The sequence below is a fragment of the Spinacia oleracea genome, chromosome 3 (genome assembly GCF_020520425.1).
Source record: "Spinacia oleracea cultivar Varoflay chromosome 3, BTI_SOV_V1, whole genome shotgun sequence".
Lineage (NCBI taxonomy): Eukaryota > Viridiplantae > Streptophyta > Magnoliopsida > Caryophyllales > Amaranthaceae > Spinacia > Spinacia oleracea.
The window spans coordinates 138,492,964-138,565,052 of NC_079489.1; the positions used below are offsets into that span (position 1 = coordinate 138,492,964).

The window sequence follows — 72,089 nt, forward strand, 5'->3', positions numbered from 1 at the left end:
CAAACACCAACTACTGTCTACAAGCTACACAAAAGAGAATTCTGTTAGCAACAAGCAAAGGAGACTCTACATTGCTAGAGAAAATTTGAGAATTTCTTTGCAGCCATATCCCATAAACAGTCTCAATGAAAGCCATTGCACAAATGACATCAGATTTCCTTGAGCACCTACTCCTCTTTACTGCCCAACTAACCTCCTCTTGCCACTGTAAAACACTCCTCTGAACCCCCAGGTTTTGCAGCACCATCTCCCACACTTTAGTAGAGTATTTGCAAGAGAAAAACAGATGAGAAAGATCCTCATCTTGCTGGTTACACAGGTCACAAGTACTCACAACAGGGACATTCCACTTGATAAGTCTATCTTTGGTAGCAAGTCTATTTTGGACAGCTAACCACATAACAAAAGTACTGTTTGGGCTAGCCAAACTATTACAAACTAATCTCTTCCGTGGCACATGAACACCACTATGATGCAGATGTTTGTAAGCTTTATGGCTTCTCAACTTTCCTGTCACTACAAAATGACTTCCACCCCCTGCCTGCAACAGTATGTCTCTTTGATGCCAAATCTTCCTCATTGACCAAGTAAGGCCATTAGGAACTGGCATTGACCAGAAATCCCTCTGCTGTATGTAATAAGTGTACATCCATTTAACCCAGAGTCTGTCTTGCTTCATGGAAAGTGCCCAGTAGTGTTTAAGTACAACAGCTTTGTTCCAAGTGGTGAGATCTTTCAAGTTCCAACCACCACAGGTTTTGGGTAAGCAAAGATTCTCCCAAGAAATAGGAGCTTTCTTGGACCTTACTGAAGGAAATAATGCCCTTGGTCCAAGTATGCATTCAATGTTAAGTCTAATATATGCGGTTCAGTATTAATTAACAAGTTAATAATTCAGTGAGATCAAGTGAGCTGAATGCCTAGCTAGAGGCCGCTTCAGTTCAAGTGGAATTAATGATATTAATCCACAGCTTACTCTTGACTGAACCCGTAGGGTCACACAAATAGTACGTAAACGGATCAAGTATTTAATGGCATTAAATACTCCATCTATGGATATTCGGAATCGACGGATCTTGGTTTCAGTGGGAGCTGAGATCGTCACAGGCAAGAAATGAATACTCCGGAAACGATGATATTGCCGGAAACGGAAATATGGATCGTATCGGAAATATAAATATTATCCAAAGTCGTAGATGTTGCCGGAAACGGAAACATGGTACGTATCGGAAAATATTATCGGAAATGGAAATATTGCCGGAATCGGAAATATTGCCGGAAACGGAAATATTGTCAGAATCGGAAATATTATCGGAATCGGAAAATAATTCCGGAAACCGAAATATTAAATATTTGTTCGAAACGGGAATTAATTCCGGAATCGGAAATATTAAATGTTGTTCGTATCGGAAATGAATTCCGGAATCGGGAATTTAATCGGAAGCGTATCGTACGAATTAACATCGGAAGAGGCCCGCTAGACGAAGGCCCAGCACGAAGCCAGGCCATCGCCCAGCGAGCCGCACGCAGCAACGCGCGCCTCGACCAGGCCCAGCGCAAGGCCAGGCCCAGCCAAGGGCGCGCGCGCGCGACAGCACAGCAGCGTGGGCTGTGCGCCTGACGTGGGCCGCAAGGCTTGCACGGGTGCACGACTTGTGCGATGCGTGTGCGGGAAATCCTAATTCTATTAGGATTCGTGCGAAGATTAAAAACCTAATCTTATTAGAATTGCTTTGTTATTTAGAGTCCTAATAAAGTTCTAATTAACAAATCTACATCCTAGTAGGATTACAATTCCTTTTCCATACCTCTATAAATAAGGGCCTAGGGTCATTATTTATATACAAGTTTTCAAGTATTCAAAGCTAGGATTTTTAAGCAGGAAAATCATCCATAACTCTTGCCCATTTAGCCGAAAATAAGTAGTACCTTAAGGGCGATTCTAGTTGGTCAATCTTATATAAGGCGGATCCGGACGTGCTGTGGACTATCTACGGAGGGACGACACTTGGAGTCCTAAAGACTTGTTCTTGTTCGGTTCGGGCGCAGCTAGGGAAGGCACGCAACAAAGAGTATGCATCTAAACTATGCTAAATGATTATGTGTAAATAATATGTTTTCCTGGCTTTATGGTTTTTCCGCATGATTTATGAATTGTCATATGTATCATAACCTAACTCTTGCCCATTTATGAATAGTCATTTTTCGGCCGAACCCAGAATTCTCAAATTCGAAGCCTAACTATGACTTTTCGGAGGTTTTAGTTTTTCGAATGCAAAATTTCGTAAATTTAAGATGTTAAATTAAATATTTGCGATTCTTGTTGATAAATCTTGAATTTTTGATTGATCTACTGTATATGTTTAACAAGTTTGAATGCCTAACCTTGTTAATTATGCAATCTAATTTGTAATTATGATTAATTTGTTGAAAATTGGAATAATTTAGAATTAATTTGATTTTCATAATTAGTTATAATTTAATTAGATACCTATGATTAAAAACCACCATAAAAATTGTAAATTTATGTTAAATTTTAAATTTTTATGACCTAGACTTGAATCCATGTTAATCGGAAATCAATTGAATAATAATTTTTCGATTTTTCGCCCTAAAATTATGAAATTAATATTATTTATTAATTTGTCATTAATTTTGAATATAAATTTTAAATTTTTATGCGATTCGCTCATATAACTTGCACGCACAAAGCAATGGACGCTACGTGTTACCCTTAAGGGGTGTTGTATAGTGCGGGCATGTGACGATGAGCAAGGGAGCTCGTCGCCCATGCGGTACGAAAGCAATGAGCAAGGCCATGGTGCACGAGCACAAGGCAGCAGCCCTGCCTTGTGTCGTGGGCTGTGTGCAATGGGCGAATGGGCGAGGGGGAGAGCAAGGCACGAGCAGTCGCGTGTGGGCAGCAAGCGAGCTGCGCCACAGCGCGCACTGCCTTGCGCAAGCGTGCGGAGCCTCGCGCGCAGCGAGCGTAAGCTCGCGTGCCACGAGTGCTGCGCCAAGCATCGATCGCTCGCGCGCTGCGAGTGCTTGTTGCGCGTGCGACGAGCGCTACGCCCAGCGATGGCGTGCGAGTGCTTGTTGCGCGTGCGACGAGCGCTGCGCCCAGCGATGGCGTGCGAGTGCGTGTTGCGCGTGCGACGAGCGCTGCGCCCAGCGATGGCGTGCGAGTGCGTGTTGCGACGTGCGACGAGTGCTGCGCAGCGAGCACCAGCTCGCTTGATGCCTTGCGATGTTGAGCAGCAGCAATGCGACACAGCGCATGGGCTGCGCGCACATGGCCAGCGATGGCTGTGTGCGTGTGGCCCATGGGCGTGCGTTGCGTGGGGTTGTTGCGTTACGATTAGATCGTTTTGAAATTTTAATTTGAAGTTTTCAGTTTACGTAATTTTAATTAATTTTAAAATTAATAATTTAAATTATTTTCTTGGATTTTAATTTTGAATATTGTAATTATAATAAATTTTATTTATTCTAATTATTTTACTAAAATTAAAATTATGAATTAATTTAAATACGACTGAAATTAAATTAAACTTTTTGGATTCAATTATAAATTTATATGAGCTTTAAATTTTAATTAAATTTGTATGTTTCCGGTTAGACTAGAAATACAATTTTATGTTTAAAATTAGTAAAGCATATGAATTTATTGGTTTAAGTGGGAGCCCTTTTTAGTCATATACTCTTGATTAGATCTACAAATCCTTAAGGTTAAAACAACTTTATTATAATTAATAAGGACTGAATAATTTGTAGATTATTGGTGCCCTTGATTAATTGCTGCAAATGTTTATGTGATGCATAATGTGTTTTACTAACCAGCTATGTGGGCCATTCATGATAATGAATGGGTGAATGGTATATATTGTATATGTACTGTTTTGCAGGTTATGAAGTGACTAGTATGGCCCAAATAGGATAGAAAATATGGTCTGCGTACCATTAGTTTGAATGTAATTGGTCTAAATTACCAAAGTCGTTTTTCAATTCAAATATGGTCTGCGTACCATCAAATAGTTGTAATTAGTTTTAATTATAGCTTATTCTATTTGAAGAAAATGGTGCCTCCCACGGAGATTTTCAAGACGGACTTTGAAGTTAAAGCTTCAAGATGAAGTCGGGCCATACTAGATCACATTTATCTTATGCATGTTTTAAGTTATTTATTGCTTTTAAATATGTCTTAAAATGCATGAGATCAAAAGCTTGATTATGTTGCATAATTAAGGATTTTAGTTCACTTAAAATCTAACCAACATAGTAAGAGCCTTAAGTTCCAAACTTAAAAATTGAGTTAAAAGGTGCCATGCCAAAATATACACTTGCTTGGATATCCTTTACATCAATCTAGTAATAGTTTTTGCTCAGCGAGGTGTTACTTATTGGTCCTAAAGGGGCAAGGTACACAAATAATTGTGAGTACATGTTAGTTTTGGTGAAACTCAACGATAATAGTAAGGAGTCCTTTTATGTCGTGGAAAAATCGATAGGTTTACCTAATAAGTTCTTAGACGTACCTATCAACCAAGAATAGTTTCTAGACTATTAGCAAAAGGCTTTTGCTTACCTAAGATGTTTTAGGATTAAGTCGACAAACTGTGCTTAGTTCTTCAATGATTTTAGGATCTTGGAATCATTTTATTCACACCTGCCGGAACACATAACTCGAATAAAATGCTTAATAAACATTGAATTATGCATGTATGCTAGAATTTAAGTTTATTAAGAGAAACTGTGAATGGTTATTTATTTGTTTATTCTTTTCAATTGTAGTTTTAAATATGGCAAACAACAATCAAAACATCATCATAGGTTCTGAGCTTATGGTCAAGATGAACCTGGAAAATTTTCTTGAATGGGAAGCTAAGCTATTTGAAATAGTCAAACTCAATGGACTTGAGTATGTACTGTCACATCCCATGCCAAGCTACTATGCCAAAGACATGACCCCTGAGAGATTTTACGCCTGGGATGCGGATCTCAAAAAGGTTATGAGTCTCATGCTGAACAATATCCCTGATGATTGGGCTAGAAGGTTTGTAGCCTATGAACCTTTTACGCTCATCAAGAATCTGAGGGATATCTGTCGTGGAAGCACGGAGGACATGGACCTGAACGTCCATGAGTTGATTGAATCAATGTCTGGTCTAAAGGTTAGTTCTCCCAACAGGTGTTATAGGATGGAAGTCCAAGAAACACATGTTCAGCTCCTTCGCACTAAACAGAGGGTAGGCGTCCCACTGAGGTTCCATGTGGATCTTATGCGTTCATACTATGATCGCCTAAGTCTACTAGGAACACCAATAAGCGAAAGGATGGCAGTCTCTATCTTGCTCAATTCACTACACAGTGGGTTTGGTCGCTTCAAGCAACTTTACCTAAGTGAACCAAGAGAAGAAACAGTTGCAGAATTTGTTCACCTTGTCAGAAAGGCTGAAATAATACTGGACTGTGAAGCCAAAGATTTACTCAAGGCTAGAAGGAGACCGTTCAAGAAAAGTGGAAAGTCCAAGGGCGATGCTAAATCAAAGCAGGACAAGTCCACATCAAGCTGTCTTTATTGTGATGGAATAGGCCATTACAAAAGAGAATGTCCAAAGCTAAAGGAAGATTAGAAGAACGCAACAGTCGTTCCATCTTCAGGTATTTTCGTTATAGACTGTATACTTGCTAATTCAACTTCTTGGGTATTAGATACAGGTTGTGGCTCACACTTATGTTCCAATCCACAGGGACTAAGAAGAAGTAGAAAGTTAAGCAAGGGTGAAGTCGACCTACGAGTGGGAAATGGAGCACGGATTGCTGCATTAGCTGTAGGAACTTACTATTTGTCGTTGCCCTCCGGGCTAGTTTTGGAACTGGAAGAATGTTTCCATGTTCCAAGTCTTACTAAAAACATCATTTCAGTTTCTTGCTTAGATGCAAAGGGATTTTCCTTTTTAATAAAAGATAATAGTTGTTCGTTTTATTTTAAAGAGATGTTTTATGGATCTGCTAGATTAGTCAATGGACTTTATTTATTAGATCACGACAAACAAGTATATAACATAAATACCAAAAAGGCCAAAAAGGATGATTCAGATCTCACCTATCTGTGGCATTGTCGATTAGGCCATATAAACTTGAAACGCTTAGAAAGACTTCAAAAGGAAGGAATTCTAGAACCATTTGACTTAGAGGATTATGGTAAATGCGAATCATGTTTACTTGGCAAAATGACAAAGCAACCTTTCTCTAAAGTTGGAGAAAGAGCAAATGAACTATTGGGTTTAATCCATACAGATGTATGTGGACCAATGAGTACAAATGCTAGAGGTGGTTTCAGCTACTTTATCACTTTCACTGATGACTTCAGTAGATATGGTTATGTCTACCTAATGAAGCATAAGTCTGAATCCTTTGACAAATTCAAGGAATTTCAGAGTGAAGTAGAGAATCAATTAGGCAAGAAGATTAAGGCACTGCGGTCTGACAGAGGCGGTGAATATCTGAGCTATGAATTTGATGACCATCTGAAAGAATGTGGAATTCTATCAGAATTGACTCCTCCTGGAACACCACAATTGAACGGTGTGTCGGAACGGAGGAACAGAACCTTGCTAGACATGGTCAGGTCAATGATGGGTCAGGCCAAACTTCCATTAGAATTTTGGGGACATGCACTAAATACAGCTGCACTCACTATAAATAGAGCTCCGTCTAAAGCTGTCGAAAAGACTCCATATGAATTATGGTTTGGAAAGCCTCCAAATGTGTCTTTTCTTAAGATTTGGGGATGTGAAGTATACGTCAAACGATTAATTTCAGACAAACTTCATCCAAAATCTGACAAATGTATCCTTGTGGGCTATCCAAAGGAAACAAAGGGGTATTACTTCTACAATACATCTGAGAACAAGGTGTTTGTTGCTCGAGATGGTGTCTTTTTGGAGAAATATCACATTTCCAAAATGACAAGTGGGAGAAAAGTAGACCTCGAAGAAATTCGAGTCGAACAACAAACTCTAGAGAATGCTCAAAATGACATTCAGGATGAAACTCAGAGATCTTTAGAAGAATCTGGTGAGAATCATGGTCAATCTAGAAATGTTACCCCGCGTAGATCGCAAAGATATAGATCTCAACCGGAAAGGTACTTAGGTATTTTGACGAACGAGAGCTATGACGTTCTATTACTTGAAAGTGATGAACCTGCGACTTACAAACAAGCTATGACGAGCCCTAGCTCCAAGCAATGGCAAGAAGCCATGCAATCTGAATTAGACTCCATGTCTGAAAACCAAGTATGGGATTTGGTCGATTTGCCAGATGGCTACCAAGCCATTGGAAGCAAATGGGTTTTCAAACTGAAAAAGGACAAGGATGGGAAACTTGAAGTTTTCAAAGCTAGATTGGTTGCAAAAGGTTACAGGCAAGTCCACGGTGTGGATTACGTTGAAACCTTTTCACCAGTTGCAATGCTAAAGTCTATTCGGATAATGTTAGCAATCGCTGCATATTACGATTACGAAATATGGCAGATGGATGTCAAAACTGCTTTCTTAAACGGCGTTTTAACAGAAACCGTGTTTATGACACAGCCTGAAGGTTTTGAGGATCCAAAGAATGCTAAAAAGGTATGCAAGCTAAAGAAGTCAATCTACGGATTGAAGCATGCATCCAGGAGCTGGAATATACGTTTTGATGAAGCAGTCAGTGACTTTGGTTTCATCAAGAACGCAGACGAATCTTGTGTATACAAGAAGGTCAGCGGGAGAAAAATTGCTTTCCTAGTATTATATGTCGACAACATATTACTTATCGGAAATGACATTCCTATGTTGAACTCTGTCAAGATTTGGCTTGGGAAATGTTTTTCGATGAAAGATCTAGGAGAAGCACAGTACATATTGGGCATCAAGATTTACAGAGATAGATCTAAAAGGATGATTGGACTTAGTCAAAGCACTTATATCAATAAGGTGCTTGATAGGTTCAAGATGGCGGACTCCAAGCGAGGCTACCTACCCATGTCTCATGGAATGACTCTAAGCAAGACTCAGTGCCCAAAAACACTTGATGAGCGTAGACGAATGAATGGGATTCCATATGCATCATTGATTGGTTCAATAATGTATGCTATGATATGTACACGCCCGGATGTTGCGTACGCACTCAGTGCTACGAGCAGATACCAGTCAGACCCAGGAGAGGCGCATTGGACTGCTGCCAAGAATATTCTGAAGTACCTGAAAAGGCACAAAGATGACTTCCTGGTCTATGGTGGAGATGATGAATTAATTGTTAAAGGCTATACGGACGCAAGTTTCCAAACCGACAAAGATGATTTCAGATCACAGTCTGGGTTTGTCTTCTGCCTCAACGGGGGGGCAGTAAGCTGGAAAAGTGCTAAGCAAAGCACCATTGCGGATTCTACAAAGCGGAGTACATTGCTGCACATGAAGCAGCAAAGGAACCTATATGGCTAAGGAAGTTCATAGGTGAACTTGGTGTAGTCCCCTCCATTAAAGGACCAATAGCCCTGTATTGTGATAATAACGGAGCTATTGCACAGGCAAAGGAGCCTAGACACCACCAGAGAGTCAAGCATGTACTTCGTAGATTTCACCTTCTATGAGAGTTCGTTGAAAGAAAAGAAGGCGAGATAAACAAGATTGGAACTGATGACAACATATCAGTTCCATTAACTAAACCTCTGCCGCAGGCGAAGCACAACTCGCACACTGCAGCTATGGGAATCAAGCATATTGGAGAATGGTTTTGATGTCCCTGTTTAATGTTTTAAAGTTTTAGAGTTTAAATCTTTGTAAAACATTATTGGTTAATCATTCACAACAAATGAAAAGAATTCATTTTTCCATTTAATTTGTGGTTTATTAAATGATGAGTCCCTTCAATTTGACAATATATTCAAGATAGACTGTCAGGACCAGTCCTGTGACTAAGAAATGTCTATCAAGTGAACTTGAATGTCAAAGGTTGAAAATGGTCCCTAGTCGGAGTTTTCTATAAAATTGGACGCATAGAAAACGTTAGACGACTAGAATGCAAGATGACTAGTAGTTCTGTTTCTTGAACTATGTGGACATGGCAATGTCATAATAATTTGCATAGATACTTACTTTGGGAAGACTAGTATCGGACAAGACCTATGAAACTTTACTGTAAGAGATGAAAATCTGTCATAAGTAAATTTCATTAAAATTATTAGACACTAAATCCTCAATACCTGAGTGATTTGAGATTACTTGTTTGAGAACTGGTTGCTTTGACGTTGACCAACCGTCGCACCGTAAAAGGAGGCTATAAAGGCAACGCTCAGGTAATCACCTATCAAACGAAGTCTAATCTCAAGATCGCAAGATTGGGATTGTCCTCCCATAAATCGGGATGAGATGCTTAAAAAGTTGTACAAGGCCACTCGGAGAGCTAGAAACTGTGAAATGCATGGCCGTGCTCGGATGAATCATAGGCTATGATTATCTGTTTATTTGACCAGTTGAACTCTGAAACCGAGGAACACCTCTGGACATAATAAGGATGACAACTCTTACCTTATGTTCAAGAGCAAGCATCGAGCGACAAAGGAATTAGGAAATGCACACTTGTCCCTAAGGACAAGTGGGAGACTGAAGGAAATAATGCCCTTGGTCTAAGTATGCATTCAATGTTAAGTCTAATATATGCGCTTCAGTATTAATTAACAAGTTAATAATTCAGTGAGATCAAGTGAGCTGAATGCCTAGCTAGAGGCCGCTTCAGTTCAAGTGGAATTAATGATATTAATCCACAGCTTACTCTTGACTGAACCCGTAGGGTCACACAAATAGTACGTAAACGGATCAAGTATTTGATGGCATTAAATACTCCATCTATGGATATTCGGAATCGATGGATCTTGGTTTCAGTGGGAGCTGAGATCGTCACAGGCAAGAAATGAATACTCCGGAAACGATGATATTGCCGGAAACGGAAATATGGATCGTATCGGAAATATAAATATTATCCAAAGTCGTAGATGTTGCCGGAAACGGAAACATGGTACGTATCAGAAAATATTATCGGAAATGGAAATATTGCCGGAATCGGAAATATTGCCGGAAACGGAAATATTGTCAGAATCGGAAATATTATCGGAATCGGAAAATAATTCCGGAAACGGAAATATTAAATATTTGTTCGAAACGGAAATTAATTCCGGAATCGGAAATATTAAATGTTGTTCGTATCGGAAATGAATTCCGGAATCGGGAATTTAATCGGAAGCGTATCGTACGAATTAGCATCGGACGAGGCCCGCTAGACGAAGGCCCAGCACGAAGCCAGGCCATCGCCCAGCGAGCCGCACGCAGCAACGCGCGCCTCGACCAGGCCCAGCGCAAGGCCAGGCCCAGCCAAGGGCGCGCGCGCGCGACAGCACAGCAGCGTGGGCTGTGCGCCTGACGTGGGCCGCAAGGCTTGCGCGGGTGCACGGCTTGTGCGATGCGTGTGCGGGAAATCCTAATTCTATTAGGATTCGTGCGAAGATTAAAAACCTAATCTTATTAGAATTGCTTTGTTATTTAGAGTCCTAATAAAGTTCTAATTAACAAATCCACATCCTAGTAGGATTACAATTCCTTTTCCATACCTCTATAAATAAGGGCCTAGGGTCATTATTTATATACAAGTTTTCAAGTATTCAAAGCTAGGATTTTTAAGCAGAAAAATCAGCCATAACTCTTGCCCATTTAGCCGAAAATAAGTAGTACCTTAAGGGCGATTCTAGTTGGTCAATCTTAAGGCGGATCCGGACGTGCTGTGGACTATCTACGGAGGGACGACACTTGGAGTCCTAAAGACTTGTTCTTGTTCGGTTCGGGCGCAGCTAGGGAAGGCACGCAACAAAGAGTATGCATCTAAACTATGCTAAATAATTATGTGTAAATAATATGTTTTCCTGGCTTTATGGTTTTTCCGCATGATTTATGAATTGTCATATGTATCATAACCTAACACTTACATCAGTACCTGTCCACAAGAAACTCCTACAAAGCCTCTGAATCTCCTTCATAACCTTTTTAGGCATCACAAAAATTTGACACCAGTACAACTGAACACCAAACAACAATGATTTGATAAGCTGAAGCCTACCAGCATAAGAAAGCATTCTTGAAGACCACCCTTTAATTTTTGTAACTGTTTTCTCAATAAGTGGCTTGCATTCATTGTAACTGAGCTTCCTAGTTGCAAGAGGCACCCCTAGATATCTGATTGGGAATGTACCCTTTGAAATCCCCAATAAACCAACTAAATGGTCTACCATCTGATCATTTATCCCTGCCAGATACACTTCACTTTTATGCAAATTAGCTTCCAACCCTGAAGCTTTTGAGAACTTAGTGAAAACAACAAACAAAGCTGACACAGAAGGAACATCAGCTCTGGAAAAAAAGCAACAGATCATCTGCAAACATTATGTGAGTTAGATCAACTCTTTTGCATCTTGGATGAAATTTAAAAGCTATGTTAATGGTGAGATCAGCCAAACACCTAGAAGATATTCTATCCCTATAGCAAACAAATAAGGAGACATTGGATATCCTTGTCTTATGCCTTTTTTTTGCAGGAATAGGAGTAGTGGGAATGCCATTGATCAAGATAGAGTATGAGACAGTATTCAAGCATTGCATCACCCATCCAACAAATCTAGTTCGAAAGCCAAACTCAGCAAGCATACTCTGCAAGAAAGACCACTTTAGAGAATTATAAGCTTTCTTCATGTCCACCTTTATCATACACCTAGGGGAGATATTTTTCCTAGAGTAGCACTTTATAAGCTCACAAGCCAGTAAAATATTATCTGAAATATTTCTACCAGGAATAAAACCAGCTTGTGATGGACTGATTACATCACCAATCACCCTTTGCATCCTGGAAGTGAGAATTTTAGAGACAATTTTATAAACAAATGAGCAACAAGCAATGGGTCTGAAATCTCTAATGTTTGAAGCATTCTGCACTTTAGGAATGAGGGTAACTAAGGTATTGTTGATTTTCTTTGGCATAACCCCAGTGATAAAGAATTCTTGCACAGCCTTGTAAACATCCCCTTTAACAACTCCCCAAGCCTTCAAAAAGAAAAGACTATTAAAGCCATCTAAACCTGGAGCTTTATTAGGGTCAGTTACTTTCAATGCAGCATCAATTTCACTTTCTGTAACAGGCTGAATCAACTCATCAGCAGCACTAGAAGACAGCTATTTACCCTTCCTAATAGTGGTCACATCAATCCCAATTAAGGATGGTGCAACAGTGCCTCTCCACTTGTAAAACTCACTAATCTCACCCTTAATTTCTTGCATAGTAGTTAGCTTCTTCCCAGAGCTGTCATACAAGACATCAATACTATTTCTTGCTTGCCTTTCCTTCATTGCACTAAAGAAAAAATTTGAATTAGAATCCCCAGTTTGCAGCCATTGAATTCTAGATTTCTGCCTATAAGCAGATTCTTGCACATGAAGAAAAATTTTCAACTTTTCAGTGCACTCCTTTTCTGTCCATTGTAACACCTCATCTGTGGAATTATCAGCTAATTGAGTTTGAACCAAGCTCAACTCAGTTCTAATGTTCTCAATTCTTTCCTCAAGTTTTGCAAACTCCTGCTGATGGAGGTGTTTAAGCCCTTGCTTAACTGATTTGAGCTTAGCCCACCTGAGTAAACCCATTCCCATGAACTTCTATATTCCACCCAGTTTGAACAATCTGCAAGAAACTAGGATGATCTGCCATATAGTTGAAAAACTTAAATGGCCTTCCACCTGTACACAGATTGACATTACAAGACATCAAAAGAGGAGAGTGGTCTAAAAGACTTGGAATCAGATAATCAACAATTGCATCAGTGAAGTTGAGGTGCCAGCTTGTATTTCAAAGAGCTCTATCAATTTTAGAGCTAATTCTCAGATCTCCCTGCTCCTTGTTACTCCAAGAATAAAAGTGACCACAACTTTTCAATTCAGCCAAAGCAGCACCATCAATACAAGCTTCAAAATCCCTAGTTTCAGTGGCAGTTACAATGCTACCATTCAGTCTGTCATCAGAGAAAAGAATGGAGTTAAAGTCACCCATGACTAACCATGCACTTGTGATCATAGAACTAAGATTGTTCAATTCAGCCCAAAGAGCTTTCCTAGTATCAACTGTATGCACTCCATACACTGGAGTGAAGAATGTACTAAAGTGGCCACTTTTTGCTGTAACAATGGTGTGAATCATCTACTTAGTTTTCTGTAGAATCTGCACTGTCAGAACAGCATGCTTCCACCCTAGCCAAATTCTCCCCCTTGGTGAATAAGAATAATTGAACTCCTACTGCCACACAGAACCAAACTTCTTCAGATTCTTGCCACAATTTCTCTCTTTTATTTTAGTCTCAACTAAAGCTACTACAACTACTTTATTCTCAGCTAAGAAATTTTTTATTTCTCCTACCTTGATGGGGTCATTCATACCCCTCACATTCCAAGTGCAGATATTCATGGTGGAATATGAGACGAAACCCCTACATCACCACTCTCCTTAACAGTATAGCCAACCTATGCCAACCCACTACTATGCACATGACTTCTTGTCACCCTTCTTCTTCTAGACACCACCCTCCATCCATCATCTTGCACAAGAACTTTTGGGGTGATGACTGCATCCATAGTAGTGTCCATCTCACTACTGGTCTCATCTTCAACCATGACATTTTCAGTCACACTAGATTGCTTAGGTTCATCAGTTACAACAGTCTGCTTTGGAACCCAAACTTTTTGCACCTTCTTCTGAACTTGAGAAGCAGGCACAAGTCTAGCAGTGTTACGTTTCCCATTGCCACAAACATGTCCCAGGAACTTGCAGGGAGAACAATATGGTGGCAACCAATCATACTCAACCTGCTGCTTAAAAGTGTTACCAGTTGGATCCTGCAGCATCACACTCCTAGGCAAAGTCTTGGTAACATCTATTTCAATAAGTATTCTAGCAAAGGATATTCTCTGCTGGCAAGTAGTACATTCATCAGCAAATAGAGGCACACCAAGCAGACTTCCTATTCTACTCAAAGACCCAGCTCCCCAATAGTTCAAAGGTAGGTTAGGAAATCTAACCCAAATTGGCACAACTCTAAGAACTTCAGTCTGAAAATTAAACTCTGGTGACTAGGGTTTAACTATCACTGGTTTACCAAAGAATAAATGAGGTCCAGCCAACAAGATTGAATCCCTTTCTTTCTTAGAAGCAAATCTGATAACAAAGTATCCATCCTCATGGAGTAACACCTGTGCTTTAGACAAAACATTCCACTCTTTCAAAATAAACCTAATAACAACCCCAATAGAAGGCCTATCCCCCACCACATACATAATGACAGCAGATTCCCATTTTACAGTCATTTCATCTAAATCAGATTGTTCAAGTACAACAACTGGGGAACCATCACAAACAGTAGGAGCAATTAATGAAAGGGGTATACGTTTAGCAGTGAGATTTTTGGGCTTAATCGGGCTTACCCAGGGAGGTTTTGGCACTCCATTAACACCTTCTTGATCTTGCTGTGGTTGCACCCTCTCTCCATCCTCTTCAACATTTCGAGCATGCTCTGTTTCCTGGGTGTTCAAATCACCTCTTCCACCAAGGGTTTCCGTACCATTTCTCAAACCTAAGAAAAAATTAACATTTATCATCATTTCTCGCACCTTCTCAAGCGCAGACCCACCCAGTACTTCACCCCCTTGAACCTCCTCCAAGATTTCTAGAATCTTCAATGAATCCATCTGGGTTTCCATGGATGGAGTGGGTGTGTAATTAATCGCCTTATGATAGGCCTCAATAGCTTTCTGAGTGTTAGGGGAAGGAGGTATATTACTTGTATGCAACGGAAATGGTGAAATCCTCACCGGCGTCACTCGAGCTCCATCGACATTAATGGGTGTCACATTCCTCAGCTAGTGTTGGTTTTTCGGACGAGATAACACCGTGTGAAGAATGGTAGAGGCTTCTTCATTAACATCCTGAACTTCGTGCTTCTGGTTCTTCTTCTTCCTCGTCATTGCAATGGGGGTGCACTCACCATGGCAGAGAGAGAAAGTTCCGTTTTAACTAATACTTTGGACCTAAAAAATTTGGACCTAAAAAATTTTAATTGTTACCACCTAAAAAAATTGTTACCACTCACCTTCAGAGAACAAAGTACTTTGGACCTAAAAAATTGTTACCACTCACCTTCAGAGAACAAAGTACTTTGGACCTAAAAAATTTTAATTGTTACCACCTAAAAAAATTGATAAATTATATTTTACCACGTAAAAAACTAGATCTTGTATATTACCACTTAAAAGTAAATGAATTTTTTTTTACCGCCTCTTAATCGAAAAGAGTGGTGGAAACGTTATACGGGCTCATTTCAACGACTATATTTCTGATTTCCTTCTCTTCTTCCATTATTTTCATGTGTATAATAATATAAGCTACCATTTTTTCTTGCTTCCCACTAATTCACATAACATGGTAATTTTTCTCGAATTGATAGAGGCATGATTCCTTTCCTAATTTGCAAACGAGAATAAGTTTCTTTTAGGTATGATTTTATGTTTGATATGCGTCAAAAAAATTCTCACATAACGTTTCCGTCCATCTTGCAGTTAAGAGGTGGTAAACACATTTTAATTTTATTGAATCAAGTTGCTTTATGTTATGATCTTATGTTTGATATGTGTCAAAGATAATTCTCACATAACGTTTCCATCCATCTTGCAGTGAAGAGGTGGTACAAAAAAAATTATTTTATTTTTAGGTGGTAAAAAACAAGCTGGTAAAAAATAATTTGTCAATCTTTTTAGGTGGTAAAAGTCAATTTACCATAAAAATAAAGAAATTAGGGCTTACCATCACCACCAAAAATGTAGATGGCATGCACCCGCTAGACAAAGAGGAAAATTACGGTTTTTAGGGGGAGAGGATTGAGTCGATGGGTTATTTTGAAAGTCCGTATTTAATTTGGAGGCCATTAATTAATCGTACTCCCTCCGTCCTAATTACTTTTAACACTTATCAGGAATATAGTTTTAGAATATAATTTGTTGTTTGGTTATCAAATAATATTTTATTAAAAAATAGATGTGAAAAAGAGATAGTGTGTATTATTTTATTGAAAAGTAGATGTGATAGAAGATAATGTAGTATTTTTTTTAATTAAATGTGTGAGAGTGTGAGACCCAAACTTTTTGGCAGTGGAAAGAAAGATGTATTAAAATAATTGTGGAGTATTTCCCAAAATAAAAGTGTAAAAACTAATGTGGGACGGATGAAGGTAGAAAAAGTAAAAACTAATATAGGACAGAGAGAGTATTTGTTAATTTTAAGATGTCCACTATTATTCACCAAATTAGATGTTGTTATAATGTTCTGGGTGGCGAAAGGAGAAAGGGGGTGGGGGTATCTTGGGGGAGGAAGGGACTTTATCAGGCACAAGGAAAGTTTAGTGGGAGTCTGGCTTGGAAGATTGGAACGGGAACTAAAGTTTTAGCCTCAAGTATGGCATGGGTGGGGGGTTAGGTCCCAGAGGTACGTTCGAACCAACTAATTGGACCATCAATAAGATGGAGGGTCAGTGAGTTTATAATTAGTAAGTCTTCATCCTGGAGGGAAGAGTTGGTTCGAGATAGGTTTGTTTGGGCTGATGCTTGTTCCATTCTAGCAATAGAGGTTCCGAAGGGGGGTGTGGATGATTTTAGATATTGGAAGCATACCAAGTCGGGTAGATTTACAATAAGTTCAGGTTATGAGTATTTATGCAACGAGTATGCGGATGATAGTCGAATACTAGAAGATCATGACTTGGCTTTGCTTCGATTGGTTGGGAAGATGAACATATTGCCTAAATGGAAATATTTTGTTTGAAAGATCTTTTATGATGGACTTGCGGTTAAGTCTAATTTGGTGAGAATATAAGTGAACTCGTGAAGATACTTTCAGTTAACATCCATTCAAGTGGAATCGATTTTGAGTCTATTGAAAATCACGAAGTAATGTTTCGTTTAAAACATAATGTGTGTCCGATCACGTTACCAGGATGAATCGGGTTAGTTTCGTCAAGTATGCGTACAACAATATTGAAAAAACACAAATTATTATTTAAAGGTGGTGTACAAATAAATAATGTACATCGAAATAAAGGTTAAGTCAAAATGTTTAAAAGTTACTCCAATATAAAAATTATCAATTTTTTAGTGATAACTTTTTTTATAATGTATAAAAGTAAGTACCCAACCCTTTAAAAATTTTATCCATTAAAAAAATTAATAATATAAAATTTACCAAATTTTTGATTAAAAGTCACCCAATGTGTAATAAAAAAAATATTGTCACTTAATGTCTGTAAGGCTTTGTACGGACAAAAATCTAATATTATACTCCCTCCATTTTTTTAATGTTAGCTCGTTTTGAAATCTAAGATAATCCAATAAACTTGACAATTGTCACATGAATTTCAATAGAATATCACCCACGTGGTTATGAGAGAGAAAAAATTGAGGGGTTTAGTGGGGATAAAAGGTTATCCGAGAGTAAACAAGTGAGCATTTTGGATATCTATAGGGGTATAAAAAGGATAAATATTGGATAAATAAGGAAATATTTCAAAAGGGGCTAATATAAAAGAACAGCTCAATAAGGAAAGGGGACTAACATTTAAGAACGGGTGCAGTATATTATATAAAAGAGACTTTTTTAGAGAGCGTTGAGAGCGTCCACGTAAGTTTGTTTAGTCGCAAAATCACATTAATATATTTTAAATTAATTAAAAAAATATAATGAGTTCTTGATAAGATAATTGATATGTTTAATTGGAAGATAAACTATTATCTCATGATAAGATATAGATATGTATTTATCATCTTTAGAAAAATAAAAAACCTTACAATTATCATATTAAAGGAAAATAAAAAGATAATTTCAAGAATAATTCAACTAGGACTGAACTACAGAGTACTATACTTTTTATATATACTAGTTGTTTGGTCGTGCTCTAGCGTGCACCGTCCCACAATGTATAAAAATCTATCATGTAATATGTTTACATAAAAAATCGGGGTAAAAAACTTTATGGCAAATGCAAACATATTGTCAATGATCACACTTGAACTTGGGATAAATACGCATACAAATGATACTTACTTCAATTTGAAGGTTGTTAGACGCTTACGTTGTTTAATGTATGTAGTCTTCTTAGAAATACGATAGTCTTTTCAAGAATATTTATAATTAGAGTCATCCTTTGTAAAGAAAATAAATTGAAGTATTCGATGCGGAAGTAAATGCAATCTCTTTGTTCTTAAATCATCAAGCAAGAAGCTACCATGTGAATTTTAAATTTTGAGAACAACAGATAAGCAGAAGGTAGTCATCCGTAAATTAACTATTCAATATTGAAATCAAAGCAACTACAAGGAACATAATCCATCACCGAGCATGCATGAATATTGCATGGAGTATAAGAAAAATAAACTGCTACCATTACTCAATAGCAAAAGCTGATAAGAGAGAGATGCAAGGAAAAGACAAAGCACATATACAAGCACGTATACAAGTAATTCAAATCAAATGGCGTTTTCTATGCTTAAGCCAAAGAAAGAGTTATTTTTTAATTTCTTCCTAAGTCATGGTCTTATTTAGAAATGATGTGCTACTGCTTCCACATGACGTTTCTCAAGCTATGACCCATATTTAATTACATAACATTATACACATTTTGCAGAAATGATAGACTACCATGGAGATACATCTTAATCCCCATGTCTCAAGGTTTCATGTATAGGGACCCAGTTTTACCTCAACAAATGAAGAAACGCGAAAACCCAGGGAGACCAATTTTACCTGTTCTCAACCATGCCTTACGGACTGCATAAAAAGACTGGGACAGAGGGATGAAGAAGGACATGCCTATACTTGTGGAGAAGGGTTACCTTCCAAATTAGAATTTCTCCTCCACATAAAAGAAAAGGAAATTGGAACAAAGCACTAATTAGCATTGCCCACATGAGCAATATAGTACAAACAGGTGAATTTCCACTTAGCTAGCATCACCAACTTTTTCACTGTCTATGCAAAATAATACTCCGTACTACAACAATTGTCACTGAAAAAATATTTCGCCAAAATTCCAGTTTTAGTTGCAGTTAGACATCAATTTTTTTCCCAAAAACTATATTAATGTAACAAATTTCATTTAGGTGTCTGTATAAAAAAAATTGCAGCACCAGCAACCATTACATAATATTAAACCCAATAGTATACGTGCGATGGAGATGTTGAGCATGAAATGTAGCTGCAAGAAGTAAATGCAATACAACAAGAGGTTATCAGTCGTGTCGATTACACCCTCCTTCCCTGCATCTCGGCTCATGTAGAAAACATGGCTATATAAAGAAAATAGATTCAAATATCAAAGCAGCATCCATTAATGTCAATAGAACAAAGTTACATCACACACAAGAAGCTTAGTGCAACATCAAGCAAAATTAGCAAATGGTACTCCCTCCGTCCCAAATTAGTTGTTACGCTTACATTTGCACAAAGTTTTAGGTGATAAGTGGTTGTTTGGTTATCAATTGTTATTTTATTGAAAAAGTAGATGTGATAGGAGTTAGTGGGGTATTTTTTATAATTGAATGAGAGAGGGTGTGGGGACAAAAGAAGTTAGTGGGAAGAGAGAGACAATATAATAATTGTGGGGTCATTTCTAATTTAGAAGTGTAAAACCTAATTTGGGACGGACGAAAAAGGAAAGTGTAACAACTAATCTGGGACAGAGGGAGTATCATTTTGTAACATCATCTAGCATTACCCAACTCCATCCGAAATTAACTTCACTCATTTTTTATCAGTTCTTTTGAAAATTTTCCAATATATTTTCTTTTAGGTTAGAAGTGAAAAAGGAAATTACCTCAAATGTACAATGGATTTTTAACAAATATACTGCTTTATTGATTCATTTACAGGAAAACTATTTATGGTACTTATTTCACGCCTCTTCCTAAATAATTTCATTATTTCAAGCAATCATTATTTCAATTCAGGATACAATACCAGCTTATGTCAAGAAACACACAATGCAAGTAAAGTCAACAGTCAAGGATCCTACATTTTCGAGATTTCTAATGGATTCAGCATACAAAAAGAGCATCAAGGAACTTAAGCAATATATTTTGCCAGGATATACATATTTCAATCTGATTATTTCCAGGAAGGAGCCATTTCATAAAATGCAGGCATACAACAGACTGACAGAACACATAACACGGAGCACTTGTTTCCAATGTGTTTTGGAACTCACCAGTAGACAAAATGAAAATGCAAGTGCAATCAATAATTTAGATTTTCCAGATCATCAAAAGTTTGGACATAAGACTATCAGATAAGTACTTCAAAGATATCTCGAGTATCTTAAGTTACAAGCATGATGAAAAGTGAATTTGGTGAATATCCGAATAAGTAGTACGGAGTACTATGTAAGAAACAAAGAGTCTAGAGGGATAGCCGTATGATATCAATTAAAAGTGGCAACAAACAATTAGGGTTTATTATATAAAAAGTAATTTAGCAAGCCCTAACATCAATTTACATTCAGCTGCCAGTCCTAATTAAGCTTCACGAACAGTTATCACCAGTCACGTACAACATAGGTAGCCCAATTAGGTATTTTAGCAGAAACTGAAATGAACACAATAAGTCCAATTATCTGATAAGGCTAATTATCTGGTTCAACTCAGATCATTTTTTGAGTTCCTGCAATCGTGTGGCAAAGTGATCAAAACCTAGATTTTTGGTTCATGTTCAGTGTTGCTCTAGTTCTGGGTTAGTTCAACAAATGCTGAAGGTTAGCTCTAAACGAGAAATATACCCAATCGTACTTACTAATGATAATATTACACTAAAAATAATATGCAAGTAAGCCATTTCTATCATGCAAAAGTTTCTGTCCGGACTCTAGAGTATAGTGTATACATACTCAGGATATACTATATCAGCAGATGACATTCTATCCAACTAAACAAAAAGTATCAATGGTGATAAAAAAAAAACACCCATCTTTCAAGAAACGTACAATGCAAGTAGAGTCAACAGTCAATGATCCTACATTTTCGAGATCTCTAATGGATTTAGCATAAAAAAAACTTCAAGTATCTTAAACAATAGTTTTTGCTAGGATACACATGCTCCAATCTGATTATTTTCAGCCCTAACATCAATTTACATTCAACTGCCAGTCCTAATTAAGCTTCACGAACAGTTATCACCAGTCACGTACAACATAGGTAGCCCAATTAGGTATTTTAGCAGAAACTGAAATGAACACAATAAGTCCAATTATCTGATAAGGCTAATTATCTGGTTCAACTCAGATCATTTTTTGAGTTCCTGCAATCGTGTGGCAAAGTGATCAAAACCTAGATTTTTGGTTCATGTTCAGTGTTGCTCTAGTTCTGGGTTAGTTCAACAAATGCTGAAGGTTAGCTCTAAACGTGAAATATACCCAATCGTACTTACTAATGATAATATTACACTAAAAATAATATGCAAGTAAGCCATTTCTATCATGCAAAAGTTTCTGTCCGGACTCTAGAGTATAGTGTATACATACTCAGGATATACTATACCAGCAGATGACATTCTATCCAACAAAAAAAAAGTATCAATGGTGATAAAAAAAAAAACACCCATCTTTCAAGAAACATACAATGCAAGTAGAGTCAACAGTCAAGGATCCTACATTTTCGAGATCTCTAATGGATTTAGCATAAAAAAAAACTTCAAGTATCTTAAACAATAGTTTTTGCTAGGATACACATGCTCCAATCTGATTATTTTCAGGAAAGAGCCATTTAATAACATGAAGGCATGTAACAGACCGACAGAACACAAAACACAAAGTACTTGTTACCAATGTGTTTTGAAACTCACCAGCAGACAAAATGAATATGCAAGTGTAATAAATGATTTAGATTTTCTAGATCATCAAAAAGTTTGGACATAAAACTATCAGATAAGGAAAAAGTTATCTAAAAAAGGGGAAAGGACAAAGATATCTGAAAAAAGGGGAAAGGAAAATGCAAGTCCATGGTTGAGTAAATAGGCACAGACACTAAACATACAATTAGGCAATTTTATCACTACAAAGGTAACAAATAAGACAACTAGAGTTGGTTGCTAATGATCAAAGGTGAAAGCGAAGGCGATATGAGCAACTGAAATAAGCCCTAGGGAAGATAAATGGGAGCGTCTTATGATAGTTCTCCAGAAATAAGTTCAAAATTTCATAACTCTTTCCATGTTGGTAGCCTGGTAACATGGTTAACGTGTGATGTGTAATTACTCGAGGATACGATTAACAAGGCAAATCAGTTATGCGTTAGTCAAATAAAATTCAATTCATCACTTAATCTCCAACTATAATCTTGCTAATAATCCACTAACCTAGAGTTATAACATATACTACCTCCGTTTCAAAATGATCTTTACACTTTCCGTTTTAGTCCGTTTCATAATGTTCTTTGCATTTTGTTTTATTCTATTTTTGGACATGAAAATTTCCTATTTTACCCCTCTTACCCCCACAACATTACTTTATTCATTTTTTTCTTACACCCACACATATTTTTACCCATCTACCATACTTTATCCATATTTTATTATATTAACCCACTGCACTATTTTTTCTTAATATTTGTGCAAACAGTAACTGTAAATATCATATTGAAATGGGGGTAGTATTTTGCAAGGAAATGGAGCATATAACATAGCAAAGAGATGGAAATACATGTTCCCTCAAAATTTTACCTCCGTTTTTGTTATACGCCCGACAACAGATGACCAAATCAACACGGATGATAAAAAAAATTAAGAAAAGTATCTCCAAATAAAGTTGTATCCACGAGGACCACAAGCAACAAATAGCAACGTACCTGAAATATTTCAGAATGTTCAGAATCAGCTAGGATAATCTTCACATTATGCTTGTGTGCAAGAGGAAGCACAAAAGGACCACCAGCAATGAAGGTCTCTTTATTAGCTAGAGCTATGTCTTTTCCTGATTCAATAGCCGCCATTGTAGGCTAGAGAAAGAGAACCAATAAAACATCAGAGATGTAAAGCTGTGTAATTTTTTCAAAGGAAAATGTAGGAGAAATCTACAACCTTCGGTCCTGCACAACCAACTATCCCTGTAATTACCATAGCAGCATCTGGGTGGCGTGTAAAATGTTAACAGAAGGTAGTTACTAGTATAAACTTTTAAATTAAAGCAATATCTAGAGTAATTGAATTTATTATTACCTCAATTACGCCCTCCTCGCCTGGAATAATTTCTAGCTTGTACTCAGCAATCAGCATCAGCTAAAGCTTCTTGGAGTTCACCAATTAAGGCCTCATTTTCGATAGCAAAAAATTGGGGTTTAAATCTCATGACCTGAGCATCATAACCATAAGTAATGGGTAAACAGAGGACTTGGGTTAATTGGTTACTTTAAAAAATAGGGGGTTGATCACCTCTACTAATGTTTTTGTTACCAATATGCTCATACTTGATAAAGTGGATTTAGACTCAATTTGTGTTTAGATCTAAGAATGTTCATTATTCAACCAGCAAATACTACCCAGGAAGCCTTTTTTTCACCCACTACATTTATGGATTTCCCTGACCGTCAAAATACTTCACACAACATCTTTTTTTTGTGGTACTTGCGCTAGTTTGAACTTCAGTTTAGAACCTATTAGACACATTTAAAATCTCCAAATATGTGGTACGGGATATTATTCATGTGAAGTTCGAATTAGCTTCAAGAATGAGGAATTAACAGAAAAGAAAAATGACTGCAGGCAACTATGATCCACATTATTGATAGACTGGTCACCTAGTCAGCAAGAAGGGTCACATTTGAACCAGCTGCGAGTTCAACAACTCAGAATGAAGATGCGTTTCACTTTCACCAGTATATTAGCAATTTTAGTCCTGTTTATTTAATTATGAACATTAAAACAAATGACGTAAGGCCTAAATGCTTAGATACAGAAAACCACATCCCAATGCAGTACCTAAGAAAGCGAGAGAGATGCCAGTCCAGTTTGAGAAACGGATCCATCTTTCTGCATCAAACTACCCCATTCAACAACAATCAGCGGTTATTACCCAAAAATTATCCTCCGTTGTGTTAGCTTTATTACTCACGAGGAAGAAGAACAATTAATATATACTCAATCAAATAATCTCTAAACCAACCAATTGATTTAGAATCAAAATAAATAAAAAACAATCATAAACCCTAAAATGTTGAAAATCAAATAATCTCTAGATCAAGCAATTACATGAAAGTGAGGGTAATCCAGCAAATACACTATTACAGAAATAGTAAACATAAGTTTTTGCTTTTATAAGTTTTAGGATTATGTTTTAGAATGTGGATGTGACAGATATTTCAAACTAAACCTATCGCCTGTCCAATATAAAAGTAACACTGCAAGGATCCGGAAAGTCACTCATATGTTTATATATTACTTCTTCCCCTTAAAAATTTATAAGAAAGACAAGAATTGGTAAGTTAATCAAATACCTCGGGATATCTATAACCGATATAGAGTAGACCTTAAGTATTGCAATGTTGACCTGCTGCACCAAGTCTTGTGCAATTCTCATTTGTTGCTGACCTGACACAAATAAAAAAATGCTCTCCATTGCTGTGTGGTCTGGCGTAGTACACACTACTACCTTATTATACTCGTCTCCAATCCTTCGCTGCCTTCCTCGTAGCATTTCATAGGTTGCCGAAATAAGATGATGGCCAATACCTTTCCAATCCACTCCCTGCAGTCGCAACGGCTGATTAAGAAAATTTGTTGCGCTAAAAATACTAAATTGTAAATGGATCATCATAGAGAAACATTATCTGTTAGCTATGAAGAGAATAGCAGTGATCATATTTACGGTGGCACCCGGTCTCTCCGATGACAGTACTTCATGAAGCCAAATCCAACTGCTTTTCAGTGGCTTCAAGATCTCCCGCAAATGATAATAAACCAAATATTGAGTCTCGCTTGAAGATTTCAATAGATAGAACCACTCTGCCTCACCATTGGACCTAGATACTCGTCATCAGTACCACAATTTTCAAAAGGTTACAAAACAGGCAGTCATATTTGTTCTTTGTTTCTTTTCTCATGCGCATGTTGGTCGTTATCACCGTACCAAGGCATGATAGTCTGGCACCATAGATGCCATTCTTATCCTAAGCTAACAATTTCTCAAGAACTTGATCGTCATCCTTTTGAAATGGCATTGTGCTTGAGGTAGATTCTATATCGACAACATTGAACCCTAAATGAGTCGCTCCTATGGTGTATACAATTCAAAATGCCATGAAGTTGGCAACAATTTAATGCAAGTATTCTGGAAACTTTGGCAATAGATCTATTATTGGCTAGTGGAATACGGAAAGGAAATTTGATGCACTTTCCCCTCCCTAAGGTGTCCTCGCTCGCATTATCATGTTGTTGCTACTTGTTTGTCTGTGCAGGACTGATCTGTTGCTTTACAGCAGGCTGCTGCTGCTCGTCTGACTGTGCACGACAGACCTGTTGCTACTTGTCTGATTGTGCAGGCTGCAACACCATATCCTGCTCCTCACTCACTGCCTCATTGTTTTACCTTATGCCTGCAATCTTACTACTGCACGAGCCACTGCCCAGCTCCTCTGGCAGTATAGGCAAGGCAGTTTGCTCCCTTGTCATTGCCCTACAACAAACCGTAATACCCTCATCATCGCTCTCGTAACTCACAATTTTCCCATCACTCATAAGTATCTCATCACCCACTCCCACGACCTCGTAATACGGGAAAATTATTGCATAAAACGTAACATCGCGTGACACAAAATATACTCTAGTCTCCAAATCAAACATTTTCCATCCCTTCTTCCCAAACAGATAACCAACAAAATTAAATTTCCGACTACGGGAATCAAAATTTTCTTCTTTACTGTGTTGATTATGAGCATTCAAACATCCAAGCACACGAATAAAATCATACGATGGTAATTTTCCAAACAACAATTCATATAGCGATTTGTTTTATAGAATAGGAGGAGGTGTTCTGTTAATCAATTAACAAGCAGACAATACACATTCCCCCAAAAATTTCTTAGGCAACCTCCCTTGAAAACGTAATGCCCGAGCCAAATTTAACAAATGTTGATGTTTTCTTTCTACTCTACCATTTTATTGCGGAATGCCACCACATTACAATTAAAACCAAATGCCATGCTTAAAGAAATAACCTTGCAGGCTATTAAATTCCGTCCCAGTATCACTTCTTATTACTTTAAGCTCCTTGTTAAATTGTTGTTGAATCATAGAAAAAAAATTAAGTAAATTAGTCTCAACTTCAGTTTTATCACGAATTAAATAAATCCATGCTGCTCTTGAAAAGTCATCAACAATATTTAAGAAGTATCGGGCACCAGAAGACGAAGGTGTCTTGTACGGCCCCCATAAATCCAAATGTATAAAACCAAACAAATAATTATCTCTACTTTCACTAATCTGAAAACTACTCCTAGTATGCTTTGCACGAGGACATACATCACATATTTTCTTATTCGTTCAAACTGCACTTCTCACGGGAGGTAGAAATTTTAGAAGTTTTTCCGACAGATGCTCTATTCGTTGAAGACATAACTCCACTACATAATCACTATCAACTGTTGACCAACGGAATAACACAGAAAAAATAAAGTCCATCTTCACGTTCACCCACGCCAATCATCTTCCTCGTCAACTGGACCTGTACAATATATATTTTGTTAGTTAACTGAGCTAAGCATTTTAATTCATCGCTTAATTGCATCATAGAAATTAAATTGCAATTTAAATAGGCACATATAAAACATTGTGTAGAATTATCCTCCATCCAATATTACTGATCTTGCTTGATTATAATTGGTCGTTTTCAACCCAACTGGACAATCATGTATTGTCTTAATGTTCGTCAAAACATGTCTCATGCATCAACGCTCCTGTATCCACAATCCAAACTATATCATTCTCCTTGCAATATTAAGGATCTGCTTGAGTTGATGACACGCCCTCAAGACCCTCAGCGATGGAGCTTGTGCTTCCTGCAGTAGTTGTCGTAGCCTGTTGTCCATGCGCATACACTTTTTCGGCATAGACAGATGGTGTCGTAGAAGAAGGACTGACATGTTACTGCTGTGTACGCCCCCTGCCACGCCCTCTACCAGGAGCTCTTCCACCAGAACCTCCCCTGCCTGGCCCTCTGCCACCACGGCAGTCTACATCCCACCAATCCGGGAAGCCAATAATCTGGTAACACCCTTCCTCTTCACGCCCCATCCTATTGCAATGAACACAAAATTTGTTACCTTATTCTTCATACTTTTCCTTCCCACGCATTTTGACATTATACGACATCACATGATGTTCACGACCTTCTTGACGGTCCCGTAAGTTCTCTGTATTAGTGACCTTATGGTATGCCTCATCAACCGTTGGCAATGGTGATTAGGCTAGCAGTTAAGAACGAATAGTTTCATATGGTTTATCTAGACCAATAAAAAAAATATGTATGTAGTCTTCATCCCTCATATCAGTCACCTGCCCGACAATATTTCAACTGCAGCCCCCACCAAAGCACTTAGAAGCTCTAGCATACTTGATCAGTTCCTTCCACCGTAGGGACAAACGCCCATGGTACTCATCTACAGTTTCATTCGGTCCTTGCTTGCAATTACGTAATCGTGTTTTTACCTTGCATAGGCAAGTCCCGCTAACAACGCAGAACCGTGTCTTGAGATGCTACCACAACGCTCCAGCATCATCAAAATCCCCAACCGTGGTGGGAAAGGATTCTTCAAGAGTTCTAGTTATCCAGGATACCAACATTAAATAAACAACAATCCAATCCACCAGCTTGTCATCGTCATCTGGTTGTTCTGCAATCGTACCAGTAATGAATCTAAACTTTCTCTTTGAGATCAACGCTCGACGAATCGATGTCGATCCCTAATCATATTTCAAGCTACCATGCAATTTAACCAGGGTGATAATATTTCCCAGACTGTCACTTGATCCGAGGTGATATGCCTTGGCAATTGCATCTAATTTCGTCTCAGAGGAAGGCTTCTCGACCATCTGCTCTTCATCATCTTCCTTAGCTTTAATGATGGTTGATACTCTAGGGGGGGGGGGAATTTGTGAGGAAAATTTTATTGACCTAAACTTAGGCTCATGATACCATGATAAATTAAGGCTCAAAACTCTCTCCTTCCCATTATTCTGCTTCGTATATATATAAATATTCTAAAACTCTAAGATTATACGATATAATCTATATATTATACTAAAAGAGCGGAAATCAATGTGGAGTTGACAAATGTTTCTTTCTGATTTTCCTCTTTTTTAATTATTATAACTAATATGCAAACCTAGCAACAAACTTTGACTTATTTAGATGTATTATCTATGGGTTCTATTAAAAAAACATTATGCATTTTGCATCAGATGCTATCTAAAAATTGTTGAGATATGTCTAAGTACTTAAGTTCTCTTGATAGTACTGGACATATTTGTAAATAACAATTTGTGCATATTGGGGGTGTTCAATTCGGATACCCGATCCGATCCGAAATTTCGGCTATCCGAAATTTTCGGATCGGGGAAATGTGATCCGAATCCAATCCGAAAGTTTCGGAAATCCGTTTTTTAGGATCGGATATTTCGCATCAGGTATCCGAAAATTCGAAAACTATTCAAATTTTAAAAAATTAAAAAAATAATCACGTTTTAAGCTAAATTTTTTCGGATATCCGATCCGAAATATCCGAAACCTTAAAATCGGATCGGATATCCGAAAATTTGGATCGGATTATCGGAATTTACTATTTATTTTTTAAACTATTGAAATTTTTCGGATATTTCTTGTATCCGAAATGAAAAAAATATTAATCCGAATCCGATCCGAAAATCCCTTTTTTTTCGGATATCCGATTCGAAATATCCGAAATCTTAAAACCGGATCGATTATACGAAATTTCGGATTGGATCACCGGATTTTTGGATCGGATCAAACGGATCGGATATTTTTGCATACCCCTAGTGCATATCATATTGGATGTTACAGAGTATTGTATAACCCAAACATTTCAAGAAATCAGGTGTAGTATTGAATGTTGGTTCTCTTTTTTATCTTTCACTCCTCTATTTTAGCTTTCACCTCCCACCTTGTCTTTCCACTCTAATATAGGATTATGAACTGAAATCTAACTTAAACACTTGTGTCAACAACATAATTTTTAGCTTCCACCTTCCACCTTCTCCGTTTTAGTATATTAAGAATACATATGTATATCAATAAGTCAAAATTCGTTGCTAGGCTTGCATATTGGTAAGATATAGTTATCTTATATTCATTATACATAATTTTTTTTTTTGGGGTAAATATTTTATGTCATATAATATTTTTTTCTAATAAATCAAAAGTGATCTTAATATAATTTTTAACCTAGGATAAAAATATAAGGAAGAAACTAAAAGTTAAAAAAATATAAAATCAATTGTTCCCTTTATAGTACATCCAAGGACTTTATTAAGTCCAATTGTCCAAGTGATCTTAATATAATCTTGCAATAAGACAAAATATGACATTCCCTATACATTTATATACTATATCCGTGTGTATTATAGTCTTACAAACTAATACACTATAATCTTACAAACTAATATAGCCTTATTTAGACTCTATTAAAATTATTAGTCTAAATTTTAAAGTGCATCGCGTGGAAGGGTCTTATACTTCCTCAGTTCCATAAAGTTTAAAATTTTGGACCGTAATTGGTAGCATAAATTAATATTAGTAAAACATTAGCTTGTGGGATCTTATTTGATTCAGTTCAATGCAATTTTTCAAATATCAATTTTTTATAATTTTCACTAATATATAATTGAGGATATTAATACTCAAAGTAGTACATTGAAAAACGCATGTAATAGAAAAGTGGAAACTTTATGGAATGAGGGAGTAATCGCTAGACAAAAGTTTTTAAAAAAAAAATTATTTCTTTTAACAAATCATTTTTTAAAAGTAATAAAAATCATTTCTTTAAATTTTTTTAATAAAGAAGTGCTAGTGTAACTCGGAAAAAATAGATGACAAAGATGAAGAAAAAAAGAAGATGAGTGAGAGACGACGAAGATGAAACTGAGAAACTCTAACGGATATTTAACATTATTGGCATGTTGGAAACTTTTAAAATCTCAGGGTTATATGGTGAATTATTGAAAACACACATATTTGGTGAATATTTGTAAACCTAAAGGGTATATGGTGAAAAACTCGATGTTTCAAAGAATATTGGGATTGGGAAAAAGAAGTCTTTATTGAGATGTGACCAATATTTAGTAAAACAAGTAAATATGTATATTATTTGACTTTAGGTTGAAAAGAATATTGAATCTTTGAGTCTCAAGGTCAAAATTAAATACAGAGTAAATCCTAATTTTTTGTAAGTGTCAATTTTTATTTTGTTTTTTTGAAAATAGTGACTCCCGTTCGTGGCTTATTGCGAAGAGCGGAAACCCATCGAAATATGAGACAAAAAACTCTACTAAAGCAAAAAATAAACCCTTAAGTAAAGGTATATGCTTAAAAATAAGGAAAATTTAATTGTTACCACCTAAAAAAATTGATAAATTATATTTTACCACCTTAAAAACTAGATCTTGTATATTACCACCTAAAAGTAAATGAATTTATTTTACCACCTCTTAATCGGAAAGATTGGTGGAAACGTTATGCGGGCTCATTTCAACGACTATATTTCTGATTTCCTTCTCTTCTTCCATGATTTTCATGTGTATAATAATATAAGCTACCATTTTTTCTTGCTTCCCACTAATTCACATAACTTGGTATTATTTCTCGAATTGATAGAGGCATGATTCCTTTCCTAATTTGCAAACGAGAATAAGTTGCTTTTAGGTATGATTTTATGGTATGATCTTATGTTTGATATGTGTCAAAAATAATTCTCACGTAACGTTTCCATCCATCATGCAGTTAAGGGGTGGTGAAAATATTTTTTATTTTATTTTTAGGTGGTAAAAAACAAGCTGGTAAAAAATAATTTGTCAATCTTTTTAGGTGGTAAAAGTCAATTTACCATAAAAATTAAAAAAGAAATTAGGGCTTACCATCACCAGCAAAAATGTAGATGGCAGGCACCCGCTAGACAAAGAGGAAAATTACGGTTTTTAGGGGGAGAGGATTGAGTCGATGGGTTATTTTGAAAGTCCGTATTAAATTTGGAGGCCATTAATTAATCGTACTCCCTCCGTCCTAATTAGTTTTAACACTTATCAGGAACATAGTTTTAGAATATAAGTTGTTGTTTGGTTATCAAATATTATTTTATTGAAAAAATAGATGTGAAAAAGAGATAGTGTGTATTATTTTATTGAAAAGTAGATGTGATAGAAGATAATGTAGTATTTTTTTAATTAAATGTGTGAGAGTGTGAGACCCATACTTTTTGGCAGTGGAAAGAAAGATGTATTAAAATAATTGTGGAGTATTTCCCAAAATAAAAGTGTAAAAACTAATGTGGGACGGATGAAAGTAGAAAGTGTAAAAACTAATCTGGGACGGAGAGAGTATTTGTTAATGTTAAGATGTCCACTATTACTCACCAAATTAGATGTTGTTAAATCATGTAAAATTAATATTAAAACTTATAAATTATGCATCACACGGGTGCTATACTAGTTAATTTCTTATTCTATCTCAACAATAACCCAAGTCACGAAGTTACAATGTGTTTAAGTCATCAAAAAAAAGGAGTTAACATCTTCAAGTTAAACCATATAAAATCAACTGATGACCAACCTTAATTGGAGCATGCGAGGAGAAAGGATTACTCACCTTGATTATAAATCAAATATAACTTCAATCGGTTTTAGTTGGCTTAGTGATAACAGTTGAGGACTTGTAAATCAAATATGTCACAAGTTTGGAACCTTGATTATAAATCAAATATGTCACAAATTTGAAACGATTACTCACCTTGATTATAAATCAAATATGTCACAAGTTTGAAACCCCCACCTCATTAGTAATTTAAATGGATGTCAAAGATTATTGAGGAAAATAATAAAGATTTATTGTTATCTTACAACCTTTAAAATCAAGGAGTTGATTTTCACTATTCATCCAATAGTGTGATGATTAAAATGCCCTTAAGTTTCTACAATTTATCTTTTGTGTCCTTCATCTCAGCCGTTGTCACGTTGCTTCAGCGTCAAACCCTTCTTTTATTCAGATCTTCCCCTTTCTCCCTCCTCATTTTCCCTGTAAACACTCCCAGCCATTCGAGACCATCTATTTCTAGGGTTCTAAGCTTTCATTTTCCTTTTCATAATTCACTCCATCAACTACCAAACCATTATCACTCCTAACTATCAATCTCAAATCCAAATTTACAAAGTGATCGATGATTTCTGAAGATTTTTGCAAAATTAGGTTTTCAATTCTTCAGAAAATGTCAGATCTTCGCGATGTTTTGATCAATTTGATGCGATTTTAAGCTATTTTTGTTGATTGTTTATGGGATTTTGTATGGCCATCTCCGATCGAAGGTCAGCCCTTTCTTTTTTCATGATTTATATGCCTTTGATTGGTTTTCCCTGGCGAATATCCATACTAAACAGACTATTTTTTGTAGAATGCGTGTTGATATGAACGAAGATTGAAATTTTCTTCCTCACAACGCGTACTCCTTCTGAATCTCCTCATCATCAATTCGGCTCTTTCTCCTGGTATGATTCTCTTTTCTCAGAAGTTCCGGATTAGGGCCAGTTTAGTTTCTTGGGTTTAATTGTTGATTTTGTTGAATTATGGTTGGTTTAATTGAATTGGAATATTTACTGTTTCAACGTTTCTTTTTCTGTTAATTTATGGTGCTGCAAGAATTTACAATTTTGGTGATGCAATGGGTTCAATTGATGTTGAGTTACAGGGGAGAGATGGCAACCAAATAAGTGTCTTTGAGGAAAAGGAAACTCCAAATTGTCTTCAAGAGGATGGAGGAGCTATGCATTCAGATGATGTAGTACAGAGTTTGGGTTAGCCTACTTATTTTCCAATGTTGTTGTTTGATTATTACTCCCAATATATCACCTGCATGATCATGATCAAATTCATGATTAAAAATAGCTTATCACATATTTATGGTCATATTTAGTTACATGGGTTTCGGAAAGGTTTTTTTTTTTTTAAAAGGGGTTGTTTGTTTTTGTGATACATTGCCTCACTTGCTCACTGTGTATGAGCTATGGTTATGTCGGAGACGGTAAATTGCTTATAAAATGGTTTATGGAATTCTTACATTAAGATGGTGTATAGTGCTGCAAATTCCTTTTCCTTGATTGTGAAAAGTCAACATATTTGTGACTGGTCCTGCAAGAGTTACTATTAAGTTGACAACTAAATCAAATTAGGAATTCATGTATTTGTTAAATTAGGGATTCATGTATTTGAGATTTTGTCTTTCGTATTCACAAAAAAATTTGTTATCAAAATATCCTTTACACTTCCATTTTATTGGTTTCTTTCGATTTTTCAAGGGTGTTGTTTGATTTTGTGAATTTTTTTGATTTTAGGCTGATGCAATTGGGAAAGGTGAGAGAAAATTTATGTCACCGGAACCACTATAGTGGGATGGGAACGAGTTGATCAATTGCTTGGTGATAGATTTCTAGCCAAGAACAAACAGGTCAATTTTCTTTTTTATATTTCCAAGTATTTCTTGAATTAATTCTTAGGAAGTATATTTTAAAATAAAGTTGTACGTTCATGAATAAATTTGTACTTGTGTTTTATTTATTTATTTATTGTACTCTAATTTGGTAAATGTTGTATATTGAATTGATTGAAATTGTTAGTGGGTTGGTAATTTATTGAGCTAATAATCACTCATTATATAGAATAGATTGGATATTGTTTTAAGATGTGGACGTGAACTAAGTGATGTTAGTGATTCAATTACGGGCTTTATCCTTGGTTGTTGTAAGCTTAGTAGTCATAGTATGATTGTGGCTTTGATTATTTCCATATTTACGTGGTTACCTTCAACTTAGCTCTGCTTGCTTTACGCTATAAGAGTACGAGTATATATAGGTACTTTGGGCTATGGGAGTACGAGCGGTACTTAATTGGCTATGTGAGTACGTGTATAAGTACTTATTGGCTATATTGGAGATGAGTATAGGTGCTTAAAATATATGCATACTTGATTTCTTGGCTTAGAGTTTACTCCTTTTTTCCAAGAAATAGGGGGGTTGGATTATTCTTTAAGTGTAATTACTTAGAAGTAATATAATTGTTGAAGTTTTCTTTGCACCAAAAAGAAGTACGCAAATTAAATAAGATATTTAATTCTTATTTAGAAATTAGAATATAATGCTAGAATTTGTATGGCATATTGGTAGTATACGAGGATGACAAAGATGTATAAAGACTCAACCTTAGTAGATTTGATGTGGATGAAAGGTGATCAGATCTTTACCTAACCGGAAGGGGCTTGGTGTATCTGCAATCTTACAAGGCTACATGTGAGACTCTAGGTCCTGCACTTTCCCATGTTAGGCTCTTATGGTATATGCATTAATTACCCTTCACCATTTAGATTTTACATCTCATATATGGAGTATTATTTAGGGGCAGAGGGAGTAATTTTGGAATGTGAGACAATATCCTAGAATAATACATCACACGTGTAAGTATGTTAGTATGTTGATGGAAGGAGCCTTACTGTTTACAACTCAAAACTATGGAGTATATTTTTAAGACAGGTATGCATATGTTTTGAACTTTATACTGAGCACTTGTTTAATTAGCCATGGTCTTCTACTGTCTACTCCTCTGTAAAGAACCTCAAGCCAATAATCGTATCTTACATGAAAAATAAGTAGGATTAGGATCAAATCCAATGTAAAACGTCTGTGGGGAATAGGCGTCAATTCCACTATGCTCCTGCTTACATTTACACCATAAATATTAAAACAGATCCTCTTCACTTTTTTTAAGGGAAATGAAGAATCTTGTTCTCATATGCATCAGAGGATGAGGTATTTTTGGAACTTTTTCCGCTACCTGCCTACATATGTTTTCTAATCTAAAGACGGAAGCTTTAGTAGGAGCGGATCATAATTTGTAAATTTTCACTGATCATGAAATGAGGCAATGCATGTTTTCTTGGACATAAGCAACTTTTACTGCATGTTTTCTTGGACATAAGCAACTTTTTAGCTAATATCTTTATGTAACTGATGGTGTTGATCTTTGTTTGGAAAATTTACTTATCTTGGCACGTATTTATAACCAACAAAATATGTAGCTCCAACAGACTTCGGGATACCAGGAACGTCCCTTTTGAGAATATTAATTACTTTGTACGGAGTATAAGAAGACTAATCAAGTATGTATCAATCATAAGGCTTCTGAGGGTTAAGTATCTGCTTATGTGGGTTTGGTATAAATAATTGGAGAGTTTATATTACTAGAGAGTTGGTTAGAGTAGTGATATCATGTACGTAGTAAGTTAATATGGCCTTGTAGACCCTAATCAAAGATACACCACTATGATTTTTTACTCCTTTGATTACTCTTCTTCTAGAATCTGTCTGCAAGTCTTCTCTGTTGTCCATGGCGGCCCAATAAGTTTTCAAAGGCCTTAACACAAATTACTACTACACACCCTTAGGATCAACTCACATCATTGATATCACAAGGGTTGGACGTTGTGCAACCTTTTGAAAAGATTCTCCCGCAGTTTGATGTTCTAATGCCTACCTTATACAAGAATATTGTTGGATTTAGATGTACAGTAATAAGCCAGGCCATTTCCCGAGTCGCACTGATATCACAAAACTAAGAAGAGAAGGGGCAGGGGAACTACTAGAATATTTGTATTCGATTAATGAAAATGGAAAATCATTGGTTATCTTTGTAAAATTACTTTAGCGTATCAGTGTATGGTTTCCACTTGTCTATAGTACAAGCGTTATGCTACCTCAATGACATATCAACAACCAGGTTTGATGTTGGTTTTGTGAATTTCATGCAGTTGTTACAGAAGAGAGGGGTACATATGATGATCTTCAACATCCCTAATTTTATGAGGGAAAAGATTCATGCCAAGCTTCAGGTTTTGACATTTCGTCAACCATTTCTTGAGGTATGATGTCTGCCTACTCTTGAGAATGAACTCTTGAGAATGAACTAAACATTACCTCATTTTTATGCTTCAAATAATTAAATCTGTTGTTTCTATGATCCAGGTTCCTGATTACTGGAAAACTTATGTGAATGAAGTAGATCAAGAAAGGGAAATGTGGTTAAAATCCTTCTATAAAGCACCATTAAGACTCCCAATGCCAACAGAGCTTCAATACTGGCGGGAAAGAGGTATTTCTTCCATATTTTATTCCAACAAAGTATCGCCTTTTGCTTTTCTTAAGGAACCGGACTGACTTTTGATGTGAAAAGAGTCAAAGACCTTGGGAATTGACCAAAGAATTAACCTTGATATGAGCATTTGTTGTGTAATAAAGCATAAAAGTTCTAGGCCCCTTTTCCCTTTTTTTTACTCTTACTTGATCTGACTCGATTATTATTTACCTATTTCTTAAAAATGCCTATTATGAGCTGTAATTGATCAGTACCTTATTACTTCTTCAGGCTCACTTTTACTTTTTGATTGATTCATCATAGGACTGCCGAGATAGGCGTTTTCCATTTTCATTTTCCTGTTGTTATATACTCTGTATTGGAAAAGAATATTATTGGTTATGATCCCTGATCAGTGTCCTTGTTATTTTCTGTTTGACATCAATGTAAGACATGTGATGTTCCTCTTATCTCTTGATCCTATTTCTTTCCTCTCCAAGAGAAGATATGTTATAAATGATCTTTGCTACAAGTATGCAACTGTTGGGCATGAGTATTCTGTGAATTCTTGTGTGTGTTTATGACATAAATTAAAGTACGTACCTTTAGAGACCATATCCATGTCAGTGTCAATTATTCGACATGGATACATAAGGTGAACTGAAGGTTCCTTTTAGAGGTACGATAACTAATATATGGAGTACTTGATTGAAGAGGAAAAGATTTTCTTTATGCGTGCCTCAGTTTCTTGTGAGTTGCTTCCTATTCCAGAGATGGTATGCTAGGTTTGGGTTTTTAGTGTATTTTGAAGAGTACAATTGGTGTTGCCGGTGAATGTTGGGTGGTTATGATGAAGGCTCATAGGGATAAAGTAGTCTTTGAAGTTGGTCATGAATATTTTATAGTGATATTTTGAGTCATGCATATCATCGTTTTTAGATTATACGGAGTATGTAGAATAAGTAATGCCTTCAATAAAAATAAATTAAAAAGGGTTGAAGATATTCTAAAATAATTTAGTAGCATATATTATTTTTGTGTATTCAAGTATGTTTTCAAAGCGAACCTTAATTTAGAAATGGGGGATATGTCAGATATGTGGGCTAATTATCTGTTTTCAATATCTTTTCCTCTCCCTCTCTCCCATTATTCTTATTAATCCTCTTCCACTCTCCCATTACCCCTTCCCCTATGTAATGCATCATGTTCTAGCGTATATTCTTTCTGTTATGAAATATCAAAGGGATATTAGTGCACGGGTTATGCATAATTATATTTTTTTGCCTAGATTTTTCAGTAGTCAAAAGTTTATGCTAATTCCATGTCTTTTTGATACAGCCATCGAAAGTGAAATTTCTTTGATATCCTAATCCTGTTGCATCCTCCATATCAAGCAAAATCATGGTGGAAGTTAAAAGTTGAATGTTATTTTGTTGTTAAAATCTCTTCTCCCTGTTATATTTCGATTTGTTTAGGTTGAAATGAGTTTGTCTAAATAGGTTGTGTTTTTCAAGATTTGTTGAATTATTGTATGTATATAATTGATTGATTATGGTTAGTGTTAAGAGGGATACTTGTATGTGTTTCACTTGAAACTACGATGAAAATTTTAGTTTGGTTTATATGAAATACTCCCTCTGTCCCGGAATACTCGACCCGGTTTGACCGGCACAGAGTTTAAGGGACTTGAATTGACTTATTTAATTTAATAGGTAGTAGTTGATAGTGGGGTATTATTTTAATGTAGTTAGTGGGAGGTGGGTTAAGAGGTGGGGTTGGGGGAGAGTAGGGGTTGAATTTTTAATTATGTTTTGTATGGAGTAGGGGGTAGGTGGGTTAATAGGGGTGGAGTGAGAAATAATATAATATTGTTAGAATATTTCCATTGTTAGAAACAGGTCAAGTATTAAGGGACGACCCGATAAGGAAAACAGGTCAAGTATTCCGGGACGGAGGGAGTACAACGTATAAAATGGTTGTTACACTTACACTTTTAAATGAAATTAACGTAGTGTTTTTTCTTGTGACAACTAATATAACAACTTTCAAAGTGTAATTGCTAAATTATGACGATTATAATTTCACAAAGTTTATTTTTGCTACCTTGGGGGACGGCGCGCGTTAGCGCGCCGGCCAACAACTAGTTAAAACAAAAGTGCACTCCGTATATCTTATACCAATGAATTAATAATTAAGAACTCAATTTTAAGAACTTAAACAACCATAAAAAAAACAAAAAGAACTTAAACAAAATCTTATGAATCCGTTCTGGGGAGATGTTATAGAAAAAATCAAGAAAATAAACAATATAAAATATTTTTACGTCTTACCATCTCATGAGTCAAAATAACATAAAATTTAAGGCCCCGTTCTTTATCGTTTTTTATTTCCAGTTTTCGATTTTTTACAAAACAAAAACCAAAATATGAAAACCACAAAGTAGTTTTCAGTTTTTTGTTGTCAGTTTTCAAAATCAATATGATTACTATAAGTATGACTATTTTTAGTTAATGATTCAATCAAAATCACATGACTTTTAGTACCAAAAAACCAAAAACTGCAAACTGACAGTGATACCGAACGAGCCCTTACTTCAAGGAGGGCAAAGGCCAATACAATTTATCAATTAAAGACTTTACTTCAAGGTTTCTTGGTTACATGGAGGACACACCCCGTAGAATTTATCAATTATTAGAGACTTTCACTTCAAGGTTTCGGTTATGAGGAGATTTGATCCTTAGGATTGTAAAAGAAGCTCCGTAAAGAAATATGCACCCATAGTGTACTTGCATTCTCCCGCAATGTAATGGGCAGGCGTATCCTTTTATACAAAAACTTCAAACGAGCCAAATTGGGCCGAGATGAACGTCATTGCATTTATCAACCTTCTCATATAAGATAATTAGGTATTAATAAGCCGTCGTAAAATTGATTTGCGTCCGGCTTTATCTTGAAGTTAAGGGAGCTTGTTGTTTGAGTTCATTTCCCTTCCTTAAGTCTTACTCATTTAAATGAAATTTAAATGAAAAGAAACGGAAAAATAATTTGTCATCAGAGTTTACACATAGGTATAAATTTTCCTCTTAACAAAACTAAACCAAAGTCCGCAAAATGTTATAATTATTTTTAATATATTAGTTTATACTTTGGGCCATCTTCACAAATGAAAGGGAGTTTTTTTTTTTTTAACAATAGGATTATCCATGTAATATTTTCGAGAAAAATAAAGATAACACTTACATTCAGGTAATTTACTGATTTGATATTGTCACGCCATGTAGCTTCACTTTTAATTTTGGTTTTCTTCCAAAAAGTTTCCCTTTGCTTGTATCGGTGTGCGAACAAATGAACATTGTATCTATACTGAAAATTTATATGATAAAATCAAGAAGAAGATCAGAAAAAGAGATTTTTGTTTAGATCTAATGAAATTAAATTCAATGTATCAAGAAAATGTTGATGAAATGAACATAAAAACATACCTGCAATTGAGAAAAGAAATCTATTTGGCGAGGAGGGAGCGCAGAGGGTGAATGGTATATGTTTAATTGATAGAGATATAAATTATGTCAATATTGTGTAGTATTTATAACATCACAACATCTTGAAACCCTGGCCTATTCTAGATTGTTCAAGACCCTAGTTTTCAAAAGCAATAATACAATGTGTCGATATGTGATGACTCGATGCTGACCACAAAATCATATCCTATAGACAGTTGTAAAACGTACCCTCGTTTTCTAGAAGACAATTCAAACGCTTTAAGTTATAAATCAGATATTTTTGGACGCTCATAAATATATATTTGTTACCTCTTCTGTAATTCGCTTTACTTTTAGGTTATTCACTAGTGATTTTTTGGATGATACCAAGAGTTGTTAATGTAATGTGGGAGTAACTTTTATAAAAAGTAATTAGGTAAAGTATTTTTAAATCTATTTAATTAATGTTAGATTAAAATTTAAAATTAGCTACATTTTATTTTAGGGAAAGATAGTGTAGGAACCTTATTAAGTTAAATTAATTTCCAACAAGGTAGTGATACTTTATGAAAATGAACCAATAAAAATGCCCTCAAAATTGTCACTAGCATCCTACCTAGCTTTTTAATAGGTGAACTATCTTATTGCAACCCCGTTTCACAAGAGAGATATTGAAAAATCAAAATACAAGATATCTATTCGAATATCGTCACATATCGGACGGATAGGAGTAAGCTGTTATTACTACGCTTATTATCCTTGATCACATTGATTGCCTCGCTCTCTACATAAATACAATAGTATCATAACATCATGAACGATATATCGACACACAAGACAATCTCTTATCAACATATTACTTTGCATGCAGGGACGAAGCTACGTTGGGGCCCAAGGGGGACCCCGTCCCCTGTCAGGAATCAAAATTATATTTTAATTCTAACAACTATAGTCACTGTGTTGAAGTCTACCGCAACGGTTAAAGTATTTAGCATAGTAGTAACTGGTTCAACGTTCGACTCCGTGTAACTGTAATTTCTTTAATTTTTGACAGTTTTTGCTTTTGTTTCCCACTTTTTCTTCATTTCCCCCCTGTGTTATGTTTAATTTGGAGGGTCTTGCAATCTGACTGATTTCCAAGTTGCAATTTCTAATTTTTTTTAGAGATAATATGAATATTTTTATAAAATGGGTTTTGAAGGAACTTTTTATAAAATAATTAATACTCCGTACTAGTCAAATGTACGAATGAAACTAAACTACATAAAATCTGGCCCCCGTTAAGATAGATTTTTGGCTTCGTTCCTGTTTACATGCATTCCATAGCAAATGCTATAACTTAGGTGACCCCTCGTTACCCCACGCCTCCTTCAAATTAGAATTAGAAGTATCGTCATTAAATTCTAAATCAAGGACACTCTCGTCTTTTCCATCATTTAATGAACTCTTGAAAGCCTATAAATATAAGGCCTCACCCTAAAATTCCATCACAAATCAAAACACTAAATTTTTCTCTCCTCTCATTTTTCTCTCCCTCTCCCCTTGTGCACGTCAGCCCAAGCCCCGCCCTAACAACAACTGTTGCCGCCTTGCCTTGCCCGGTCGTGCGCCACCTGCTGCCTCGTCGCACCCTGGAATTTGTGGCCGGTCGGTTCACTTCTCTTCTTCTCTTAATTAATTTATATTACTCCATATTAGTTTTATATATTAAAAAAGATTAGGTTTGTTAATTAAAATTGAAATTCTAATTAGTATTTATTATGATTATGATTTTTAATTATATTACTGAGTTGAATTTTCAGATTATATTAAAATTATAAAAGCTTCAATTTTTAGGGTTTTAAATTAATTTTTAATATTGTTTTATGTTAGGGTTTCAAGTTAAATTATTAGGATTGGTTACCAACCAATATAGGGGGGCGATCAAGTCCCAAAATATACCTTAGCTCTCGTAATTTTCAAGTGTTCCCATCACGTGTCTTGATCTCAACCTCACCCACACCCTCAACCTTAGGCTTTTCCCATTAGGTAAGGTAACACATAATCTTTCACTTTGTTTATAAGAAGTAACCACTCCTTCGTACAACAAATATGTTGTTAGCATTCCGAATCCAAAATTCAACCCTCTTTTGGATCTTTAATATTTTCCACCATGAGAGTCATATATCCTCATCAAGAGTAATAGTAGTAGCACCTCCATCCCTTCCATTCCTCAACTCCATCAAGTCTTCCTTGTCCTATCTTGTCAGAGAACACTTGATATTAGAGTTTGTATTGCTCGCCTTCTTCTCAATTTTTCATTTATTGCTACTACCCTCCACCACCACTCTTGCTCCTACATGGATTGATGACGATCCCTCTTACTTATCCCTCTTACTTCAGGAACCTCTATGCCTCGAATAACACCCCCATAGTATGGTCCAAACCAATTGTTGTCTTCCCTACAAGTAAACTAGTTATCATATAGTTATACCTTTTAGGGAGAGATGTCAACAATAAAAATTCCCTTGTCGATCCCCCTCCTTGATTTTCACATCTAAACTCGTCAATTGGGTGATCAAGCCATTAAACTTATAAAGATGATCTTGTAGTGCGTTATCTTCCTCCATCTTGAGTGAATAAAGGTCCTTCTTCAAAAGCAACTTGTTGGCCAATGACTTAGATGCGTACGACGATTTAATCAATTTGTCCCACAATATTTTTGGATAATTATCCTTTAAGACATTCTACTTGATCTCTGGTACAAGAGTCAATATGATCGTACTATTATCCCATAGTTTCATATCCTCCCACTTTTTCTTGCCATCGAATCAGGGTTATTATCTTCCAAAGTCTTACGAAAACCTTGAATCTTGATGTATAAGAATATCCTTAATTGTACTTTTCCACAACGACAAATTTGTCTTCCCGTTGACAGCGTATACCTTGTACTGGTTACCGAAATCATACATGACTAAACTCAGCTCTGATACCAGTTTGTTATAACCGAACGCATGTCCCGAACGATTGGGAACAAACTTGCAAATAAAATGTAGAGCAAATAACAAAACCAATTGATATTCCAGTAGGAACACGTTGGAACTTTGGTTAAGTTTCTTGCGGAACTTAGAAACTATAAAGGAACTGAGAAATAAAGAGAAAAAGTAAACAGTTGAGGAAACTTCTTGACACTAATCAAGAAGAGAAAACCTTTTATATTAAAGTAACGCCTCGATTACAATAACACTCCAACTTGAGTTCCTCACAGTAATCAACTCAGATTACAACTCTCTTTTCTTCTCTTTCTCTCAGACTTAAACTCCAAGTCTTTACAGGATAACTCTATCCTCTCACACTCGAAATACAATTCTGTTTTAACGAGAACACTAGATATTAATAATGCTTTAAGCATATATGGAACTTAGGAACTTGAATTATACTAGGACACAAACTTGTTTTGTAAAACCTTTTCAAGTCGTTTTAGGATAGCAAATACTCAAAGAATGTTTGTGTACAATCTAACCAGAAAACGATTGGCCTTTTATAGAGTTTATCCCTAGGGTTAGTTCCCTTCAAAACCTCAACTTCCAAATACCAGCACTTTGGTCTCCACGTCCCTTGTCTTGAGGAACAAGACGAATACTACTTCCCACGTTCAACAAGAGTACTGTTTGTGTTTTTTACCAAATCAAACTCCAAAATATTTTCTAAAACAATTTTATTTATTTACCAAAACATAGGAGAAATATTAAGAAACTTAAAACAGTTTTACTTGGAGAATGAAATTTAAATAAAAATATGATTTTATAAATACGTAAACTTGTATTTATTTATTTAACTAGTTTCCATAAAACTTGATGCCTGATAATTTGATAAATACACTAATTTAAATCCTATGTTCCTTGAGTTCTTTATATACTATTCGCAATATTAATACTTTACATAAAATCTAAGAACAGTAAACTACCTAGACTTTTATGTCTTCCCTTTTCTGAAACTTGCAACCCACAAGCTTCGGTTGTTCCTACTCTGGAACAGTGGTGAGTTCCTTCCTTATGATAAAGGAACTCAGGGCTAGGAACTTCATGAGTTCCTTCCTTATGATAAATGAACTCAGGGCTAGGAACTTCATTTATGTTTACATATTTGAAGACCACTTGATTGTATAGGTTGTTGCTCGAACTTTATTGACTTTTAGTGCTCTAGCTTTATTGACTTCCAACTCAGGAACTCCAGTAGCTATTCCTAGTTTCTCTGAGGAACTCAAGCACTTAACTGCCAACATCAATCAACAATCGGAAAGTTTGCTATTATGTCACCAACCAAAACTAGGAACAACACCAATCATAAAAGACACAAGTATGAGTTAATTTATATCGTGAATAACTGAATACGAGGACAAAAAAATAGACATGGTTATACAGTGAATATCTTCATTTTTGTTGCTTTATAGAAACTCGACCGTGAAGCTAAAGGCGCACAATAGTGTAGTTGAATCGATCCAAAGTCTAAGAGACCACCCTGAAAAGTGAAAACTTTTATCGTGGTACTATTTTTATTGGAGCAACAATAACGATCCAATACTTGAATTGCTACAATAATATCTGATAAGTTAGTGGTTATATAAATCTTACGTATGGGACCGAAGTATGATCTCAAATTAGCTGATAATGACTAAAAAAAGCTGTTTGTATAGTTGATTAGTTGTATGTAAACTTGATAGTTACTCGTTGCTTTTGAGCAACCCCCAAGTAAACTACTTGTTTGAGTTGGTTGTACATTACCGGATGTTTTAGGCTTATTTTAGAAACACAGAGGATTGTACGGCATTTTATATAATTGAAGCCTATCCAATTGACTAATAATACTTCATACTTCGTAGGCCGTGGTAATCTTTTTATAATAGAGAGGGACTAAAATTGAGGTGGTGGAGCAGTGATATCGTTTTCCGCCTCATATTCTTATTGTTCAGGGATCAAATTTTGTGGGACTCGTTTGAGAGATTTTTCTTTATCTCCCCCTCAAGTGGTCCTTTGCATGTTGCCTTCAAAAAATAAAAACAAAATATGACGGGGAGGGGCCGAGGGGGGTATTTTTCTTTAGCTACTTATTTGTAAATATCAAGAATGCCCATGTGAATGTGATAAACAAACAAATTAGGAAGAAAAGGTTAGGTATTAAACTATTAATGGTAAATATATAAAATACGTATAAGGGTAAAATGAGTTCTTGATGTGTGGACACACCAAGAAACATATTAATGCATACCATAAAAGAAAATAGTGCAAATAATTAATATGCAAATTCCAAAAAAGAAAAATGATGCATGTAAACAAGCTGATGAAGTGTGTGTGTATATATATATATATATATATATATATATATATACTCCCTCCGTCCCGGAATACTTGACTTGTTTTCCTTATCGGGCCGTCCCTTAATACTTGACATGTTTCTAAAAATGGAAATGTTCTAACAATATTATATTATTTCTCACTCTACCCCTATTAACCCACCTACCCCCTACTCCATACAAAAAATAATTAAAAATTCAACCCCTACTCTCTCCCAACCCCACATCTTAACACATTTCCCACTAACTACATTAAAATAATACCCCACTATCAACTACTACCTATTAAATTAAATAAGTCAATTCAAGTATCTTAAACTCTGTGCCGGTCAAACCGGGTCGAGTATTCCGGGACGGAGGGAGTATGAATTAATTTGTCGAATAAAAAATATTATAAATATTCGATTATTTACTTCATATAATTTGTCTTCTACTAACGATTTTTTTAAGTAAAACCAATTTCAAGTGAAAGCACAATTATAGAAAAATAGGAAATGGAAGAGGAGAAGAGAGGAGGAAAGCAAGGAGAGAAAAAGAGGACGTGAGTAGAGCTGACAACGGGTTGGGTTGGGTCGGAATCAAGTCGACCCATTTATAACGGTTGAGATTTTTTCAACCCAAACCGACATGTTTACTTAAACGTGTTGAGATTCTCAACCCAACCCGACCTGTTTATAAATGGGTTGACCTGAGGTTGATCCGTTTAAGTGTAATTTGACTTGAATTAATAACTGAAGGAACCAATTTTTGAGGCACTCTCATCACAAAAGAAAACAAAATAGTACTCCAATATGTACAGACTGAGAAAATAAATATTGTTGGTTGCTAGAAGCTAGTTTAAGTTCTTCATATTCATAATTTGCAAAAAGCTAAAAAGACCTTTTTTTTATGAGGGTTGACCTGATGTAATTAGTTATGGAGTATATAGGTTAGGTAGGTTGCTTTCGGGTTGAAAATTTCAACTTGACCAAACCCATTAAATTAAATGAGTTAGGTTGATCGAGTTAACCCATTTAATTAATCGGGTTGAAAATCTTGACCCAACCCTTTATTATTGGGTAGAGTTTGGATCGGTTTGGTGGATTGAGTGAGCTTTTACCAGCTATAGATGTGAGTGATTAGAGGAAAAAAATGTGGTACCTATTCCTTCTTTTTCAAAAGGAAAATGTTTTCCATTTTTGAATTTTTTTTATTTTCTACAAACTCTTAAACAAGGTGAATGTACAATAAATATTGTAACTAGGGTTCAAAGTTATCGTACAAATCATTTCGGTTAAAAAAATACAACCTTATATTTTTTTCAATTAGGTTATTATCACTTTGGTGGCTCGAGATGTTAAGGTATTACAGGGAGGTGCCTTCACATTTCCATTGTTTCACCAATGTAACCTGAACTTAAAATTTTTCTAGATGTTTTTTTGTTGAAAATTTTAAGGGCATATGGGTTTCCGTCACATTGGATTCAGTTAGTACATCAGTGTATCTCTACCGTTTCTTACAAGGTGCTAATCAATGGAGATACGTCTGATCAGTTTAAACCCAATTGTGGCATACATCAGGGTGATCCTTTGTCCCCATTTCTGTTTCTGTTCTACATGGATTTTTTGTCTCGCATGCTACAAATGGGAGCCGATCTAAATCAATTCCAAGGGATAAGTATCACAAGGGGTTGTCCCCAAGTGTCTCACTTGTTTTTTGCGGACGATGCCCTTTTGTTTTTCAAAGCTACTGAGGCAAGCTGTATTCAAGTTAAATCTATTATTGGTAGATTTTGTGCAATTTCGGGGTAGCAACTGAATCTTCAAAAATCTCATTTTAAAGTGAGCCCAAATACACCTTCAGGGATTAGGCAGCAGTTCAAGCTTATTTTCCAGATGGACTTAGTTCTTTCTCTATCAACTCACCTGGGAGTTCCTATTGATATGGTAGGTACAAAGCATTCAAATTTCCAATTCCTTGTGGATAAGATTGCAACCAAAATTAATGCTTGGAATTCAGTTTCCCTTTCTCAATCTCAGAAGCTAATTTTAATTAATACAGTCCTCATCTCTATGGTTTCTCATGTTCTTTCATGTATGGAAGTTCCTACCTTGATCGTGAATAAAGTTGATTCGTTGTTAGTTCAATTCTTCTGGGCTAATAAAGGTAAATCAGGAATGCATTGGGTTAACAAGTATACTGTTCAACTCCCTAAAGGTATGGGAGGACTGTGAATTAGGGGAATGGCTTCGTTAAATAAGGCCCTTTTGATGAAACAAGCATGGCGTTTGTTTAACAGTCCACAATGTATTTTAGCAGGGATTTGCGGAAGTAAATTCCCTCCCCCTTTGCAAACAGGGGTACCTGCTCAGGTAGTGGGTAAGGGGTTTTCTTGGGGTATGCGAGGACTCTGTAGGGCAAGTAATTTTCTCCTTAAAGGTTGTATCTGGAAAGTTGGTAATGGTCGGCGGATAAGAGCAGGGAATGATAGATAGGTTCGAGGGAAGATTCCAGTGTTTAAAGGTGAAGTTTGTCTCCAAGAAGCTTCGAATTGGAAGGTTAACCATTTTATTGATCCATCTGGTACATTGGAATCATGCTCGGATCAATGCTAGTTTTAAGTTTGAGGATGCTCTCCATATTGTGAGTATGGAACTTCCTACCTTGGACCGTCAGGATTTCATGTACTGGAGCTATCATAAAGCATGGTAAGTGCACGGTTAAATCTGCTTATGCAATGTTAGCGCAAGAAGATTTGTCGATCAACTACATCAGAGCTCCCTCGGATTTCTATAAAAATCTATGGTCTCTTAAGATTCCACCAAAATGGAAATTATTTATATGGAAACTTCTCCATAATGGAATCGCGACCAAATCCAACCTACAATCTAGAGGTATTCAAATGGCGGATGATTGTGATTTTTGTGCGAATGAAGAAGAAAATATTCAGCACATCTTTCGTTTCTGTACGATAGCGCAACAAGCTTGGAGGGATGAATTTCTTGCAATCCATTCAGAATTCAATGAAACCATTTCCTTCGAGGACTGGTTTCTGAGCTATATCCGGTTTTTTCAACGCCAGGATGGAAAAAATAGTGCTATAAGTATTTAATTTATTAGTACTTTATGGGCTCTCTGGTTGTCCAGGAATAGCCGGGTCTTCAGGAGTGAAACAACTTTAGTTGCTTCTGTGTTTGCTTTAATCAAGGATGGTATGGATATGCAGGAAGTTTTCGTTAGTAACATTGGTAATTCAGTGTAGTTCCTACATCCACCTGAAGTTGATCAAGATATTCCGCCGGATTTTTTCAGAGCTATTCTTTCCACTGAGAGTGTCGAGAATTCCCCAGGACTTATACAGGTGGACGGCTCTTGGCATAAGAATAATCACAATGCAGGAATGGGCTGGTTTTGGGAGAATAGTTTGAGGACTGATGATTTGCTTATGGAGGGAGCTTCCTCGGATATTGCAGAATCGTCCTTACAAGCCGAAGCTCTAGCCTGTCTCTGTGGCATGAGATGGGCTCGTCAGGATAATATGGTAAGTGTCACAATTCTTACAGACTCTTTGCAGCTAGTGCAAATGCTTGTAAAAGAAGCCTCTAAGGATATGCAGATACATTGGACCTTGGAAGAAATCAGGAACCTAGGTAAGACTTTCTCCTGGTGCAGCATTCTCAAGGTGGAACGTGTTAGGGTATCAGAGGCACACAAGCTTGTAACTGATGCTGCGAAAGATTTAATTTGCTTTGTTAATTTTTCATAGTTTTGTTTTGTTTAGTTAGCACTTGTCAAAAAAAACACATTTTTCTAGATAATGTTACGTCAATTAATATACAGTGTTGTACGAAGTTTTCATGGGGGTAGACCCATAAAATTTTCCTAGATAATATTACATCGTCCCCGACATCAACCGTCTTCTTCAATCCTTTGATTTTTAGGAGATCAAATACATTTTAAGAGAGGCAAATAAAGTAGCAGAGTGGATTGTCAATGTCGGTCATTTAGTTAGTCATAATTTTATGTTCAACCGTGTAACAACGCTCAGCTAAGTTATATTCTTTCTAGTGACTACTTAGGAGTCACCCTCGAACGGAGGAGCTCCTGATGAATTATTCTCCTTGCCTTTAAAAAAATAAGGGTGTAGTACTGTAAAACTATTGTACACTTGGGTCATAAAAGATATTATATTGATCTCTACTCCTTTATAAAATACTTCATCCGCTTTTTAATACTCGCAACGTTTGTGTATTTTACACTACTCACATATTCTATTTTGACCATTGTTGGTGATTCATACGTAAGATAAAACATTATCATGTAGGATTTTGTTAGATTCGTCTCAATTTTATTTTCAAAATATTGATTTTTTATAATTTTTGCTTAAAGAGAATTAAAGTTATTAATTATCAAAGTTTTGCATAGGCATGCGTGAAAGTTACCCACGTTGCAAGTATTAAAAATCGTAGGAAGTAATAAACAAAGAAAATTGAAAAGTTAAAAAAGACAGAAGAGTCATATGTGGGGCTCCTTTAATAACATCCCTAATTGAAAGAGAAACATTTAAGTTCTTGACTTATTTTGTCTAAACTTATTTTAAATTTAATCATCTAAAATTATCTAATGTAAAATAAACTTATTTGTATGTAAAAATGTACCTCCTTTGTTCTTAAATACTAGTATTTTATGCACGCGATGCGTGCGTTAATTTTAGAAATTTTATTGTGCCTAGTATTTCATGCATGCGATGCGTGCGGAATTTTAATTTTATTATCCCTAGTATTTCATGCATGTGATGCGTGCGGAATTTTATAAAATCATTCGCAAAGTCCATATTTTGCGATATTGAGGTCATACAATACTCGTAGTCTTACATGACGAATGATCGAATCTTATGACCAATTAAAGCTATTAAAAACTTAACGTTATTTTGATACAACTAACATATCCCATCGAAAAACCAAAATTGAAGCACTTAAGTAAAGTTATTAAACATACAAAATAGTAAGCATCACTTTCTTCTTTTGCTCGCAATATATTTGTTTAACCACATGCACTCCTCCGCCCAATCGAGATGCAACACATAACCAACCGTATACGAAAGCTCAGGATTAAAAGCTCCAATTGGTGGATGTAGCACCCATGAAAAAGCTCTGTTTCCGAAACATGAAAATACTTTTTCCATCACTCGATTACGTCCATTAGGCTGCATGAATATTAAAAAATATATTAAGATGTAAAAACAATATGAGTTAATTATAAAAAAAAAAAATTATCTTGTTAGAGTATTAGATTGAAACCTGTTGAAGTACTGATTTTATTTCAGTAGCTAAACAACCTAAAAAGTATTGTGCAAGATCGTGTAATATTGTGACTTTCAAATTACCACTTTTATTAAATTTAAACGTCAATGTTTCCAATCATTTGTTCCAATTTTCTCTTTTCAATATCTTTTTTATAAATCACTAACGAACTCGAAAATTAAACACCACGTGTTGTACGAAGTAAATTGGAGAATGAATAATTTAATTTATTTACTAATTAATTTTTTTCTTTTAAAAATATTATTTTTAAATAATTGAGTTTTCTAACAACTTGGGGTACTGCTGACTTTTTTCGTACTGATTAGTTGAGCCACAAAGTTCTTATTTAGATTATAAAATTCTCACACAATTTTAAAGTAAAAGTTTATATTTGGCCCATCAGTACTCAGATCTATTTCGTACAAATCAACTAACAACACGCAGCCCATATGATCAAGCCGGCCCATTTTATTTCGTTTCATTTTGTTTAAAACTAACAGGTTTCTTCTTACCCTATCTCCTTTTTGTTCTCTCCGCCGCTCTCCTCTCTCTCTTAAAACTATTTGATTTTGTTCTCTCCGCCGCTCTACTTTCTCTCTCCTAATTTGTTGTTTTCCTTCCTTTTCTCTCCTCAAAAAATAGTTTCAGATACAAAATCATTCCATCTATTTGAATATCTCAGCAAAAAAGGGCGAGGAACTCCAGAAAAATAAACGTCATGAAGATCTTTCGCATACCTCAAGAAACTCATGTAAGATTTGTTCGAAACATGGCGTACGCCGACGATTACACAGGTATGTTCCCTTCTCTTCGTCTTAAATTAGGCTTATTTGGACTTGATTTAGAATTTTAGGGTTTTATCAATTCATGGGTTTATAATCTGGATTTTTCATTGCCAAAAATTGATTTGTTGCTTAGTTGTAGTTGTATTTCGTTTTCTTAATTATTGGTTAATTAATGTATTTGGATTTTTTATTTGCATGTCGTGTCCCTCCATGAATTGGAGAGAGCGGTGCAGGAGGTGGTGAGGCGCGCGAGGCGCTAGTCAAGGCGTTGGTCTAGGCTCTGTCCGAGGAGATGGGAGACGATGGAAAAGGCGATAAGTACCATATTTCGTTTTATTTATGTCTTTGTTTTCAAAATTTCACAATCTGGTTTTTTTTCTTTGTTTTTTGAAATTGGGTTATTCGATTTGAGGATATCAAGTTATTGTTTTGATGCCTTGACGAACTTGATTGTACAATAAATGAGCCATTAATCACGTTTTGGGCGTTAGTAATTGGAATCAAATTAATCACGTCTGCCATACACTATTAAACAGCAAAGGGTATTTCTGTAAATTGGCTGGGGGACACGAAAAGTCATGTTACTAAAATGACCTCAGGAGCTGGCTTATGTTCTTAAATATTAGTCGTGTTTTGACTTTTCAACTCAATATTTAAACGTAAATATCTCCAAATACGTATGTTAAAAAAATATAAAAATTTGATATTGTTAAATTATACATTAAGACGAAAAAAATAAGATCTCACATTAATATATTTTGAAGTACGTATTGGAAAAAAATTAGAAGATTCTCTTCAATTGTTAATAGTGTCAAGATTCCAATTGAGACTAATATTCAAGAACATAGGGGGTACTAAAAAACGGATTGTTCATGAAATACCCCAGACTTTTGGCGTAATTCACCAAATACCTCATGAATTTCAGAAATTCATAAAAGCACTTTTCAAAAGCATGTACATTGGTTGGCTCTTCAAAAGAGCTATTGGGGGGCTATCCGCTCTCTCTCTACCACTATCTCTCTACAAGACACACTCAAGAATTCATTCCTAAAAATACCAAACATTTGTTGGTTGCTCAAGTGAGCTCTCCAACATTTTTTTTTTTACCATTTAATGGTCTATAGTTAATTGTCTTTTTAACCAAAGTTATTATCTACTTTACAAAGTTAACCTCGCTTTTCAACAAGAAACAACTTTTGATGGCTCTTGAGAAATAGCTACCTTAAAGTAGCTCTCTATGAAGGGCTACTCAAAAGCCCTTCAAGAACCACTGATCAAGAGCCTCAATGTTAGCCAAGAAATAGTTCTTTTTGGAGTCCTACTTGAAAAGTCACTCCAAAAGCTTCAATGTACATGCTCTAAGAATCTAACTAGCCACACATAGGGGTGTCAAACCGGGTCATCGGTTCGGTTTCGGTTTGGGTTTATCGGTTCAGGTTGAAACCGATTCATTTTGCTATCGGTTCGGTTCGGGTCGGGTTGAAAAATTAACGGTTCGGTTCGGGTTTGGGTTATGTGGTACGAGTTCATATCGGGTCGTGTTCATATCGGGTCAGTTCATAACGGGTCGTGTTCATATCGGGTCAGGTTCATAACGGGTCGGGTTCATATCGGGTCGTGTTCATATCGGGTCAGTTCATAACGGGTCGGGTTCATATCGGGTCAGGTTCATAACGGGTCGGGTTCGTATCGGGTCGGGTTCATATTGGGTCGGTTCATATTTGGTCGGGTCATAAACGGGTTAAGTCGGGTTCATGTCGGTTCGGGTTCATATCGGGTCGGGTTCATATCGGGTCGGGTTCATAACGGGTCGAGGTTCATATCGGATCGGGTTCATACCGGGTCGGGTCAGATCGGGTCGGTTTTTAGTCGGGTCGGGTCAATTCGGTTCGGTTTGTTAACGGGTTCAGCCGGATTGTAATCGGGTCGGGTTCATGTCGGATCGGGTTCATGTTTAGTCAGATCAATTCGGATAAAAATTACAAACAATGTCGAGTTATTACTAAAATCACATTTTTCAATACGTTTATACTATAATATCTACATTATTAAAGCAAAGTGATAGGTAAAAGAGGCCATATAATTTGATTACGTGATTTATAACTAATGTTATTTTCTTTTCTGACGAACAAGTAAAGTAGTAATATTCACTATCCAATTAATTTCATAAACTTAATTAAGAAAATTCACTCAATGTCTTTTATTATGTCATGTAATATTTACCAATCAAATGATTCAAATGGAATCAAAATCATCTATGCCCTCCCCCATCATGTCAGAGTCTTACGAAACATGTATTGATGAACTAAATACTAATAACGTAGTAATTAATAATCGATAAAGATGAATTAATACGTAATGAAATTGTAAATTTTGTAAATACAAGTTTGTCATATATTCATATTGGTTTAAACAACAACGAGACTAACATGTTCATTAACGAAACGAGACAAACAAGTTCAATTGTTAATGAATTAAGTCGATTCAATTAAAATAGCATAGTTTTTCGATTAGTTCTTAGGTTACAAGCTTCTAAGCTTATAAGGTATTGAATTAGATCAATTTAGTTTAATGATCGATTAAACGATTAGAGTTGAATACGAGTCAATAAAAGAGTGCACATTCAATTCTACAAGACTATAACTATACACTAATATAGCTATATTGGAAATACATCTAATAAAGAACAATATGTTAAATGATAACATGTTTAGTTATTTAGTCGGTTGATAAACAACAGTTCGAATACTCGGTTGAACAACGCACATTGAAGTATATCTTTGGTTTATAAAGGTTTAAGAAGTACAATTACTTGCGAATTATATCATTTGATATCTTAGCATTTCGGCTCTGTTTGGTTTGACGGAAAATATATCAAGTAAAACTTATTTTTGAGGCGAGTTATAAACGGTTTGAATTAAACGGGGTGTAAACGGGTTAAGGGTTGTAAACGGTTCGGGTTGTAAACGGTCCGGGTTGTAAACGGTTCGGGATGAAACAGTTCGGGTTGTGAACGGGTTTTCCTTGGGTTGAAACGAATCGGGTCATTAACGGTTTTCGGGTCAATTCGGTTCGGGTATAAACGGTTTTGGGTTGACGTATGACGGTTTGTTATCGGGTATCGAGTCTTAATCGATTTAATATTTTCGAGACGGTTCGTGTTCAGGTTGAATGTTATCGGTTCGTTTAGTTTTCGGTTTCCAACTAACGGATTATTAACGGTTCGTATTCTTAACGAATCGGATTAACACAGCGGGTTCAACAGTTCGGGTTGAGATTTGACAGCCCCTAATCATATGGCTTTGAGATGAAATCTTATTTAGACGAGCTAAGCTAAATTAAGGGGTTTCTTCCCTGCATCTCCTTTGTTCGTTACTAGCACGGAGTACGAACTTATGACAAAGGGCGTATTAGAGCAGCCAAAGCCCATAAAGGGTTCTCCTGTTCAAATATCGACATCCACCTGTATAAGCGGAAGATCGAATAGGGGTGTAAGTGGATTGAGAAAAGTCCAAAGTCCAATCCAGTTCAGTCCAAATTTGTCGGACTGGATCGGACTTGAAATTTTTTGGATCGGACTCGGACTCAAATTACCAAATCCAATTATTTTTGGACTGGACTTGGACTCAATCTTTTGGAGTCCAAAAATCCAATTAAGTCCAAAGTTTTAAGATTTTATTTATAGATAAATATTTGTAATTTAAAAACTATTGTGAAATATGTGATTTTTGGGCCTTATTTACTATGTGCAACAAAAAACAACAAAATATTACACTCCATATAAAACTCATAACCCAAAAATATCATGTCAACCTCTTTCTCTTCCGCTTTATCTCGTCGGCTGTGATGGTTGATTATTGAGTTTTAATATATTTAAAGTTATGTTTTTTTAAGAACTGAAACCTTTTTTTGGCTAAGTGTTTAATGTGTATAACATATTATTATTTACAATTATATCTATTGCTTAATGGCTATTTATTTTTCCTTTATAAAGGAGTGACTTATAGTATAGGTGTTAAATCATTTAATACCCACTATTTGATACTCGTGTACGGAGTATTTTATTTTATGTTTTAGAAAAGTTACCCGGTAACAAAATTATTTACATTTATTTTCGAACCGTTTGAGTTAAAAAAAAAAAATTTTAAAAATAAAACTTAAATCATTTTTTTTTTCAAAAATAAATTGGATCGGATCGGATTGGACTGGATTCGGACTCAATAATTTTTTTATGGATCGGATTGGATCGGACTCGAAAAAAGTTTGGATCGGACTTGGACTCAATTATCCAAGTCCAAAAAATTTTGGATTGGATTTGGACTTGGCAAAGTCCAATCCAGTCCATCCAATTTACACCCCTGAGATCGAAGAGGTCGAATCGTTAATGTAAACAACAACGACAATCTTTTTACCAGTAACTAATAGTTACACTTTACTGATTTACTCCATCCATTTCTTTTTGTTGTATCCGTTTCCATTTTAAGCGTTTTTTTTTGTTGTTTCCGTTTCTATTTGTGGACATACATTTTCTCCTAAAATACCTTTACATTTCTATCTAATTACCAAAATACCTAAAGATTCCCCACCTAAATTTCCTCACCCCTATTATTTAATTCTTTTCCCTTCCCCATATACCCACTCTTTCACCTCCTTTATCACCCATCATTATCACTCCTCTCTCTTACCTTATTTCTTTATTATTTATTTTTTTTTTATTATAATCTCTTACATATATACAATCATTTTTCTTACACCCAATCATTATACTTATACCAATACAAATTAAGATTCCAATTTTCTTAAAAACACCACCCTTTTCCAAATGGATACATCATTTAGGAATGGAGGGAGTAATATTTAAAAAGTTTTTCTATAGCTAGTTCAGGAGTACTTGTAAAAGAAAATTCTACGCAACAAAATACTGTATTTCAATGTAGGGAGTATTATTTTGCTTGTCTCATTTGACTAATTTTTGCAAGAGGCTTTTTATGGTTAAATGTAGTAGAATAATTTATTGAAAAATTGGTTTAAACTTTTAGATTTGTCTAAATATATTACCAAAATATCAAATTTTAATAGTTTTTACTCATTCCGTCTACAAAATGTTTCATTTTTTTTTTCTTCCGTTTCTAAAAACATTTCCTGTTTCTATTTTAACCATATATTTTATTCTCACTCTTTCTGAAATTTGTGCCAAAAGAACAATAAAAAAAAGATTCGATTATTTTTTGTTACACAAATTTTCTTTTTCCCACCCAAGTCCCAACCATCCCACAATCACAATTAAATAAACTTTTGTTTTCTCACATTTCCTATAAAAGTACACAACAATGACGGTATTTCTTACACGCACATGTAATTGCTTAATACGCTTTTTTCACACCATATGAAACTTTTTGTGTAACGGAGCAAATACTCATTAAAAATTGAAAATACTACAATCAAAATTATGTCAATAGTAAAAGCTAAATTGTTTAAATAAAAAGTGAACTTAATAGTAATCCGTCTATAAATTGGCTAGACAAACATTTCAGTTACGAGGTTGTTTTTTCGCATATCAGATATGTGTGACAACACACATATCAATTAAAAGACAAATAGCTAAAAGACAAAAAAGGAAGTACCATTCATGTTAAAAAAAGTACCATTCTGTAAAAAAAAAGTACCATTCTGTAAAAAAAAGTACCATTTAATTTCTTTTTTGTCCTTTTTCCTATTTTGTCTTTTGTTCTGATATGTATTTGCCCATACATATCTGATATGCGCAAATACTTCCTCTTTCAGTTACGGCTATAACATTCTACCCATGCTTATCCGAAAGACACACGCCCAAATAAAATAAAATAAGATCACTATTTGATTCTCTGTACTAACAATTCTTTAATTCTACACCCTTGATTTAAAAATAAATGGAAGAAATAAGAGAAAGTCTTTCTAAAGTGGATACGAAAAAAAATTAATAAAGTAAAATAAAAATTGTGGAATCTATTTACGCGACGACCCGTTTGCGTTTGCTCATTTTATTCTATATCCCTATAAATGAGTTGGCTTATTCTCGTGTTTTCCTCCCTCCTCATTCTTGTCAATTGTCATGCTTATCTTCACAACTGTAATAAGTGTGAACCTATCTTTTCACTCCTGATAAATCCAACAACAACAACAATAACAACAAAAAAAATAATTAGCCCAAATTAATCAGAAAAATTAAAATGATGTCTTCCGATTTCCCGCAATTGAGTTTAGATTTGAGTCTGCCGATTCTACCGATTTCTTCTCCGTTTCACGAAATTTTAACTCGATTTTTAATCGCCAGAATCTCAAATTCTTCCGAATTATCTAAGCTTTATGATTTCATTAACGGACTTGAAGACGAGCTTAAGAAGATCCAGGCATTTCAGCGTGAACTTCCCCTTTCATTCAATATCTTAAACGATGGTTTGCTTTCTTTGTTTTTAATCAATTTAATTATTTATTTTCTCAAATCGATCACAATTATTATTTATTTCTAACACCAGTTGGTAACATTGGGTAAATCACAGCTAATAACATGTTGAAAGACGTGGTGAAGAAAAACGAAGGAAAGCGGTGGGATGGTAAAATTGATGAAAGTGTAGGGGTAAAATTGGGAATTGATGAGTTTGAGAAGAAGACGTGGATGAGCTCTGTTCAGTTATGGAGTAAGGTACCTTTTTTTTTCATTTTATTTTTAATTTGGGCGTTTTCTAGGACAGAATTGTAATTGCAAGCGTTACAGACAAATGAAGGAGGCGGCGACTACGAGCCGCGTAAATATGAGGAGAGAGGCCCGAGAGGGACAGTTTTGTCTTTTGAGAAGGCTACGGAAGATGTTACAGGACTTTCTCTGGTGACCCCCGGTTCAAACAACCCGACGGTGGATGAACCGGGTTTAGAGAAACTTCTAACCGGAGGAATGCTTTCCGGTCCGGGTTTCTCCATAATCAAAGATAAGAAAGACAAATTTGAAACCAAACTGCTGCCGTATCAAACGGCTAGGAAACGACGTCGGTGCTGGTCGCCGGAGCTTCATCGACGGTTTATTGACGCACTTGAAAAGCTAGGTGGGCCCCAAGGTGAGATTATCGTTATTCTAATTTAAATGCCAATTTTTTTTTGTAATCCATCAAAATTAATACTTGTAAGTTGTAGTCTTAATAACTTGTTTTCCATAAAAAGTTTGCCACAATTGTATGTTATACCACGTATCTCTATAATTCTCCGACGGAGGCAAATGTTTTTAATAGGGGTATTCACATTATAATCTATTACATTATAATAAAATAGATATAAAAAATGACACGTCTTTAGAGGGTCGGTAGACACCCATACGGTGCCGTCACTTGTAATAATATTACCGTACCTCATACGGAGTAGTTCGTACCTAGATGTGCATGACTTGATTACAAATCCGTACTCGGTGAGTATGGTAGAAAAAAGAAATTTGATAAAGGTTGTTGCAATAATTGAACTACTTATAGAGTACGGAATAGTACGGATTAGTCCATGTTAACTAACGAACTCTGACGGACATTAATGAAAGGTGATTTTAGAAAGACAGAATCTTTACACAAGTATGATTCAAAAGTACTAGTAGTTGCCTAGTTGGGTATAAAAATTTCAATGTTGTTTTGGGCATAATTAGTGTTTGATAGGAGTTTTATACGTATCAGAGTACCCTGTTCATGTGTTATTAATTATATGTTTGATTTGCAGTGGCTACTCCTAAAAACATAAGAGAGCTTATGAAAGTGGATGGACTAACTAATGATGAAGTTAAAAGCCATTTACAGGTTAGTTTCATACTCCGTATTACCATAAGTCCATAATCCTTAAATTAACCGACATATTTGTGTTACTCCGTACAACTCGGTTTTGGATCCTTTAGAGTTTTAAAATAACTCTATAATGTAGAGTTTGAACATATCAACCATTGAATGAAAAATCAATGGTTCATATATTATCTTTCCCAAATTCCCCTTATTTTTTCTCATCAATGTGAGCGATTGATTTTAAATTGTATGGTTTAGATACAACTCTACCTTGTAATAAAACTCTAGAGAATCCGGACTCGTACAACTGACATGCAACAGATAGTTAAGGAACAGGGGAATTCATTTTCAATATTTCATGTTACTTGTCAAACTAGTCAGTTGTTGTAAGCTTTCTGATGGATTCTAATCAGGTTTTCTCTAGGTCTAGTAAAATATCTGTATGCCGTCTTGGAAGTGTGAAACTTGTCTAAGTTGCTAAGAGATCATAAAATGTCTATTTGTTTGATGCAATGGAGGACCTGAACCGAAATCATTACACCTCTGTTTTATAAAGATCTTTACGGTTACTATTTGCATAAATACTAAAATAAAAATGGGAAAGTTGGTTGAATATAATAAACGAAAATATGGTTAAAGTAAGAGTAATGTGTAAAAATGTGGGTGAGTGTAAGAAAAAAAATGAATAAAGTAACAAAAAGTGAAAAATTGTAAATATTGTGGGGTAAGAAAGGTAAGGTAGTAAATTTTCATGTCAAAAAATAGAATAAAACAAAGTGTAAATAATATTAAGAAACAGACTAAAACGGAAAATATAAAAATCATTTTGATACGGAGTTAGTATGACTCTATATTATATACTTTATATGAAGCCTACATGTTTGCTGAGGTTGAATGACTGAATGTATGGCTTTATACAGAAGTATAGGCTTCATGTTCAAAAGCATCCAACTGGTAGCATTACCACTACTCGATTGTCAGCTGAAGTAGGAATGGATCATAGTGAAGAACAGCTTGAATTGGGGTGTTCAACAATGGACCTTCAACATTCAAGCTCCCCAAAAGGCCCATTTCACTTGAAGGGTTCGAGAAAATGTAACTCTTCAAGCATGGAAGAAGACGAAGAGGAGGAGAAATCTGATGGTCAGAGCTGGAAAGTTCAGCATTATATGTAGAAATATATAGCAGGTTGTTGCTAATTCAACAACGTAACGTAACACACCTTTGAGCTTTGGCTAGGGTGAATCTAGTATAATATAGTATAGCGTATTATAATGTACTAAAATGCAAAGCTTTGACAAGCATGTAAAACTATTGAAATGTAACAAAAAAAAGGAGAGGCTGGGAAACTGCTATGCTCCACACCTATATACTGCCCACATTTGAGGCCTTTTAGTGTGGAGGGAAGAAGAGGCCCTAACAAATTTTGCCGCGAGATTTAGGATTATCTGTATTAATTGTTTGTACCGGATGTTGAGTTATAGAATAACCTTGTGCCTCTTCTTTCGATTTGCTTTAAATGTTCAATCAAGTTCTGATTTTCACTTCTCTTTTTCGTGATTGGTATAACTGCAGTTGTACATATATAGTAGAGAAGTTTCTTTTAACGAACTACTGTACTTTGTAAAAGAGTTGATCTGATGTCAAGTGGTATCCTGTGGCGTACGAGGCGTGGCAAGAAAGAGGGGACAATCAACAATGGATAGTCTATTCAGGAAACGTACAATATATAATGTGTGGTAATGATTCTATAGAGGGATAATGGTGGGATTAGAATCATCTAAATTCAATGGTTTTATAAAACTTTTGGCAATTATATTGTCTGGTTGGTTTTATGCCCTGTTTTATAGTGAGTGCCTGAGTGGTGACCTAAATCTGGAGGAGTTTTAAAGAGAATTTTGTTTGTGCAAAATCTTCTCAAGGAATGGAGGTATGGATAAATGGATTATGGGGGAAGATGAGTATTTCAACTTGTTTGGGTTGCCAATTGGCTCCCAATTAGGCCTATTGTCCAAAAGCTCAATGACTAAGCATAACACAAAAGCTCACAGTCTCCCACCAGCAATGACTCCAAGTCCTACCCAAATGGCTCAAGGCCCATTTGACAATAAATGACCTAAACAACATTTACTACACAAACACTATATATATGCCGCCAAAGCGCATATATCAAGGTATGTCCAATTTATTTCCTTAACGCTTACAATCCTTTAGAAAACTCTCTTTAGAATCCGAACAAGTGCTTACCTAGGCATCGGAGAGGCTTTTCTCGGAAACACCCCCGAGGCTAGTAACTTTGTCATTGTGCAAGTATATTTGGACTACACAATCAAACAAGCAAGATCTTCCAAATCAACGAAAGGGCTTTCAATCCGAAACCCATTGTTTCAACACCGAAACAATTTGGGCTGTGTGTGGGGAAGATACTACAAAGCCTTGCAAAACCAACCATTTTTCATCCAAGAGTGGATAGCCTCCACGACGACGGGTCAGAATCTAAATCAGAGACGCATCCTACCTCCCAGCCGAGTAAGGCAACGCATACTCACACGACGGTCTCAAGACCTCTGATACCTACAAGAGAGGAGATGACCGCGGCCATAGCCATAATGCAAAAGTTCCTCTTCAATGAAAAGGAACAGAATGCAAGAAATGAAGATCGTCAGCACCGAAGAATCAAACGTCGGCTTAACATGGAACCGAGTGGTGAGCCCTCTAGGTCAAACCAAACTCTTCCAGTTTTGACAGGGACCCACCTGACGTCTAGGTGGACTGAGAACACCTGGAACACCCAGGAAAGGGCCCAAGATCACCCGGAGTGATTTAGGCAACCAACTCCCCGAGCTTTCCGAAGTAATGATGCAACTGCGAGTAAATCCACCCGGATACGAAGCAATGTGCATAGCAGGCCCTCGGTGCTCGAGAGAATTTGCGAGTCCAGCAGGTCTAATGATCGACCGGAGACCAGCAACCAAGAAGCCAGGAGAAACAAGAGGCAGCGAGATCGAACCTTTCAGCCCTCGTAGTACTCCTGAGGATTCCCTCGAGGGAACTTCGGGTAGTGTAGGGGGTATTTTCATTGCTTTTTCCCTTCCTACGGGGGCGGTTTTAGAACCTTTGTATCTTTGTACTTTGAAGGAGTCACCACCAAACATTATTTAGGGTCTCGTTTGGAAAGACCAAAAAGTGACTATATTAGGACAAGGCGTTGAATCTTAGAAACGGATGGGTGAGATCCGGGCAAGGGAACGAGATGCTTATTCCGCGAGCTTTTGAAATAATTCAAATGCGTGGCACAACATTTTCGAAATACCCTAGTTTAGACTATGTGGGTTTGAATTTAGAACAAATAGAATTTCTACTTTGTATTGTGACCACTTTGCTTTAAAGTTAATTTAAGGGAACCTAAGATCGGTTTTTCCAAGAAATTATCTTTATTAAGCGTGGTGTAACCTTGTATTTTGTTGTATTTAGCATGTGAGGTGATGAAAGCAATAAACAAGTAAAGCAACATCACAATGGAAAATAGGTGCAAAATTAGTAAAGTACAAGACCACCTAGAAATGGACTAGGAGGTGAAACTACATTGCCTAGAAGGACTAGGCAAGTAAAGTTGCGGAATTGAAATTGCATAATCGAAAGTGCGGAATTGAAATTGCATAATTGAAAGTGCGGAATTGAAATTGCATAATTGAAAGTGCGGTATTGAAGTTGCATAATTGAAAGTGCGGTATTGAACTTGAATTTTAGCACATGGGATCCGAACGCCAAGCGACCCCTTAAGAATAAGTGCGCCCGACACGAATTCAAAGCAAAAATCTCTACTTTTGGTCAAGTTGCTCGACCTAAAGTGTCTTGGATTTTGAACATAGAACTTGAACTTGAAAAGTTTGAATCTTGAAATATTGGACTTGAAATATTGAACTTGAAATGTTGAACTTTGAAATATTGAACTTGAACTTGAAATATTGAACTTAAGAGTCTTGAATCTCAAAGATTGGACCTTTTAATGTTGAAAAAGTTTGATCTTTGATATGCTCTTATTTTGAAATGATCCTAGTTTAGGGAAGTGATTACAAACAACCCTAAACATTATTGGATCTTGAAACTTGAACTTGAAATTTGAAAAGTGGAGTCTTGAATCTCAAAGATTAAACCTTTAAACATTAGAAAGGCATCATCTTTGATTACTCCATGTTTTGAAGATGATTCTAGTTCAAGGAAGTGATTACAAACAACCGTGAACATCATTGAATCTTGAAAGTTTGCATTTTTGTATCACATAAAGTTTGGATTTTGTAAGAAATGTATGATTGTTGTAAGTGACACTTTTAATATTAAAAGTGCCAACTTACTAATCATTTTTGAAAGAGAAAAACAAGGAAACATGATAGATTAGGGTTGGGATTCAGAATTACCTAGTTAGGTTTAGGCAAGAACTCCTTTTAGAGCTCCCAATTGCTTAGAACTTGGAAATTATATGTGATTTTGGAGGATTTTTGTATTTTGATTAGAGTGGCAATTTTTGTATTACGATGTTGTGTTTTCGATTTTTGCCTCCCCATAATTCTCAGAATTAGGGGTTTAAATAGGAAAATTTGCTGCTAAACGCCAGCCCACGCCAGCGTCCAGCGCAGCTGCCAGGCGCTGCTGACGTGGCGCAGAAGCTGCCAAACAAGGACGAAAGATGCCGTCCTTGCTTTTGGCTTGTAATGGTGTACCTTTGTACGAATTGTACGAAGTTAGCACGTAGTGTTTGCTTGATGATTAAGGCTTGGTTTGCGTCTAAAAAGAGGCCGTTTCGGGTTTTTAAATTCGATTTTACGGGACGAGGCCCGGCTTGCTCGGTTTTGTGGGTCGGCGCCCGAATTCGGGTTTCTTAATGTCATTCGACTGGAAAAGGCCTTGTAAAATCAATGGGATAGTCCATTGGGTGAGATTGACTTGGATTTTGAAATTGATTTTTGGAAATTGTATTTTGTACCGAGTTCGGGAATGGGAACGGCCTCGGGGATGGGATTTTGGCTCTTGGATTTTGGAAATGTTCTTAGCAATTGGGACTTCCGCACGGAGTTGCTCCAACCGCCTAATAAGGATAAGGGTATCGTCATCATCCCAATGGGGAGACATGATTTAGGTATTGTAGACACCTACTTTTGTCCCCATTCCCGAAAGGGAAGGTTCGATGATGAGAACATAAATCTCCACTTGACAACGCATATCCTATAAAATAACGAATCTCAATTCCCCTTTTCATTTCACCCGAAACCTGCTATTTATAGAAACCTGCTATTTATGGAAACCTGCTAAAAATAGTAACTGCCGTAATGGGTAGTTATTAAAAGTGGCAAGTCATAAAAGATAGAAACCTGTCAGAATTAGGTGTTGCACTCCAACATAAATCCTAAATGAGATAGAAATTGCGAGAGAATCCTATTCCTAATACGATTCGAAAATAAGAGTTACGTATTAATTAAAATCCTAACGAGCCTAGAGTTCGTAACGGGCCCAGATGCATTCCATCATAAAATTAATACGCACTAAAAGACTCGATTAAAGTCTCATACACTCCGGATTCTAAGAATCCTAATCTGACAAAGAAACGGCGCGGACCCTATTTTCAACGCCTGGCTCTGGGCGCCGAAATCTTCGGCACACAGCCCTGGGCGCTGAAATTACCTGGGACGTGTTCTCTCCTAATTCCTCGTGGATTAGATTTCTACAATTCTATCTTTCCACGAACTCTTTTCTATAAATAGGGCCCTAAGTTCGACGTGAAAACAACAACACACAATTATTATTCTGAGTATTGACTCTAAACCCCTAAGCCTAAGCCTCACGCTGCGAAATTAATCACGCGTTCTGTCGCAATCGATCCAAAAATCGAACAGAACGTATCCTGTCCCATAATTTGAGATTCTTTAAATAAAAGGAGAAATAGCAAAGTAAAAGTGTTTAGTTTTCTGAGAACCGTGACGCACCTCTCAAGGGTGCGTCGTAATGTGTCTCTTTTCCGTGGTTTAATTGCTTTCCTCGCCCTTTTATAAACTGTTAAACTAATTAAATCTGATTGTTCTATCACGCCTAATAAAGATAATATGTTGGGAAATTGGATTATCATGCTAGGCCCCTTAAAACAATCTAAATCAGATAATCGCGATCGATCTAGTATTATATGTTGCATATTGTTAAAATCAACTCAGATTAGTTTAATAGATAACGCATGTCCCTTCAATTATTTATGCTGAGCTAGTAAGGATATTCTGCCTCTGGAGTTATCGAAGAGCGAGTACTCCTCTTGGTAGTTACAGTCCCCCGAACCCTCAATCTCTACCTTGCGGGTGTATGTGGAGAGATCCCCACACCAGGGATCACAAGGGAACCTACGGTCGTCGTGGTCAAACATAATTGCACTCCCTTTATGTCACGATAACCGGGTTTTGTCAGGTTTTCTCATTGTCGTTAAAAACTGAATGGCGACTCCTATATTACTAGTCAATTGGGTGTAAACTCACAGGGAATCCAATTACACTTGATTTGACAAAAAGAAACGTCACACCCTCGAGGGACGAGGTCATGCATTAGCCTCGTGCTTTTTCGACCCCCTCACAGTGGCGACTCCACTGGGGATAGTGAAGGAAATACTCGTGCTCGTAGGTAATCAAAATAGCCGAAGGGTGAAACGATCCTACCCCGCGTTTATTTCCCCATCAAGTTGGGACGACCTGAAAATCAGCATATTAATGTGAACGGACGGAACCGCATAACGAATCTTGGCTCCCTCAGGGAGTTAGGACTAAGGATACCCATCGCCAACCGGGGGGTGCATACGCTTCGAACGTTGTCCACTCGGCACTTTCGCTAGTAGTACACCCGTCACAAACCCAATCGCTCGCCCATTAGGTCCTCTCATTGGTGCATGCCCCCTTGGCTTACACCGTGATTGGCCTCTTGGGCGAAATTCGTCTGTTGAAGGCACTACCTCGACCGGGGCATGTGTTGGATCTGCGATAGAAGCGGTACCAAGCCAGGCGCAAATACTACCCATAGAAGCCTATCATAAACTACATGACATATTATTATTGCCTCATGATGTGATGTTAGTTATGTGTAGCGAAATATATGATTGTGTGTGACAAACAATGTTAGAAAACCAACGACCTTAAAAATTGCCCAAACATTCATAAACCAATTGGCCAAAAAGAGTTATACCAAAATACGTGTTCCGCAAACCCGAACGATCACCACAAAAATAAGCGACGCTCGGGATGGCCTGTAACGAATCCCACAAACGCTACACAACGCGTAAAGGACGTTATTAGGCAAGCACGCTAAATCAAAGTCGCATAAAAAAAAGTAGACGTAAACAAGAAACGAGAATCAGCCAGGGACGCATTTTCAACGCCCCTTGCTGGGCGCCAATATTTCTCACGCCCGGCGCTGGGCGCTGAAGTTGCTGCCTGGCCTTTTGGTCAGGCGCAACAGCCTCGGCGCCCGCGCAAAAAAAAAAAAAATGTAGCAAAAAAAACCATTCGTAAAAAAATTGCTGCAAGGGCGTATGAAAAGGCACTCGATTCTAAAAGCGACTTTAAAAAAAAATATATAACTCTTTGTGTCGTTGTTAGGCCTCCTATGACGACGATGTTCGGCACCAAAACCGAGCATGCTAATCAAAATAACCTTGAAGGTCACATGGGCAAAGTATTCAAAAAATGATGTTCGAATAAAGTTTTCGAAGAAAAAAATAATGTTCAAATGAAAAATAAGTAAATCCGAGTCTAGACTAGGCTATGCCAAAGTACAATCTAAATCCTAAGTCTTAGTTGTCTTATCCATAGAATCGGTCCTAATGCTTGGTGTCGTTCTGCAAGTTAAAAGGTTAAACCATATTGAGTCTCCCTTCCTAACATTTAAATCAATAAGCACCCATATGTAATTGTCATCCCTTGCTAAGAATCTACGGCCTCAATACTCTCTCTCACCAATAAAAAGAATATATTATAGTATTTGCAAAATGGAAACAGTCACATTCTGAAAATCATTCCCCCATAGTCGCACAACCCCCAAAGTGAACCTAAGGTGTCAATACCATTGGCAAGAAAAATTAATGGCCTCAAGGCTTATGATCTCATTGGGTCACGACCATCATAGTCCTCTCGAGCCACTCGCTCCTTGAAATACTCCTAAGTACGGACTAAAAGATTTTCCATGAATGCAACATGACGAACCATGAAAATACCCAAATCGGCATACCATAAAGGCTACCATTGGGGTAAAGCAATACACACTAAGGGGGAAGCCGCACTAATGATTCTAGACTTGCAAAAATAAAAATTCGATCTCCCCAACTAACTACCTTGCCAACATTAAGCAAAATGGCACATGACAAATGAACACCCAAGGGTTAAAATCTAAAGTGTCAACCAACGAAAGTTATGGTCCAATTAGCCTAAGTATGAGAGTTGCTTGGTCAAGTATTATAGGCTTACGCCATGTCATCATTTTGAGTCTAGGCCACCTCCTTATATTCATACACGGGTTATAATCAGAAAGATTAATGAAAGTTCGAGTCTAAATCACAACTTCCAATTAAATCCCGAAAACTGTAAAAAATTATTTTTGATGTAATTCTTTCGTTAAATTTCAATAAGGTAAAAACAACATTTTGAATCTACGCTACTTGCACATTTTAAGAAACGACTAAATACGCTTGCAAAGTAAGACAATTTAAAGGTCCACCCTAGGCCTACTAAAGTTAAAGGTCCACTATAGGCCTACCAAACGAGGCTCACTCAGTCTCGCCTCGTGACTCAAAGACCACAACCATCTACCTTTTAGCCCAAATAAAAAAATTTGAAAGATTTATGTTGGGGAGAAATCCCAAGCAAAAAGAAAAAAGAGAAAGAGAAAAGGGAGAGCGAAAAGAGCCATGAAATACTTAAAGAGAAAGAGAAAAGGGAGAGCGAAAAGAGCGAGCCATGGAATACTTAGCCCGTACCTCCCAAAGTGCGAAATTTACCCAAGTAAACGAAGGAAAAGAATTGAGTCAACCAATCCAAATCATGCCACAAAAACTACATAAAGTTCTACGATGTCTACCCTTTCCAATCCTTATGTTCTTAGACGCTGTCACTCTGGGGCCCCTGTTCAGCTCGTTTAACCCATCCATGTTCTCATTGCCATAACCCAAGAAGCCATTACCTCGACTCTTGTTCTTGAACTTGTTATCAACTGCAAACCACGTACGGTCATTGACACGTGCGTAATGCCCATTATTTCCAAAGCCCAAACCTGCTCTTGCATCACCATTAGCATAATGACCATATAACTTGTGTGGATACATCCTGTTAATATACCCTTGAGCCGTCCCCATGCTACTCATTGGCCTTGGTTGATGTAAACTCATGACACTAGCTTGAGGCTTCAAATTGTGAGTCCTAGCAGATATAATCCTCATGCTCGACCAATACCTATACAAATTATCCTATCTCATTCAACCCATATTTCAAGCCGTCTTGAGTCACAAATAAAAAAGGAAGACAAATGAAAAGTGCAAAAAAATAATAATAAAATGTGAATAATAAAAAAGAAACTTTGCAAAAGCGCCTCTAAAGTTCGTCTAAAAAGAAAAAGAAGCATTTAGCGTACCAAAAAAAGGATCCGCCCAGAAATCATTTTCAGCGCCCAATGCTGGGCGCCGAAATCTTTAGCGCCCCAGCCTGGGCGCTGATTCTCTCTGCTTGCTAAAATGTGTCCAGAAGTGCTCGTCATTTTATCCGCACATACACGGAACAATAACGAACACTTGGAGGGGTACAACACGTATTCAGATATATGTACCACCAAAAAATATACATGTACTCAAAAAAAAAATATAAAACAAATTTACAAATTATTGGCTTACAGCAAGGCAGCAGATTAAAATAATAATGAACTTCACTTATCTCATCCTATTTCAAACATTGCGATTCCACCTCAGAACGTACTTGTTTAAAATCGACATTCTAAAAAACCATTTTCTTGGCTAAGAACTACGCAAGACCCGATTCCAAATTAAATCTATTTGAGGCGGATACGTAGGCAATCCATGATTCGGTCCAACCAATTTGCAAAAATGTTAAAACCTATAGAATAACGAGAATAAAAAATAGAGTCCCTTATTGAAATTTAATTACTTGCAATCCAAGTCGAAAGAAAAATTTAAGTCAAAGGAAGAATCCAAGTCATCCAAATGCCAAAATTAATGAGCACACATCGAAAAATAATAAGGGCACGTACCCTTGCCAGAAGGAGCACTCACACTCCTAGGCACTTAGCCAAGACTCAAAAGATCACTTTGCCTCAATTGAATGGGGGCTAGCGCAAGCGTCCATGACCTCTAAAGTACTCGGCTTGACCCTCCCTAAAGCGAACTAACTCACCTAAAGACCTTCTTTCACCACTAGACATAGTCGTTCGCTTAAAGACCTTCTTTCACCACTAGACACAGTCACAATCGCCAACAAGTAGTAAAGGCAGTAAGCTTGCAATAAAGAGGATTGTTCTATGGCATCGCCCCATCGTTCCTTCGAACTCAGGGCACCCGTTCATGGTAATTGAAATGCTTGCGAATCCCCTTTGAAAAAATCAGACATTGTCAATAGGACTTGGCACTTAACCAAGGCTCACCCTACTCAGACATATGACACGGGCATCTAAAATCGGAATCTAAAAGCATCATTAATGGGAAGACATAATAGCAACTGGGGGCTAAAAATTGAAATGAAAGAGCTAGGGAAAGAACTAAGTATACCTTGACCTTTTGTACAGACATACACCAAGCAAATCTAAGTCAATTTGAAAACGGTTTATATTCACGCAATTCTGGAAAAGATGGCCCTAAAAGCCCAAAGCATATGCCAAACTGGCACAAGTATATCTTGACGCCTGCACCCTGGCTTCCAGCAAATCCTTAGACAACATTCCAAAAATCGTAACAGTATTTTGATTCACTCATGTAATCCTGTACGAACCCTTCTATAAGTCAACTTACTTAGGACACTTCGGATTGTACCACAGTAGGACTCGGATTTCAAATAATTTTCAAAGACTTCTTCGAACATAATAAAGTGTCATTGGTTTAATCTAAGTATGCGTTTATCTCGATATTGCAAGTGAGTCAAAGATATTTCTAAATATGATTATGGGTAAAGAAAGGCACCTAGCTTTTGGTCAAGGCACGCTTCAACATGTGACTACCTTGACCATGGCAATGTCGCACAATACGACATTTATAAGAGAAGTAGCAAATTACTACTCGAACGCACCTCGCACTAAACGAGTCTGGTTCAAACTATTCATGATCCATGTCGCCATGAATGCATAAAAACGTTTGCCACGCATTATAGCACCAGGCCAATCCCGTAGCTACAATTGGGGGCTTGAGAAAAACACTCAAAAAATGCTCGAAACGACGATTTTATCGCAAATTCTCGACGCCAATGCTATACACACGTCATAGGGGCACAATCCTAAGGTTTGATCATGTAAACGAACCTTAGAATGGCTACAACCCCTCCCAAATTCTAAGCACTAATTAGAATATATAAAGTCACCCCACTAACAAAGGGTAACTGAAAATCGCGAGTCACCAAAACTCCGATCAAACTACTGCACATAACGCCCGCCCTATAAGCGCCCGTTACACAGTCTACGTCGTTCCAAAGCAAAAACGAAAGTCCTGCCTGGGGCGCACTTTCAACGCCCAGGACCAGGCGCCAGAGATTCCGACGCCCAGCTCTGGGCGCTGAAAATCAACTCCAGGCAAAGGCTGTCGAGGATAAACAAAAAAAGAACATCTATGAATCCTCGCATCGAATGAAGTAATAAGCCGTGCACACTCCACGCAGAAGGTGCTACACTTGTTCGAGCACCTGAACGAGGCGTGATGAAGTACTCCAATGCAAAAAAAATAATGATATCCCAACACCTGGAGAAATGTTCTAATACATGCGGTTAGGCCACACAAGCCTACGTCGCACCCTAAGTTCAACCATCCCACGGTACAAGTCTAAAAAAAAGAGTAAGGCATATTGCACTAATGCGAGCACGACCAAGAGCATGTGTAAAAGAGGCAAAGACTACTTATCGCCCAAATTCAAAATGCAAGCCACACGACTTCTACATTAAGGATTAAAGGTAGCAAAATATTACCTACCACGAAAGGGATAGCTCGCACCTACACGAGCGGAACCCCAAGACATCTTTCTCGAAAGAACCTACAAAAATCGTACGCCAAAAGGAAGCATCCCAACATGCATACTTGGGGGCTCCAAGCTACGAAACGACCATAGCAAAATAAAAAAATCTCGAAGCAAATGTTTGAACAAACGAAAGGGCGCGATGTTTGAGCCCACCTCGTGAATGGGCATGAACCCTATCAAGCTTCTAAACAAACTATTCAAAATCAGTAATTGCTCAAAAAAAATGATTCAACCAAACTGATTAATGGACCGCACACAACGACCATTCTATGAACGCTCGTTCGCACATACATATCATCTTTTCTAAGTATCGAACATTTACGAACGCGTTCAAAAGAAAAAAAAAACGAACGAACAAGAGGCCAACTATGTCATCAAGAAACCTCGCCAGAAATTATTTTCAGCGCCCAGCGCTGGGCGCCGAAATCTTTAACGCCCAGGCATGGGCGCCTAAAATGATCCCAGACCCAAAAAACAGCTCTAACTTCTATAGGGCCCTGCCGTATCCATCCGACTCGAAAATTGCCGATTTCTTTACTGAAAGTCGCACCTCACGGCTTTGTTAAGAGTAGCACACCGCTACAAAGGTCGCTCGCACTTACGAGCACAATCCCAAACACGATCAAGGA

At 36.5% G+C, this 72,089-nt stretch overlaps 1 protein-coding gene and 2 long non-coding RNA genes across 3 annotated transcripts; 2 read left to right on the top strand and 1 right to left on the bottom strand.

Annotated features, from left to right (window-relative positions):
- Positions 1–26,472: 26,472 nt before the first annotated feature.
- Positions 26,473–40,158, bottom strand: LOC130470538 (uncharacterized). The gene is made up of 3 exons (XR_008931136.1): positions 40,033–40,158; positions 39,791–39,913; positions 26,473–26,875 (listed from the first exon to the last, which is right to left on the bottom strand). It is a non-coding gene; the product is annotated as an uncharacterized lncRNA (long non-coding RNA).
- On the top strand, positions 33,755–38,187 carry LOC130470539 (uncharacterized). The gene is made up of 3 exons (XR_008931137.1): positions 33,755–33,875; positions 36,228–36,338; positions 36,442–38,187. It is a non-coding gene; the product is annotated as an uncharacterized lncRNA (long non-coding RNA).
- Positions 40,159–57,459: 17,301 nt separating the features above from the next.
- Positions 57,460–60,727, top strand: LOC110797134 (transcription factor HHO5). The gene is made up of 5 exons (XM_022002227.2): positions 57,460–57,866; positions 57,971–58,113; positions 58,186–58,522; positions 59,163–59,239; positions 60,139–60,727. The coding sequence occupies exons 1-5, from the start codon at positions 57,641–57,643 to the stop codon at positions 60,391–60,393; spliced, it is 1,038 nt and encodes a 345-aa protein (XP_021857919.1). The 5' UTR covers positions 57,460–57,640; the 3' UTR covers positions 60,394–60,727.
- The last annotated feature ends 11,362 nt before the right edge of the window (positions 60,728–72,089 follow it).

Bases quoted from the DNA above. Each gene is read 5' to 3' on its own strand.
- LOC110797134 (XM_022002227.2), top strand. From the start codon at position 57,641: ATGATGTCTTCCGATTTCCCGCAATTGAGTTTAGATTTGAGTCTGCCG. The intron at 58,114-58,185 runs GTACCTTTTTTT...CAAGCGTTACAG, and splicing joins CTGTTCAGTTATGGAGTAAG to ACAAATGAAGGAGGCGGCGA. The intron at 59,240-60,138 runs GTTAGTTTCATA...GGCTTTATACAG, and splicing joins AAGTTAAAAGCCATTTACAG to AAGTATAGGCTTCATGTTCA.